Source organism: Pyrus communis, chromosome 12 (assembly GCF_963583255.1).
Source record: "Pyrus communis chromosome 12, drPyrComm1.1, whole genome shotgun sequence".
Classification (NCBI taxonomy): Eukaryota; Viridiplantae; Streptophyta; class Magnoliopsida; order Rosales; family Rosaceae; genus Pyrus; species Pyrus communis.
In genome coordinates this window covers 6,357,588-6,427,776 of record NC_084814.1, presented here as the reverse complement: position 1 = coordinate 6,427,776, position 70,189 = coordinate 6,357,588, and the positions used below count along the sequence as shown (strand labels likewise).

Sequence of the window (70,189 nt, the reverse complement as noted above, 5' to 3'; positions counted from 1 at the left end):
CACATAATTATGTTCGAGGCCCCAGGCATATATATATTGTTCTAATCATGCATAGTACCAAATTTGCATACCTAAAACATACGAAAAATCCTTGGTCGTGGACGTAGTGGTGTCATTGTCCGACTCCTGTCATTTTCATCTTATTACTGTAAAGCTCCAGACGCCAGCTAGCTTGACCTAGCAGTGACCAGACTCTGCATATATATATACATATATTATTGTTTATGCTAATAAAGTCTATGCTTCTTTGACTTGTTATATACGAATTAATCTGTGTATGAACGACCCTTCTTTCTAAATTAAAAAAAAAAATGATTTAAAGCATAAATAATTAGGTGCTATTTGTTAAACTGATCTTCATTCTTCAGTGTCTGCTCAATGAGTGTTAATGATTAGAGTATGTTTAGATATAAGAACGACCATAAACACAATCAATCATTAGATTACACCAAAGTACAGGAGGGGCACCTCGAATACTTTGTTTTTGATTCGGATGAAACGCCCATTGGTTAGAGTGCCATCCGCCTTGACCACCGCAGCCACCACCGCGAAGACCACCACGACCACACACTCAGCCGCCACAGAAGCGCTGGTTGTGGAAGCCCCCACGGCCTGGATTGGGCCTTGGACGATGTAGAGCCTTCTGGAAATCCGGGCCTGGGACATTAAAGGCAGCAGCGGGCTGTTGAGGAAGATGGGCTGCATGCGGCTGCAGCAAGGCATTTGGCTTCATGGGCTGCACAGCTGGGCCCACGGAAGGATTGAGCTGGGCAGGGAGACCATTGTCAGGTTTGATTTGAGCCTCAAAAGTCACGAGGCGAGAGCGCAAGTCGGGGAAATTCGGGAGGGGACAAACATTGAATAATCAGGACCATAACCTTTAAAGACAGAACTCACCAAATCGTTATTAGAGACAGGTTGATTAATAGCAACAAGAGAGTCAGCGATAAACTTAGCTTGTTGAAGGCAGTCCGAGATGGAACGAGAGCCCTTAGTAAGCGCCAAAAGTTGAAAACGGAGATTATTAGCATTGGCTAGGGAGGCCTGAGAGAAGTAAGTATGAAGACGGTGAGTGACCAAATAGGCTCAAAGAGAGTGGAAGTCAAATAGCTGATGGCCAGTTGATTAGTTTGAAACCACGTAGCGAAGGCTGGATTCGGTTTGGCAGGCTCCTTGTCCACAGCAAGAAGAGTGGCAACAGGAGCCAAGATAGAACCATTGATATGAATTTTACCATTTGCAAAAGTAGGAATAAAAACACTTAAAAATATTTGCAAGAGTACAAGGTTATCGTTGTATAGCAACTCAAGCAAGATCGTTTTCCACAGGGATTGAGTAAATAATTTGTATTTAAAATCAAATCTTAATTAATTATTTGAAACAAAATTTGAAAAAAGTTGATTTGCATTTTAAAATAATAAAAACGAATTTAGATGAGAATAATAAAGAAATCGGCAAAGTTAAAATAAACTAAAACAAAATGGTTTTGAAAATCAATTTGTAAAAGCATTAGGGTTCCATGATCACCTTAACAATACTACGTAGCTCTCAATGGCATAGCCATGTTAAGAGCTACCCTGGGCTATAGCCCAGGTAGTTTTCCGTAAGAAAGTAAAATTTTACATGTAATTTTTATTGATTTTCGAATATAGTTCATCATATATTTAGTCACTAATCAAAATTCTCTTGGTTTAACCATATAAAATTATATAATAAAATTTACAAACCATCTCTTTTTATACATCATTTTTCTCATCACTTCTTGCACATGTACAAGTTTGAATTTGTTTGAATTTTAACACTATTTGTTTAATAGCTCACCTTGTGAAAATTAAGTTAAGCTAGAGGGTACTGTGAAAACTACAATATCAAGTTTCTTTGTATATAAAGATTTAAATCTTTAAGCTAGCCCACCGGTGAAAATTTCCTAGCTCCGCCATTGGTAGTTCTCTCAATTACTTATGAATTACCCATGCATATTTTGAAGGTAAGGTTTTCATAAAGTATGTCTTACTTAGAACCTCCAACATAAAACCTATATCTAACATGCAACCTATCCGGACATTTGGCTCAGATATGAACATAAAAGACTCATTAAGTTTTGTGAAAACCCTTTGAAAAATCATGCAACCCTTGAGACATGGTGTTCATCCCAAGTGAAATTACAATTATTAACCATAAGCCAGCACCAATTTCAGGGAACCTTCCAACTAAAATTGCATCAAATTACTTTTTTAAATATCTTAATGGTTGCGAATCACTAAGACAATTAGATGTATGAACACGGTGATTAATAATTCAAAACATGCATGCATAATATCTTAAGTAAATTGAAAGAAACTACATATTCTTGCTAATGCTCATGGTCTCACCGTAGTAAAAGAAATTAGTTACGAACAATCATAAAACAAAATATTATTAAGAACATGGATAGAAAACACCTTAAAAATAAACCCGAATTGTCAAAAGCTCTCTAAGCCGGATTCTCCAAAGTAGTGTGTCCCCTCTATTAACTAAATAGCCTTATTTATACTAATAAAAAATAAAATCCTTCCTAGAAAAGGTCATAGAATAAAACTAGGAAACAAATAAATTAAGATAAACTAGGAAACAAAATCCCAAATTAACTAGGAGAATCTGCCCATGAATGTCACATCCGGCTCGGGCCCCCACACATCCCAGGCTCGACTCCACCATAACACGATATTGTCGGCTTTGGGCCCCGACCATGCCCTCACGGTTTTGTTTCTGGGAACTCACACGAGAACTTCTCAGTGGGTCACCCATTATGGGATTGCTCTCGTGCGAACTCACTTAACTTCGGAGTTCCTACAGAACTCGAAGCTAGTGAGCTCCCAAAATGCATCGTGCTAGGTAGAGATGGAAATATACATATAAGGCTTACAGGATCCACTCTCCTGGGCAATGAAGGATGTTACAATGAATCTGTCTAGCCACGTTTTAGACCTAAATCTCTTCGGAATCCGGCCCATGATAGCTTGTTTTAAAAGATTAGGACAATCTAAACACATCTCCGGAAGGGCCCGAACCTAAAATAGGCTTCAAAATTCACATTAAGCCCCAAATGTCACTTTTTCAACACCACGCACTACTCCTTTATTCTATTGCTAGAAAATAACCGCTTAATGGAAAAATCTGATATTTTGATACGACCAAGCTAAGCGACCCTCGAACGTCTTTCAAGTAGAATTACTCCAAAATTCATCCATTTGATCACATTTTCCCCCAAAAGAAGTCGGATTTAAAATACAATTCAAAGTATCAAAATTCTTCCAAAATAATTACCAAAATAAACTAAGATTAAGGTAAAATATGTAATATAATATTGACTTATCAGCCATCAAGCCAAATAAATTATGTCCACGGAAAAACGACTTGATCTGACTAAGCCAAAAGAGATAGTTGGAGTCGGTGAGTTTGAAAAAGTGAGCAACATTAGGACCAAAGAGAGAGGATGCGTGGGCACCCATTGGAAAGGGGTGAGCACCACAAGAAATTTTTGGGAGAGGTAGACAAGAATCTTGGGTATGAGACATAGGCTAGGGTTTTACCAGGAAAGGAAAATCTAAAGGATTGATACCATGTAGAATTATAGTTGTGTTAATTGTATTGATCTCACAAAGATACAAATATATGCGAGTCAATTGATTTAAAAGTACAAGTAACCCTAAACCCACAGAAATTTACAAAATCTAGCCTATGAAAATCCTAATTAGATTCACCTACCACTAAAACAGCATGTGTCCGTGTGGTATGTATGTGTATATACATAGACGTAAAAACATAAAATAAGTATAGTTTGATACCAATAGAACTGGCTTGAACCAGCAGTAGTAGTTGATAAAACAAAATATAAAATGCACCCATTGTACATACGTTTAAGCTTTAAATATATATAATCACCAACATGGTCCTTTATTTATATTAGTAAAAGCAATACATAATAGCTACATAAGATGAAAACTAGCTATGTGCTTTTAAAGTAGTTTGGAAAACAACCCGACTGAATTGCATCTTTCAAGGTGTGTTTCTGAACCCGTAATTAGAATGAAAATATAGCTTTGTTTGGCAACCCGTATAAGGGATCGGATATAATTAATAGTATGGACCCAGTCGTTTGGTACACTTTCGTATTATTAGTACTCGGACTAATTTGTCCGGCCTCACTTGTTTAGTGCAACTCATACCCGCTTCCTTATCCCATCCAAAACCTTGGTATAATTAGTCGAGTGAAATGCTATCAAAACACGGTCATCGTTGGTTTCATTTGGGTTGCACCTTGACCATTTTCTCTGACCACGCACACCGTCCTTTTTTCCTGGTTTCTTATGGGTTGTTGAAGTCAATTCGAAGAATCAAGTTGGAAAATTTCTCAGAAACTAGTTGACTTCCCTTTTTTCCTAGTTTTCATCTGGGTTGCTGAGCATTAGGGGAACCAGAAATTGCCGTTGCATTTTTGTTAATTAGAACATGTTGAGATGCCATTTGTTTACACAATCCTTGATGCTCGTTAATTTTGGACAAGGATCCTCTCCGGATCCTCTTTGTGGGGGTCCGGGGATCAATCAATCGTGTTCGTTCATCGTATATCGTGTGGTCAGTTTTTGTTAAGTATTATTTATATTTAATTTAAATTTAAAATAATTTCTAATCGCATGATGTACGATGAACAAAAATGATTAATTGATCCCCTGGATCCCCACAAAGAGGATCCTATTTCGTTAATTTTACCAGATTATGTAGGAAAGTTTCTGCAAAAATCAAATTAAATTAAATTTCTAAATTGTTTGCGGATTTAACAAAAGTTTTTAACTTTAAACCATAAATCCTAAGGTAATCCAATATTTATATAGTTTGAAGTTAATATATATTTTTTTTCATTAATCATTAATTTTCTCTTAAAAATAATAATAGTTTGAAGTTCTCTTAACCGGTACAGTGCCAAATGCATTATAAACAATACGGTCATTAGTCTGATGTCACGCCAAACGCCTGACTATTTAGCCAGTATTGTCCGACAGTTATTTATCCTATCCGACTGAAATAATCGATACAGTCTGAGCTGCCAAACGAAACCTAAAGTATCCGATTCCGACTACGGATCATTCTTGCGTTTACTAAGATTTGGAAAAATCAGCAACGTGTAGGACCCCGCATGAAAAATGAAATTCAATTCCTGAAATTGGAGGAATTGGCCTCCCTCCATGAATGATGTATTTGAATTCCGAGAATTTGAGGGAATCAAGAATGCATTTGTTCTTCTTGTTATGCCCTTTTATTAAAATGCCATTCAACCCAATAGATTACTCCCACAAACTCGAGTGTGCCTCGTCTCTAAAATCCGAAAAGTTTAGGAAGCGTGTCACTCTACGAGTTGCGTACAAGATCTCATCCATGAACATCAATCACCGTCATTTAGGAGGTGGTGAACCATCATCAACGCCTTAAGCGCCACGATCCAGTCGCCCATCTTTTACAGACGCTTCGAAGTCAAGTGCCAAATTGCTCGCGACTCGTCTTGTTCTCCTTTATTTTCTTATGTGGGTAGGAAGATGAAAATGAATATGTCTAGATTATTATGCGGATTGGAAGATAAGTATAGGATGAAATAAAAACCCCAAAAAAAAAAAAAACAAGGGCATTTTAGTAATCTTATTTATTTCTATCTTGATTTAGCCTAATTAGTAAACAACTTATATGAACTAAGTTTTATTCCTATTCTGATTTTTGAACATTTAAGTAAACAGCTTTAACAGAAATTCGATTTTGATTCCTCCTCAATCCAATTTCCGCTCTTATTTTGATTACAATTATGTAAACGAGTCATCAAACTATTTTACAAAGGGTATATCAGAAACAAAATCCTTAGAGCAAAACACGAGTTTTATACGATATTAATATATACAAGATAATTTGATACCACATAAAATACAAAAATGCTACTCTTAGCACATATTTATACCGCATGTTGGTTAGCCCTACCTCTATTAGAGATGGTACAAATGATGATACAAATGTATGGTATGTGTAGCATTACTCTTTACAATATTTGTTTCAGCTTTTATAAAAAAAAAAAATTAGGGTTTTAAGTATTTGCATAATATAAAAAACTAATTTTGTATCAAATAGGTATCTACATAGAAAAGCTTGGACAAACAACATTTGCATGTAAAACTAGTTTTCTATAACATCGTCCATAGAAATACCATGAATGGAATTAAGAAGATCAAAGAATAATTACCAAAACTTTGTAGGGCATAAGATAACAAAAGACAATGTTTGTTTCATGATTCAAACTCCATGCTTGTTGCTTACTGCCTTCTTTCATTTCTTATCCTACATTCATCTCTCTGTGAATGAAATATCATTTTGCTTTTAGATGTGCTCAACTATTTCATCATCTAAGTTTTGTTCTCATACTACCACAACCCTATAAATTGTTATGCGGAAGCATCAAATATAAAACTAATAAACTAATACGGCAAAATATGACAAACAATCCAAAATGACACAAGGATTTACACTAATTTGGCTTAAGCCTACGTCCAGTTCAAAGATGATGAGGAAATTCCATTAATAGTCAAAATGGAGATTACAAATAGAGTTCAACTCTCAAACCTGAAATCTCACATACACCCAATAGTCTCACTCAAACAAAAAACAAAGAGAGAATAAGGTACATACCAAATCTCCTTTCCCAAAAGCTACAAAAGTAGCACCAATAATGAGTGATTGCAAAATCCACAAGAGCAAGCAGCTCTCAAATGAAGATGTTGGCTAGCTTTTGTTTTCTCTCTAATTTGCTGCCTTAAAACCTAAACTAACTCATGTGGCATTCAAATGGGAAACAGAAAAGGCCAAACAAATGGGCTGTTGGGCTTATAATATTGAAAGGCCTAATAGGAATGGGCCACATATTCAACAATCTCCACCTTGGCAAAATTCCCATAGAAACATGAAGCGTCGAATCAACAATCATCATAAGCAACTCCAATACGAATTAGACAACAACTGAATCCAAATCAAATTCCTCAAGCTCGGTGCTCATAAACTCTCCACCTCGACTCAAATATACCAAAGTCAACAAACATAGAACATTTCTTCACCGTCGCCTCCCATTTTGCAAACCATAAATGCCTTGATCAAAACAAGTGATTCAAACAAAGAAACTGAATTTCTTCAATAACACCAACAAAAACCAAGCACACCATAACATAGTTGAACACCTAACGAACTTCACCTGCTCCCAAACACCATGGTGTGAAACTGCAATAACAAACTCCTTCACATATAATGGCACATTCTTCAAGTTAAAGCTGATTACAAATTTGGTGACATAGTTCCAACATACCGCATACTAAACCTTTTTCACCCCAAATTCGAATCCTAGGAATACTAAATTTTATGTCTTTCACTCAAACTTACCATCCACGCATGAGCACCAACAAAACAACCAAAAATTTCAAATTCAAATAATTAGAAGAGGATCCAAAACCATACCTGAACTGGAGTCTTCAAGAAAGCCAGTTGCATATTATGGAGACCAACAACCAAACAACAGTGGCAAACAAATCCAACCAAACGTCCATAGACCAAACAGAGTTAGAAAGCATATAACTTGCCTTCTACAAGAGGGTTCCACACAAATGTTCCGCATTGCATGTGGTGTATCCAAAATAATGTGGTGTCACATTATCCCAACTTTGTAGAACTCAACAAATTGGCCCTCACTAAATACAACTCTACCAAAAGGCAAAACCATACCAATATTCAAAACAAAAAAAAAGATGAAGGGACAACTGACATAACACGAACATACATAGAGTCTACCAAGCAACTTTTGCAAATCATGACAAAAGAATCCTTAAAAGCTCTTAAATCTCCATATGTAGTGAAGAGATTCAAATGTACCCAAAACACCAAATTCCTTTTTCAAATCTGGTGCAGCCTACTGTCATCATAGAACATAGTCGAAGTCGTCATCAACGACGGTTGCACTAGCCCCAACATTAGAGGAACCATCAAATTTATCTTTAAGTAATTAACTTTCCAATGCTATTCTTGTGACAATGGTTGCATGTATTGTTGCTGGTTTTAGACTTTGACCTCGAAGTCTCTCTATTACTACCTGAACCATATTCCCTAACTCTGCCTCTTCTACCAAAGCCTCAGAATGAGCATAATTCAAATTGCCAAATACTTTGTTCTATAACTCTCTTGAATTCAAAGCGGCTTTTTCATCCTCCATACAAATAGAATCTCTCTCATATAACAAAGTTTCAACGAAATTCGCATACGAAGTAGGTAAAGAACACAACGTAATCAAAGATTAATCCTCATCATCAATTTTATTATTTTTACTTTTCAAATCCATAACAACCGTATTAAACTTAGCTAATCAAGATAGGCGTACCTTTAGTCATATGGAGCATATACAAATGTTGCTTCAAATACAACTGATTAGTGAGGGATTTGATCATATATATACTCTCAAACTTAAGCCACAAACCAGCTGCAGTAGTCTCATCATCCACCTCATGAAGAACTTCTTCAAATAGTGACAACATAATTGCACTATGTGCTCCATCCAAAGTGTCTTCTTTTCTTTCAGCAGACCAATCTTGTGGCAAGGCTGCCACACCCTTTATTGCCTTAAGTAACCCTTGTTTGAACTAGCACAACTCGCACCTTCACACGCCAAAGGCTAAAATCATTCATCCCGTTGTATTTTTCAATATCATGTTTCATTGACATATTCGAAGGTTTCATAGACATATTGGTACAAAGCCCCAAGTCGAAACCCAGAGCTATGATGCCACTTCTGCAGAAGCGTCAAATATGAAACTAAACTAATATGGCAAAATATGACATGACAAATAATCCAAAATGGCACAAGGATTTATACTGGTTCAGCGTAAGCACACGTCCAATTCGGAGATGGCGAAAAAATTCCACTAATACTCAAAATGGAGATTACAAATAAAGTTCAACTCTCAAACCCGAAATCCCACATACACCAAATAGCCCTCACTCAAATAGAAAACAAATAGAGAATAAAGTACATACCAAATCTCCTCTCGCAAAAGCTACAAAAGTAGCACCAATAATGAGTGATTGCTCAAAATCCACAAAAGTAGCAGCTTTCAAATGAAGATGTCAAATAGCTTCTATTTTCTCTCCAACCTGCTAGCTGCCTTAAACCCTAAAGCCACTCACATGGCATTCAAATGGGAAACAGAAAAGGCCAAACAAATAGGTTGTTGGACTTATAATATGGAAATACCCAATAGGAATGAGCCACATATTCAACATAATTCTCTCTCTTCTCGACTGTATAAGAAAGACGGTTGCTTTATCATCTAGCTAGCTATAACCAGTGGCGAAGCCAGAATTCTTTGTGAAAGAGAGCCTTTCATATATGTATTGAGAAAAAATAAAAATTTGAACTCATAATATGAGCAATTGAAGTAATCTTCACAAAACTGAATGACCTGTTAAATTTAATAAAAAGAATCTTAAAAAGTGTATAATACAATTAAGTGGGAGGTAGAGAGGAAGGTAACCACTAAAAGAATTTGAAATTATAGAAAGAAAATACAAAGAAATCTAGTTTGAATTGTTTGATAGAAAAAGTAGGGCAAAGATTAGGGCTACAAATAATAGTTGATTAGGTTGCTTTAGAAATAACATTAATCTCATCCCTGAGTTTCACTAAACCACAAAGACAAAACAAACAAAACTGTTAGAAAAATATAAGATACAACGCCGTTCGACTCAACTTCTTTACGAGGACAATTCATCTTCTTCCTCATGTCTTACTGTTCTATAATTGCAAGCTTATGACTGCTAAAAATTTATTACACAATAGTTAGAATGGGCCTAGAACCACTTTGGTCCCTTAATGGCTCCACTTGTGGCTATGACAATCTAGAATGTTATGCATTCTAATCGTAAGTAAACTTACACTAAATGCAAGTGTTAGTAACTATTAATAAAATAATATAAGATATCAAGATGTTTATAAAATATATATACACAAAGAAGGCAGAAGGTAATATTTATAAAAGAAATTCCAACATATGAAAATTATATTAATATGACTAAATAATTAGTAATACAAAGTTTAATAAAACTAATCACCATATTATATAAGTATTTTATTTTTAAAATACATGCCTTCACAATGGTGTTTACAGAAGGACACAACATGTGTTTTGTAAGAGAGACAAAAAAAAAAAAGAACATGGGCTTTGTTTGCAATTGGTTTTTAAGTAAGCAATGTAATAAGCACTTATAAAGTGGGAGCAGTTGAAGTTTACCTTTTTAGAATAAGTGGCAGCAAATTGTAAATACCATTTTGACACCAGCAGCTACTTAAGCAGATGCTTCTGCCAGAGCGCACATATATTTATCCTTCTTAAGTGTAGTTTGTATCACTATTCTAAAAATCCCACCTAGTGCCACCAAGGCCCCGCCTAGGTGCTAGGTTGCTGGCCATCGCCGCGATTAATTCCTAGGCAGTTGAAAATTAAGAAAGGGCGTCTAGACCTGCTTAGGGGTTCGCCTAACCCACCTAGGCACCTGCCCAACTCGCCTAGACCAGCCTAGGTACGTCTTAAGTTGCAACCCTCACTTAGACAGAAAAATATAACTTTCATTTTACATTTTATTTTTAAATAAATTTTAAGAGACTTGTTGAATACTTGGATAAACACTCATTATATGAATGTCCCTCGTGTATCCAATTTGCTCTAATACTCTATAATCTATATGTCATTCTATTTTTCAATTTATGTATTCCAATACAATCATGTATTTTCTTAGGCATAAGTAGACATTTATTTATATGTTAACTAATAGATCTTTTAAAATTAAAAAAGAAAAAAGAAAAAACCTCTTATGCCCCCACCTAAATGCCTAGACGTTAGGCCCCTGTTTGCCGCCCAACTCCTTAGTTTGTACAATTCATGTTTTTGCTTTTAATTTTTTAGTTTGTGTTTTGTTAATGGGCTAGGACACATAATCACATGTATGTAAATAATATTGCCCATCACATTTATATATTTGGAACTTTTAACATGTATTATATGGTTTTAAAACTTGCAGCATCGCGGTCACCATCCATTAACCTCCTAATTGTGGCAATGTGTGCTTATGATCCAACTCAAAATCTAGGCAATGCCATTTAATACTATGGTTTGGTGATATTCCTATTTACTTGTAAATGAGAATTCTTAAGTTTGAATATCAAGGATAGTAAGTTCGTAACCAATTTATTCATCTTAGTGTAAAAAGACGCTATTCAATTAAATCATCTCCAATGGGCCTTCTAAATGAGCTCTAGCTAAATTTTAAAGAGGATTTGGAATAATCCATCTCCAATTACGCTCCATATCCAGCTTCTAAGATAGGAATTCTCCTAGGAACTCCTACATTTAGAGAGAGCGCCGAAAATTGATTATTAATATTTTAATATTATTTTAAATAAAAACTCTATTGTTTTTGGTCCACTATGATTATGACTTCTTAATCTAGAGAGTTTGGAGTAGAATTTTTTTTAAAGAGCTCCTAAAGTAACTTTCTAGTCTTTTGAAAGGGAAAGGGATCCTCTCTAGATCTCTTCCTCCTAATCCACCAAATTAGGGAATCCGTGCCGTTGAAAATTGATTCAATAGCTACAAACATGAGCCCACTTTAAAAGTTAAACCCTCAAGCCCACTCCAGGGCATTAGGCTCCAGGCGAGCTTGATTTCTCAATCAGGCGATAATCCACAGGCCTAGCGCCTAACCTATGTGACTCAAGGGTAACGTCAGCATGACGTTAGCCACGATTTAAACTATTAAAAATTATAAATACATTAAAAATAAAATTATCCAAAATTAAAAATAAAAATAAAATTATCTTTTATTATTTTATTATTTTATTTTTAGTATCAATAGCCTGAGCTATTTAGTTTTTAGGGGTAAGATAGACTTGAGCATTTATTATTCATTGAAGGTAGTTACTTTTCACTTGGGGGGATTGAGTTGCCTACAACCCAGGGGGCTTGCTCTTAGCCAAAATATAACTAAAAATAGAGAGCACGATTAGGGATGCTCTTAGTAATTTAATATGGCACTAATTACATTTGGGTCCACTTCATAATAGTTCTCAAACTATTTTAGTTTTAGTTTTTCATTCAATTTTTTTTTTTTTTTTGATTTTTTTTTTGTCAAGGGAGACTATTATTAGATATGAACAAAAATGTTTACATCAATAGCCAGAGTATTAAATAAACACTCCTGCTCCAAGCAATCCCACCAATGAGAACCCCCCATATGCGTGACAAAGCCACCAAATGCACAACTTCATTACAGGCCCGAGGAGTATAAAGAAATTCCACATAACCTAATTGGTTTTTACTATACTCAATGTTCCATAATATTCCTTCAATGCTAGCCTCTGGTAGTAGAAGGTCATTTAACATCTCCACAAGCATCTTCTTGTCAGTTTCAATCTGAACCCTTCCATAACCTCTCTCCATACAAGCCAAGAAACCCCACCTCACCGCCTCCGCTTCTGCCATCAAACTAGATCCACACAAGACACGCCCCACACCATCAGCCCCCTGGAAATTCCCTGCAAAGTCTCTAGCCACCCACCCAAATCCATCTATCCCCGTGCGAGAACACCAAGCAGCATCACAGTTAAGCTTAATAGTTTGCAATGGAGGCTTCACCCATCTCGCCTGGACCGCCCCCCTTACCCTGCGCTACTGCCTTGTAGCAAGTCTTTGCTTCCCCCCTTCTCTCTCAAGCTCACACCATTGACGAAACAAAGACTCCAAGGCTGTACGAGGCTCCACTATAGTCTTCTCAAAAACCATGGTATTCCTACATTTCCAAATACGCCACAAACCACATATCATCTAAATTAGAAAACATTTTAATATCTGTGACAAATAAAAACTAAACATACATAATAAATGTTCATAACCATAATCAAACTGCTACATAATTTAGATAAAAATGTATAACAATGATCTGAAATTGAACACTTGAATCATAAGAAAATATTGTAAAGTGAGTTCAAACGCGTTATTGTACGTTGTTTTTAAACAAAAAAAATATATTAAGCTAATTGATTATCGTAAATAAATAATAATAGAAAAATTATCTAAACTACATATTAATGAAATTTTTTTTGTCAACAAAAAGGGTAAAAAAACATTCTTGTCTACTATTAGAATAAGAAAGTTAAAGATAATAACGAAATTTTACAAAATAAAATTTTGCTGTATTTTATTTAAGCAACATTATTAGAAAAAGGAAAGGCGGCAAAAAGGTCATAAACGAAATAAAAATATTAAAAATGCTAAAATTATAAAAACGAACTTCTTGGACTTGGTGGGCGGCAGGAGGTGCGCAATCGGGGGCTTTCCTTACTGTCAGACTCTCTCTCTCTCTTCTCTGTCTCTCTCTCTCTCTAACACAAACATTTATTTCCCTCTTCTCTCCGTTGGATTTTCCTTCTGAAATTCCATCGACCTGTAAGTTTTTTTATTTTTTATTTTTTTAAAATTTATTTATTTCCATTTATAGTTCTCTCTCGTTCTAACGCAATGCGTAGAATTCAAGCAAAATAAAATTTCTGCGATCTTATTTTTGCTTGATTAGTCACTGTAGAATTTGCAGGGAGCTCAGAAACCCTAGATCTCGTTCATTTCGTTGTTCAATTGTGTGCGTGTTGGGGTTGGATCCTTGGGATTTGTGATTTTTGAGGTTGGTTTTCGCGCGTTTTGGCTGTGGATCTCAGGCTTTTTGTTGATTCGGAGCTCCAATTTCGAGGGTTTTTTTCCTCTTCTGGATTTGGACGGATTTGAGGGGTGAATTTGCGTGTGGGATTTGGTCGATGGCTTCAAATCCTCCTCCATTTCAGGTGGAGGATCAGGCGGACGAGGATTTCTTTGATAAATTGGTTGAAGGTGATCTGGGGCCCTCTGAATCAGGCTCCGAATTCGCCCGGGGAAATGATTCCGATGATGGTATGGCGTTCGCCAGTCTGAGTATTGGTGGTTCTGTAGCTGTATCTGAGGATTCGGTCCACGAAACCAAAACTATAGCCGAAAATAAGCCGTTTGCAAATCCGAATGTTGGTGATTCTGCAGCTGTATCTGAGGATTCGGTTGCCAAACCCCAAACGAAAGACGAAAATGGTGCAGACGAGTCAAACAATGTGGTTAATAATGACGCAGGGATTGAGTCCAATAATGCTGGGGAAGGATCCCAATTGAGGCCGGATTCGGCAGTGAGCAAGAGCAACGATTCAGGAGCTTCAGGGATTAAGGAGATAGGGTGGGGTTCGTTTTATGCCGATTCTGCGGAGAATGGGATCCATGGATTTGGATCGTACTCGGATTTTTTCAATGAATTGGGGGATGGTTCTGGGGATTTCCCCACAAAAGTAGACGAAAGTTTGAGTACTGAATCGAAAACTGTACGCAGCAATGAAGTTCAAACAGCCCGTCAAGAGGGTTTGAACCATTTGGTTAATAACGAGCAATATCAAGAGGGTCAAGCTTATGGGGCATCTGTGGAGGAAAGCAGAAATGAGCAGGATCTAAACGGTACAGAGTATTGGGAAAGTCTCTATCCAGGGTGGAAATATGATTCCAACACGGGGCAGTGGTATCAAGTGGACAGTTTCAATGTGCCTGGGAATGCTCAAGGGAGTTTGGGCACTGATGATTGGACCACTGCTTCAGATGATAATAAAACTGTGGTTTCTTATTTGCAGCAAACAGCTCAGTCTGTTGCAGGAACTGTGACTGAAACAAGCACAACCGGCAGTTTGCCTAACTGGGATCAGGTCTCACAAGGGACTAATGGGTACCCAGAACATATGGTTTTCAACCCTGAATACCCGGGTTGGTATTATGACACGATTGCCCAAGAATGGCGTTCATTGGAAGCATATAATTCCTCTGTGCAATCAACTGCTCAGTCTCAGAATGGAAATAGTATATATAGTCAAGAGTACAGGCAAGATGGCAATTATGGGTCACAAGCGGTCGTTGGGAACCAAGGTCAAGACAGCAGCTGGGCTGGGTCTTACAGTAATTACAATCAGCAGGCTTCAAATATGTGGCAGCCTCAAACTGCATCTAAAAGTGAGGGGTTTTCAGGTTTTAGTGGAAACCAGCAAATGAGTAATTCGTTTGGTTCTACGGTTAACACGGATCAGTACAAGTCTTTAAATTCTTTCGGAGCAGTTCCTTTGTACAACAATGCAAGTCAAGGTCATGGTGAAGCTAATGGGACTGTTGGGTTCCAAGGTTTTGTGCCGGCTGGAAACTTTAGCCAGCAGTTCAATCAAGGAAATGCAAAGATGAGCGAACAAACACAATTCTCAGATGATTACTTTGGCGGTCAGAAACCTGTAAGTTATTCACAACAACCTGTAAATTATTCACAACAACCTTTCCAGAGTGGCAATCAGTTTTCATATGCTCCCAGCGTAGGAAGATCATCTGCTGGCCGTCCTCCACATGCCCTAGTAACTTTTGGATTCGGTGGAAAACTCATTGTAATGAAGGACAATAGTAGCCTCAGGAATCCGTCATATGGAACCCAGGTGAGGCCTTGGAGCTTTCTCTCTTCAAGTGTAATTAAGGCTCCATTTGGTTGACAAAAGGCTGATGGAAGGAAATAAAAAGCCATATCATTTTTAGATAGGTCTTTAATCTATCACTGATTTCCTGAAATAGAAATGCAAACTAGAAATAATTGTACTCGTCATTGATAATCCGTAATAGATACTGACTCTATTATGTTTGGTCCCAAAACCGCTTGCATTTTGTCAGACTTGTTTACATTGTTCAGTGAAAGACCTAATTATACATGTTTTATTGTTATGTGAAGGATCCTGTAGGAGGCTCAGTTTCTGTCCTGAACTTGATTGAAGTTTTCACGGGAAAGACTGATGCTTCGAGTTTTGGAATGAGTACTTGTGATTATTTTCGTGCTTTGTGCCAACAGTCCTTCCCAGGTCCCTTGGTTGGAGGGAGTGTTGGAAGCAAAGAGTTGAACAAATGGATTGATGAGAGGATTGCTAACTGTGAATCACCAGACATGGACTATAGGAAAGGCAAAGTATTGAGGTTGCTTCTTTCTTTGCTTAAGATAGCTTGTCAACATTATGGAAAACTTCGATCTCCTTTTGGTACTGACACTGTATCAAGGGTAAATCACAATCCTGTCTTTTGATTTTGTTTATCATGTGAGCAACTTTAATATTCTGTATTGTTTATTTAGGATTATACTGCAAGTTTCTGCATAAGTGATTTTACTGCTAACTGTATACTTTCCACGTGCGGTGTAGCTAGGGAAGGTTGTCATGTCATGATCCACTGCATTATTGTGATAGTATACTCTTTATAAGCCTAAAGGAAATGTTGTATGTGATAAACTGTCTGCAGTACCCTGTTACCATACTGCCTTTCTATGAAAGGTTACATTCTTATCTGTGATGCTTTAAGTTATTAGGAAAGATTTGATGGGAAATAATTTTGTATTTTGTCGGTACTAAAAGCACGAAGAGCACTACTTAAATAAATTGAAAGGCTTTTAAGATTGCATGTTATATACAGGGATGTGTAGATAATGTTCATCTTTTATGTTCTTCTTCTCGAAGTATTGGAGAAATAATGGTTGTCTTTTTTTTTTTTTTTGGTTACTCATAGCTTTTGAAACTTCTCTTAAGCATTTTTGGTTAGAAATCTTCTGTCAAGTTTAACTCTCATTATTTTCTCTTTTATAAGTGCCACTTAGAGATATAACTAATATGTATACTTTTGGCCTTTTTCTTTCGATAGGAAAATGATACTCCAGAATCAGCCGTTGCTAAACTTTTTGCATCTGCAAAGAGCAATAATGTACAATTTAGTGATTATGGCACTGTTAGCCACTGTGTGCAGAAAATGCCTTCAGAAGGACAAATGCGGGTATGGAATAAGCTAGTCTGATAACTTGCTCTCCCCTTCTCTCTACATGATCAAAGTTTTCAATTTTAATAAGTTTGGTTGTGTTTCCTAGGCAACTGCTTCTGAGGTACAAAATTTTCTGGTTTCTGGTAGAAAGAAAGAGGCTTTACAGTGTGCACAAGGTGGTCAGTTGTGGGGACCTGCACTTGTTATTGCTTCACAGCTTGGAGAACAGGTTTGTAGGCCATTGATGTTATAGTTTTACTCTTTTGAGGTACGTTGACGGTTTATACTGAAGGATGCACTCTTCTCACTTTTTTTTTTTTTTTTTTTTTTTTTCTCTCTCTATTCATCTGGTGGGGGGGGGGGCGGCTTGGGGCAACTTCAGTTCTATGTGGACACTGTGAAGCAAATGGCACTCCGCCAGCTGGTTGCAGGATCACCTTTGCGGACTTTATGCCTGCTAATTGCAGGGCAACCTGCTGAAGTGTTCTCTGCTGACACTACAGCTGAGATCAATCTTTCAGGCGCTGTTAGTACATCTCAACAGCCTGCACAGGTGAGATATTCATTTTAAAACTACCTTTTGGGATAGGTGTGGTTCCTTTTTGAAAAGGAAATGGAAGAGAAAAAAGTATGTATTTAGTCTCGATAGCAATGAAAAAAAAAAAAAAAAGAGGAAACTTATAAGAGCAAGAGAAGAGGTTCCTATAAAGGACAGAAGCTAGAATATCTGAGAGAATTGTTTCTTGGATCGGTTGGTGTTGCTTCTTATAACTATACATATAGTGAAGTTCATTTAGGGACACTGATAAGTTAATGCCGAAGTTGGTGGTACAGTTAAAATAAGATCTTCTCTAATTGTATCTTCTTGTACCCATTTTTTAGCAGTTTCCTGTGCATTAAAATTCCCTTGTTTAATTTTGTACAACTATAGTTTGGTGCAAATAAAATGCTTGATGACTGGGAGGAGAATTTGGCTGTGATAACTGCAAACAGAACAAAAGATGATGAACTGGTAATTATACATCTTGGAGATTGCTTATGGAAGGATAGGAGTGAGGTATGATATTGGTACATTTAACTATTTTCCTTTAAATATGTTAATCTTTTTTCTCCCTCGCTCTGACATCAGTTGTGTTTCAGATTACTGCAGCACACATCTGCTATTTAGTGGCAGAAGCAAATTTTGAGTCATACTCAGATAGTGCAAGGCTATGTCTAATTGGAGCAGATCACTGGAAGTCGCCTCGTACTTATGCAAGTCCAGAAGCCATTCAGGTGCTTTCTGAGTGCTGTTATCTTTTATGCGTTGTCTCTCTGATTTTTTTTTTTCAGAAACTTCTAGTGCTAGTTATTATTTGGTGCCTGAGTCGTGTATTGCAGAATGCATGTTTCTAGAGCAGCAGTGCGAATCTGGAGCCGCGTAACTTTGTATGGTAGCTTTATCATAGGTTGCAGGGTTGAAAGTTGATGCTTTCTGTAACTTCCTAGTATTATGTATAGCAAAAGCCAGGTTGTGGACACTGTAGATCACATAATCTAGTTTCATTTCTCTCTTTTTAAATTTTTAACATCGCCTAATTCCTAATGGAATTTCTTGACTATTGTGTACTGTGAGATGCATTATTAACGTTGCACCATAACCTGTTCCTTTGTCTTCCTTCTCTGTTTATTCATATGGAATGAGGCATAATAGTTGCTTAATTGAGTCTTTTATAAATTACTTTTAAAAGTAATAGAAAATTAATAAGTCCCTCGCAACCTTTTTTATTTAATTCAAAATCTCGTAGACAATTTTCTTATCATTAAGGTCACCCTTTTTTATGGGTAGTGCTATGCACACACCCATTTTTACTTTTCACACACCCTTGTTAATTTTTGTCCATTGATCTTCTTCAATTCATTCATCCAACGACGGCCGGAAATTGAGAGGGTTGTGTGAGAGGTAAATATAAGTGTGTGGATAGCATCACCCTTTTTTTATTAAGGACACTTTCTTTATTATTAAGTTTCTTTTTTAATTCAAAACCCTCAAGAAGTGTGACTCCTTTTTTATTTTTTGTCTTTATAATACAAAAATGTCTTTAAAAATAAGAAAAATTGTCCAAGTGTTTTTCAAAAAAAAGTTTTGTGAGGGACTTCTTATGAGTTCTCTGTTTAAGTAATGCTCTCTGGAGCTTATACTCAGTTTTCCTTTTGTTTTTTTTTTTTTTTTGACAGAGAACTGAACTCTATGAATATTCAAGGGTGCTTGGGAACTCTCAGTTCATCCTTCTACCATTTCAGCCATATAAGCTCATATATGCGCACATGCTTGCTGAAGTTGGAAGAGTTTCTGACTCGTTGAAGTAAGCACATGCAATTATCTTCTGTTTGATATTTTACTTAAGACTTGTTTTCTTAACCAAGTTCATTTGATTCAGGTACTGTCAAACAATACTAAAGTCTTTGAAAACCGGTAGAGCACCTGAAGTGGAAACGTGGAAGCAACTAGTATTATCTCTTGAGGAGAGGATTAAAACCCATCAGCAGGTACCTTTTGTCCTGGTGTTTCTATGTTCATTGTCCTATTGTTTGTATATTCATCGTTTTTAAGCTAATATGACTAATCCTTCTGAATGCACATTCCATTTGCAGGGGGGATACTCTGTAAATTTAGTTTCTACAAAGTTTGTTGGTAAATTGCTCAACCTGTTTGATAGTACTGCACATCGTGTTGTTGGCCTACCACCACCTGCACCATCCACATCCCAAGGAAGTGCTCACGGTAATGACCATTATCAACAGCCCACGGGCCCTAGAGTTTCTAGTAGTCAATCAACAATGGCCATGTCGTCGTTAATTCCTTCTGCTTCAATGGAACCCATAAGCGACTGGACATCTGATGGCAATAGAAAGCCAATGCACAATAGAAGTGTTTCAGAGCCAGATTTTGGTAGAACTCCAAGACAGGTGTGTCAAATTTTCCAAACGTGTAAATTTCAAATTCACTCATGTATGCTCTTACTTGGTCAACACATTTCAACACCGTATATGTGCACTTAATCACCTCTTTGATTCTGTGTGCTTGAATATGCAATTTTTGTGGCATCTTAACTCATTATGGGACCAGGTTGATTCATCAAAGCAAACTGCCTCACCTGATGGCCAAGGAAAAGCCTCAGGGGGGACTTCTCGCTTTTCTCGTTTTGGTTTCGGGTCACAGCTGTTGCAAAAGACTGTTGGTTTAGTATTAAGGCCCCGCCCGGGAAAACAGGTAGTTTATGCTTTCATATATATTAGGTTTTCCTTCAACCCCCTCCCCCTTTTTCTTTCTGTGAAATAACTACATCTATTCTTTCCTATGGTAAACCTCCTCTAATGAATTTTCTACTTGCTACTGAAGGCTAAGTTGGGTGAAACAAACAAGTTCTACTACGACGAAAAACTTAAAAGATGGGTTGAGGAAGGTGTTGAACCTCCAGCTGAAGAAGCTGCGTTGCCTCCTCCCCCAACAAGTACACCCTTTCAGAATGGTGTCTCTGATTACAACTTGAGATCTGTTTTGAAGAAAGAAGGGTCTCCTACTAAGGGCAGCCCAGATTTACAAACTTCAACCCCTCTAGGACCAACTTCAGGGACCCCACCTATTCCACCTAGCTCAAATCAATTTTCATCCCGTGCACGGTTGGGTATTCGATCCAGGTACAATATATTCCCTATCGCTCTCTCCCTACCCATCCTCTCTTTTCTGTCAATTTTAAATCATTCCATTCAAATAGGTTCGTAATAGTCTTTTTCAGTATTCACAAAACATTACAAAGTCATTGCTTTGTTATAAGCCTTAATTTACATTAATTAATTAGAAATAATATTCCTTGAGAATCATGCCCTTTTACCAAAATTTCCCCTAATCAATGAGGGAATAAATGTGCCGGCCATAGTTTGATATTGAACTCACCATCTGGTGAGTCGAACCCAAGGACAATGAGGGAATGAATTTGACCTGAGTATATTTTTCATGGAATCTTGGCAGATACGTTGACACATTCAACCAAGGTGGTGGAAGCCCAGCAAACTTGTTCCAGTCACCTTCTGTTCCATCCGTTAAGCCTCCAGTTGCTGCCAACGCAAAGTTTTTTATTCCCACCTTAGCATCATCAAATGAACAGGCAATGGAGGCTATTGCTGAAAGTGTACAAGAAGATGGTGCAACTAATGAAAGTCTTTCAACATCTGGTATGAATGATTCATTCCATGCTCCTCTGCCTTCATCGTCGTCATCAAATACCATGCAAAGGTTCCCAAGCATGGGTAATATTCAAAGCATGGGAGTTGCCACAAATGCCAATGGCTCCGCTCTACCCCACTCACGAAGGACGGCCTCATGGGGTGGAAGCTCCAATGATGTATTAAGCCCTCATATGAAAACGGGCGAGATAAAACCTCTAGGGGAGGCATTAGGTACGTCCCCGGTGGCTATGTTTAGGCCGAGTGAGCCTTCCCTGACACGTGCGCCAATGCATGGAGGCAGTTCTGGTGACGACCTTCATGAAGTGGAACTTTGAGCCAACGTAAAGATGTAAATATCAAGTTTTGCTCCTAGTGATCAATACAAATACTGGTGAGGTTCCTTCTGATCCTGCATCTCTCAGAAGGTAAAAATGGTGGTAGTGCCGGAAGTAAGTTCATCGAACAGGTTCTTTCTCAAAGTTGTTACTCCCCCGCGCGGTTTCTTTACTCTCGAGCCAATGTTGCATTTAAATGCCCGGGGAGTTACCACCGTCTACAGCTTTAGGGGGAGCTGGTCTTGTTTTCATTTTTCGGGTTTCTTTTAACAAAAGCCTACACGGGCGACATTGTACAGATCATTTGTTCATTTGTTTAAATACAGAAATGGTTCCTTGAAGTAGATAAAAGGGTCTACAGATCTTCTCGAGGGAAAGTGTAGTGCATTGAATTGAGAGAAAATAATTAGTCACTGTTTTGCTCTTTGCCTACGGATTTCTGTGTTTATTACTCTTTACCACATTGAATTCATAAATAAATGCCGAGGCGTATAATCTACGCAAAGGAGGAGAGAGAAGGTATGTACTCGAGTTGCAGTGGCTTGAAGAGAGAAAAAATAGGATTAAATTTTAGCTCAGGGATGGATTCTAAATTTTAAACAAACATCAATGGCGTTTCTAGGGTTTCAGAAAGAACATTAAAAATAAATAAATAAATAAAAAACCAAAGACGGGAGATCCTAGAATGATTTCACTGGGAATGTGCTACCGCCCCATAAAATGGGTTGGTCAAGAAAAAAGCCACAAAATGGCGACAAACGAGCAGAAACAAATACGGACTTATCCTCCAGGTCTATATACACGAGTTAACAAATTAGTAATACAAATTGAGGGAAATTTATTCCGCAACTGAAAGCAAACGCTTTAGAACTCTGCCGAACCAGGTGCCCGGGGAAACGGAATAGTATCTCGAATGTTGTCTATCCCAGTTGCAAACTGTACAAGCCTTTCAAAACCCAAACCGAAGCCTGCATGAGGAACTGGAGAAACAAGGAAAATGGAGATCAAGTATCAAATCATTTATCTACTCGGAATACAGAAGCTTCAGAAGTATAACTATTATACATTATCCAAGGTTTTATCCTTCTCCTACAACTAGACGAATATGAATATCTTCACCGAAACTGTTCCAGTACTCTTTATGCAGCAAGTGAACCAAGGACAATTATTTTAGGTATGGAATATTGTTATCGTACGCACAATATTGCAGCACGCGCTCGATGCTTCTATAAGAACAAAAGCGTGGAGGGCTACGAGATAATTCACAACGGCTAGATCTAATAAATTGAGTCCAGAAATAAATGTAATTTAACATATTGGATGGTGCCGGACTCTACATCATAGCAGCCAACAATATTTTATCACTGCAACAGTCATTAAACAGTGCCTACTTTCAAATTTGCCCTCTCCATGTCTAACTGTGCCACTTGAGTCAGGTATAAGTTTTGGTGAGAGAACATGAAAAGAAAAGGATTGTAGAAGAACAAGATCGGTGGGTGGGATGTGTATAGTTGGGTGTTCGAGTCAGTATATTTAGACACATTGTGGGGGATAATGAGGGTGGAAGAATGTCTCTGTATGTTTTTTAAATTCAAGCTCAGATTTTCTAATTGAGTAGAAGCACATGATTCTAAACAGTCAGCAAATGGAGTACCTGAACCGTAACGACGCAAATCAAGATACCACCAGTAGCTTTCCTTCTCCAGCTTTAATTCATCCAACCGATCTTCTAAATATTCAAGCCTCTCTTCTCTCTGGCTTCCACCAATAAGCTCGCCAACCTGACAGAAGTACATCAATATACGGGGCAAAACAAAATTAACTATTGCCGTGGACAACACCAGCTAACTAAGGGAAACAATCTAGGAATGACAAGATATGTTACTAATACTGAATGACATGAAATTAGCCAAATGTTGACGGACGTGTCTGTGAAGACTTTCTTGTCACAATGCTGTGTCAGCACACGAGATATTAAACTAAAGGCTGTTGACAAAATTAATACAAAAATTCACACGAGGACACAGTTTAGCAGTATAACTAAATACATGACAAATGCAACCCTCCCAAAATAAAGTAAGCATCTTACTCTTGTTGCTTCTTGCCACCCATTTAGTAAATAAGACTATGTTTGCCAGGTCTTGTCATGTTTCTGTCTTCGTCTTATCTTACGTTATGTCGTCTTAGTCAACAGCCAACCCAAAAAACATAAGTTGCCACTATAGACCTGACTCTGACTAATTGCCTCAACACGACTGACTGCTGAGCCAAAAACCTTGGGGTTTTACAACATTTTCCTTTTATTATCATTGGTAATTCACTGATCAACTCAAATAATGCATTTTCAGGCTTTTTACAACTAAGAATAACATCATACATATATATATATATATATTTGTAATGAGGAGTTGAAAAGTACGTATGACATGTCAGCATACCCGCTAAAATAAATTTCAAACCAAATTTTATTAACAGATATTTAGAGGGCAGCTATAATAGAAATGAAATGGTAGACGCTAAGATTACCCGAGGAACCAACATATCCATTGCTGCGACAGTCTTTCCATCATCATTTTGCCGCATGTAAAATGCTTTGATCTCCTGAAATGGTAATGTGTCTTGAATGCTTCAGAACAGTAATTCGATAAATGGAATAAAATGTCATAATTAGTTTTTCCTTTCTACCATAGATGAGAAAAAAGTAGAACAGAGAGGTTCATGCCTTTGGATAATCTCTGACAATTACAGGGCATCCCCTAAATGCCTCTTCAGTTAAATAACGTTCATGCTCACTCTGCAAATCACAACCCCACTTGACCTGATAATAAATGTTGAATAGGAGTTCAGAATATAAGGTCGAAAACATTCTGAAAGTTAAACAGTGATAAAGAATAGTAGTATTGCTACAAATGTACCAGTATACAACGATGGAACTAAACACTATCTTTTGTAACCAGAGAACACTACATGAAAACTGACTCTCAAATGTTTTAAGAACTGAAAATTTCTCAAATAAAAAAATAAAACAAATTATGAGTGTCTTCTGACTCACTGAATTTAATCAACAAAGTTTTTCTTTTTCTAAAGTATTCTTAAAGAGGCATCATCCAATATCATGAAACATCGGCCTAAGTCACCATTCACATGCATAAAGCTGTCTTATCAAAATGTCAGAAAGTAGCAATCCAGTGGGAGGCTATCCAAACTATACATGTCAATAACATTACTGCCACTGGTACCTGGTCCAGGACTTGTTTGGAAGTGCTTTTAAAATGGCTGAAAGGGCTTTTGGTGGAAGTATTTTTGAGTACCGAAAAAACTTTTAAGTGCTTCCAGCAAGAAGCACCAATTATGTGCTTCTTAGAGAAAGAACTTTTAAGTGCTTTTTCAGGATTCACTTGCATTTTTACTAAGAATTAGTTCCAAAAGCAACCTCATCAAAAGCACTTTCGGTAATTTTAAAAGCACTTCCAAAAGAGCCTCCAAAAAGTAGCAAGCAATTTTATGGTTACTGGAAGATTTAAATATTAACTAAATCTTCTCAAAAAGCTCTGAGGAGAAATGGTTACGATGAAGTCAAATTATAGTGTTGTACACAAATAGGTCCACAGAAGACTATTGAAGGCTATCTGTACAGGTTACACTACATACACACTAAAACATTGTTGACTTAGATAACCATCATAGAGAAATTAGTTCACAACAGAGAGCGGTAACATTATTTGTTAAAAGCTTTAAGTAGTTGGCCATACTGGGAATTCAAATTTCTTATTTGCTTTAAGAAGAAGTTCGACTGCATCAGTATAAGTCAACTGCACGAAGTCCTTCTCAGCCACATCCTGTTGATGGATGCACAAAGAGAGAGAGAGAGAGAGAGAGAGAGAGAGAGAGAAAGAGAGAGAGGAAAGAGAATGAGGGACAATGATTAATGGAACCTTGGAAAACAAGCCATTTAGCTTAGTCATCACATGAATACCCATTTCAGGAAAAAAAAAAAAAAACAAAAACAAAATATATGGAGCGAATTTATGTATAACATAAAATGAGGACAAGTTACAGCAAGAGGTCATACACTCAATCGACCAATGATTCCTTTCTCAATCCAAGAGTTGAAAAATTCCATGTCTTCCTTGCAATTTTCGAGGATGTGTCTCACCTTCAAGCATGGAAGTAGATGTTACTCTAAAATCCAAAATAACAATATCTTGACAACTTTACCACGCTGGTGAGTTTGCAAGAACATGGTCAGACAGTAGTGTTGAGGAAATAGCTTTGAAAGGTAACATACTACATACTGGAGATAGGCACTTGCACAGGCCATGTCATCATTCAGATCAGCAAATGCAAGTTCCGGTTCAATCATCTTAACCAAGGCAGAATAGGGAAAAAATTATCAGAAAAATACAACCAAAACAGCTAAAGTAAAGAAACGGATGTGTATGAAGAAAAGAGAGCTAAATTTACCCAAAATTCAGCCAGGTGCCTAGAAGTGTTGGAATTTTCAGCCCGAAATGTGGGCCCAAATGTATATACCTGGAAAAACGATGCATGGATTTATCTTGGAAAAAATTACACTGATTGTGATTCCGATCGGTAAAGTGAGGATAAGAACCAATGCAGTTAAGAAAATACATACATCAGACAGAGCAGTAGCATAGGTTTCAGCATTGAGTTGGCCAGAGACAGTCAAAAATGCTGGCTTCCCAAAAAAATCCTGACATCAAAATAGTGAAATGAAAACTCACAAATGGAAGTCACAACAACGGAAATTAACAAGATGACCCAGTTTCTTTGGTCATTTTCAAATATTATCAAGCCCAGTCTTACTGGAAGTAACAGATTCAAATGAATTTCGAACACCACTCCTGTTATTAAACACAGAACAAGAAGGGATGACATAGTATAATTAACAACAATTTCATCATTAATACAAAACTGCACTTTTGAGTTTACAACCTCTTTTGTAGTTGCGCAATGTAAAAACCTCCCAACACCAAATAGCAAAATTAAACTGTTATTTACTATGGATAGTTTACCGTTGTCTACAGATTTGAGTCTCAATTTCTCAACAGTCGACATCCTGGATAACATCATTGAGGGTTCCTTGAGATATTAAATTTGTATACTAGGAAATCAATCTTGAAGTTTATCTAACTTACTAGTATAACAGTGCCATTTAATTTGGTAATACCACATGAAGCCAAATGACCTCATATTAATTCACCATGAATTTAATTTGATAAGATTCAAACATCATATGAAGTCCAAATAAGATATGGGGAAATTCAAAACGCAAAGCACCATGCCATAATTTTTATAAATTAAAGTATTAAATATTTATAAATATCTAAGGTACTTTTCTTGATTCCCTTTACCTATGCATAAGAATATACTTTGCTTAGTTATAACTTAGAATATGGAAATTCATCCAACTCACTTGTGACCAATCAACTAGGCCATCCTTCGATTTTGGAATGCCATCCACAGGAGAATGAGAGGCTTCTCTAGAACTTGGAATCTGTTCATTAAACAAATACAAGAGTTAACAGAAGTATTTAGCAACATACAGCAGATTTAAAATCAATGGCAGTAGAAGAAGACTAAATGCAGTACTAATATTCTAAGTGGCCTCTTAGCTATATATCTCCAAGGAGGCACTAGGATACAAGGAAACAATTAAGGAAACAAATAAATTCAGTTCAAGGTAGAATATTTTCCTTGGAAAAACATACACGTATAACATAGAGAGGGAAATATTCTTGTGGCACACAGTATGGAAAACATAAAATTGTTCATTTCGTTAGACTAAAACTGGACAACACATTCAGGGAAGAACCAACCGAATTAATAATCTAAATTCAGTGTGGCGGCATAATCTTCTTATGTTACCAGACTATCTTTTGAAATTTTAATGTATAAATATTACGTAAGGGTTTGTCTGAATAGCATATAAAACAAGAAAGGAGTGAATAAACATGCTGCATAGGGTCGTGCTATTTCAGCACTTCAGAGGAACAGCAATCTTTGAACCAAAACATAATAAATTAACTTTTAATCCACAGTGCTCACCAAAGAGACTACTTTTGAAATTTTAATGTATAAATATTACGTAAGGGTTTGTCAGAATAGCATATAAAACAAGAAAGGAGTGAATAAACATGCTCCATAGGGTCGTGTTATTTCAGCAGTTCAGAGGAACAGCAATCTTTGAACCAAAACATAATAAATTAACTTTTAATCCACAGTGCTCACCAAAGTAGTCACACAAAATTGTTCACCTGCTCCTTCGCAATCTGAAGCAGTAATGATGGGACTGGAAACCCATACAAATCCATTTTCCTGGAAAAACTTGTGAGTAGCATATGCCAAAGCATTTCTCACTCTTGCAACCTAAAATCATCACGAAAAAAAAGTAAAGATAATTGAAGAAGACACCGTAACTCCAAAAGCAAATATTCAAAGACGCACATAAATTGTTTGCCATGCCGGAGTTGTCATTCTCAGTCAGTTAAGGATATATCTCAAAGTAATTATTACTGAATTCAAGCCTAAACATACCATTACAGATTGATGCACTAAATACATTGGAGCAGCAATTGAAAATACAAGGTTAAGTAAGTGAGTTACTATTGGAAAAGTAAACATAAAAAAAAAATTGGAGTTTTGAAAAAAGCATTGCATGATATTACAAAACTGCACGACCTGTCACTTCAGCTTGAGCAAATACATGCTAAAACAAAATTTACTGAGGCAACCATCAAAGGTCAGTTTCACACAGCTCACTTTGAACTGAAAATTAGCAATCACCAATATCATAATGCATTGTTTAATGTCTCGCCAATACATTTAAAATAAAATTCTAGTTTGATAAGTAACCAAACTGTGAGATGAAACAACCAAAACAATTAAGACATAAATGGAAGGCTGATTTGAACACCAATCAACTACAAAGAGACCTGTCTAAAATGGAGCGATGACAACATATGGCAAGTTAGATAAAATAAAAGAAAATAGAAGCATAAAACTTAAAAAGATTAATGGAACTAATGGCATTTGTAACTGTAGTGAAACAGTAAGAAACAAAGGAAATGACAGCACATACCGCACCAAAAGTATTTGTTCTCGGCCGAAGATGAGCTTTTGTTCTCAAAAATTCTCTACTGACCCTTTTCTTTTGGATGGGATACGAGGGATCACTCTTTCCAACCTACAAGATGGAGAACGTTAACAATTATTCTATTTGTTTTGTTAGCATAGTAGAAGCTTGTGTGATTTCACATGAAATGCAGATCAGTATTTACATATATAAAGAAGCAATTCTATATTTTCTGTTTCCACTTATCAAGGTCATTTTGTCAGAGAGAGACTCCATTGCAGCTTATAATCATAATTTAAAGTCGATAATTAGAATCTTCTCTCTTTGTTCAGTAAAGATTAACGATCTACATGAATAACATTCGTTATGGTAGTTAGAACTTAGATGCATGGAAGCAACAACACAACTGACTTGGAATCTACCAGAAATAAGAGAGCCATCAAGCAACACATAAATGACAGGAAATACTAACCAGAACAATTTTGTTGACCTTCAATTCCACTTTCTGTTTTGATCCTTGGCTGGCAGATATTATCCCTTGCACCCATATTGATGCACCAGTTGTGATTGAGCCAGATTCTACCTATCAATAAGCTCCACAGCTTGAAGTAAAGACATGATGGTATGCCACATATTCCATTAAATTATCAGGAAATTAATATCCCCATAAAAATTTGCTTACTTCATCAAAAAAGGGTTACAGAACAAACGCACATTCATATAGATAGAACTCTTCTCTTCAGCCAATGAATGCAGATAGAACTCGTTCAACCCAAATAAAGTGATCACAAACATACATAACCAATAGTTATTACACGAAAATCAAGCTGTGGGCTAACCCAAGTGGCTTACAACTCATTGGTGTGAAGTAAAATTACAAGCAAATACAAAAATTATAAGCACATATCTGTTGTACTTTTATGCGCAAGCGGAAGCGAATTCTAACAAAATACCAAATATCAACGTTGTAGGCGAAAGCTAAAACAAACAATCTCAAAAGAACACAAGAGATTTACGTGATTCAACGCCAAATACAAAAATTATAAGCACATATATACATGGATAGAAACACACATTTTGCTAAACAGTGATTAGTAACAGTACCTGATCATAACCTTCAGCATCTGAGCCCAATACACATTGCATGTTTGAGAGACACGACCCATCATTAACCTAAATGTGCAAAATTTAACACCAAACTCATATTATTAAGCCACAAATAAAACATTTTTTGTTAATTCGATCGATCTTCCAATCTAATCTAAACTACGAGGCGTCAAATTCAGGTGCAAATTGTAACTGAAACATTAGGGGAAAAGAAAGGTTGCATGAATTATGCTGTTGCTATTACCTCAATGAATGTAACGCTGCTTTGAACTCGGAGAGTACGAACCCAACCCATAACCACCAAGCTCTGGCCCAGGCGCTCGAGCCCCTCATCGGACCCTCCCTTGACATCCACAACCTTGAGCTTCTTCCTGAACTCCCCAACTCTGTTGTTGCCGCCTTCGGACCTCCGCTCTTCAGCAATTTCCGGTTTCGTCCTCTCGGCAGCTCCGCCGGAGTGGAGAGCTGCGGAGATGAGGGTACAGAAGGACCTCCGGCGAGGGACGGCGGCGGCGCGGGAGAGGCGGGGAAGAAATGGCGGGAAAATTGGAGTTGGGGTGCGGCAGGGAAGTGGGGTTCTGGGGTAGAAGGAGAGGAGCCGGAGGGTGGAGTAGGGATTGAACCGGAGAGAAGGGGATGGTGCTAAGGCAGCAGCCATTTTTTCTGCTGGAGTGGTGCTTTTGATATCCACTCGCACTTTCGTGTGGTCTCGACAAAATTAGAGGGAGAATCAATCATGTGTTCGCTGCTAAAACGAGTAAGGTGCGGTGTTGATTTGGTTCGATTTGGTTTGGTTCGGTTTAGTTAGGTTTTCTTCGAAGGCGAATCGAGATCATATTACGGGCACGGATTTGGATAGGGACTGGCTCAGCTATATGAAAAAAATTAATATATTAGGTACATAGGTGCCGTGCTTTATTGTCAAAACAAAAAACAATCATGTATATGCACTCTAGTGGGAGTTCGATCTCTCTCTTCTAACTCACTAACGCTAATCAGTGGTGGAGCCAATGTAGGGGCATTGGCTACTGCTTTTCCAATAACATATAAATGCCTATTTCGTTTGACCCTGTACCAGCTAGATAAACGAAATAAAGAGACCTTTAATCAAATATTCTTTAAATTGACACAAACTGAAATTGCATTGGTTGTGTTCTTTTTCACTTAAAAAAAATTTAGCATACTAATTCTCAAACAAGTGAAAGACTTTAATCCACGCAGACTTCATATCTCCTAATTTGAAGCTTCTCTAGTGTTCAAGTTTGGTCAGGCACCCTTCATTGCACTTGATTGTATCACGGAATCCCACATGATGTATATTTCTCATCTTGGGCTTGTTGGGACTTTCAGGGTGCGTTTGCTGCACCAGACTGTCTCGGATTGGACTAGCTTCAGGGACTAAGCTGGACTGGCTTAAACTAGACTAAGCTGGACTGATTTAGTAAAGCGTTTGGTGCATCGTCAGACTAAGAAGTAGGACTACAATATTATATTATTTTATATTAATTTAATATATACTAATTAATATTTTATTATTACTTTATCTTTTTCCTTCTTTTTTTTTTCCTAGAATCATCCTTCTCCAATATCTGTAACCTTCATTTTTCACTCCACCTCTTCATCTCCCTTTCCCTTTTTCCCCATTTTTGTCTCTCTGCCTCTCCCTCCTATTTCCCTTTTCTCCCCATTTTTGCCCCATCTTTTTTTTGGGGTCATGTTTTGCAGAAAGACACAATCTTTGAGAGACCCACAGGAGGGAAAGAGAGAGATATCAAAATCAAAGGTTGCTTTCTTGCATGTTTTGGTTCTTCCAAAAACAAAAAACGCAAGAGTACTACGATGTCCTCTGTGAGTCTGTTCTTGCATCTTTGAGAGACTCATAGGCAATGTCTCACTCCCCTTTTCTTCTTTTTTTTTCTCTCACTTCACCTCTGTGCTCTCCCATCGCTCTCTTTGTATTTCTTTTTTCTTTAGATTTGGTACCTGTATTTTCTGGGAAAATCATAGTTTGGTCAAGAAAAATCACTCTAAGTCACTGCACTCATGCTAAAGTTTTCAATCTTGTTGTTGGTGGAAGAATCTGGGTCACCATGAGACCCATTTTTGCTGTCGTTCGGATCAACCCAGATGGCAAAAAACCCCAAATCACCGACCCAAATGCCAAAAGGGTGCTAGGTTTACCGGACGATGGAGATCGGCGATAGTCGTTTCTAGTTTGGTCAGTGGAGAAGGGAAGGATGATGCTGCTCATGCGGGTTTGAGCGATGCTACTTGCAGAAGAGGGAGACGGGACTAGCAATCCCGTAGTTTTTGGGGATCCTCGTTAAGAACTAGTAGCGAGGTGAATAATCCAAGTGAGTCCGACCTAAGCTCATTAAATCTAATCCTGGTGCAGATCAAACAAAGGACTACAGTCTAGTCCAGTCCAGTCCCCCCTAATCCGGTCAAACAAACGGGCCCTCAAGGTTTTTGTATTGATTTGGAATATCTTTTACAGAAAAAATATTATAAATTGGCAACTATAAGTTAATTATGATCAATTTTTGGAAGCTTTAACTAATAAAAAGAGCTTGAAAACTTTGAGTTTTAATGATAAGGACAGAATAAGGGGTAAAGTGAATAATACCAGAATTGACTTTTTAGTGTAAAAATGTGGTTTTTCGTTAAAGTGAACCGTATCGGGAGCTTTTCGTTAAAGTTCCCTTTATTTTATGGCTCCGTCATTATAAATTTCTAATTCCGCCACTAGCGCTAATTTTTCTTAATAATCCAAACTACTCAATAGTCAAGAAATGAACAGTCATGGTTGAATTGAGGAAATACTATTTTTACTTCTTAATGTAATGGATATAAAACCAAACTACCGAGTAGCGCGGACTATTGAAGACTTATCCCACAAACGCTATGGCTCTACTAAAGAATAAGGCCCCGTTTGGCACACCGTATAAGACACCGGATAGTACTAATAATACGGAGTACGATGTTTAGTGTCGTTTGTATTAAATAGCCACCAGATTAAACAATCCGGTCCCACCTACTTTATACGGTAAACACCCGCTTGTTTATCCTCTCCAAAACCATGGTGCAATTTAGTCGGGTCCTTCCTCTCCAGACGCAGTTGCTGTCTCTGCTCTAGGATAGTCATCCTTCTCAACGGTGATGATGTTGCCTCCCACCCAATCCCAAGCCTCCGTGACTATGACATTCGGGACGGCATCACCATGCTTGGTAGCCAGTACCTGAGCGATGCAGAGCCCACTAATTCCACCGCCCACCACCACGCAGTCAACAGAGATGAACATCTTCTTCTTCGTTTCCCCTCCTTCCCACAAATTCCAAAACCCAATTCCTCTGCCGGCGAACTTGCAAAGCAGAAACGTAGTTCCCTTCCATCTTTTTCTTCTTCTTCTTCCTCTTCAGTTCTTCCAGCGAACCCAGTCCTCCTACTTCGGTTCTTCTTCTTTCGCAGCCACTGTTTGATGGGTTCAACATCACCATTTGCTTGATTGGAAATTTAGCAATTTTAAACGTGAATTCTTGCAATGATTCAGAAAGTTAGCAATTTGAAAGAGAAAAAAAAAAAATTCCTCCACTTGCATCTTCTTCTGGCTACCGGATCTCATTCCCTCTTCTCCACCGTTGCATTTCCGACCCCTACAAACAAACAAAGATTTCTCAATTTTTTTTTCTTTCCTTTTCTTATCTGGTTCAGTACCAAACACAGTATAAATAATATGATCATTAGTCCGATACTGCACCAAACACCCGATTAATTTAGTCAGTACTATCCGGTGACTATTTATCCTATCGAACAGAAATAGTCAGTATAATCCGAGCTACCAAACGAGGCCTAAAGTTATATTGTCAGTGTATGAAGCACTGCTCGCCAAATATAGCAGCCGCAGAACTCTAGGTCAAGGAACTCTCAATCTTTTGCATCTCCACTTTGATTGTTAACCAACTGAAAGGAGAATATGCCACCTATAATCTCACTAAGGATAACAATGATTCAGTTTGGGGATAGAAATGCTATATTTATCTCCATAACCACAAAAATTAACCATATTCATAACTGTAAATTAACTATCAGGGAGTATCCATAACCATACTCACCGGGTAACTAATTCTCTATAGGTTAACGGTTATTTTCATCTTCGTCAATACATATAATATATTCGTTCAGTTGACGCATTATAATTTAGTAAATATTAATTTCGTCATTAAACATTTGATGTATTAAATAATTCAATGAGCGATTAAATTAAAACATCAAATTTAAAACGGTAACTGTTATTGTCACTCCACATATATTATTTTGCACTCCTCACAAGTGTATTTTTCTTTCTAAATATAGAAAGTTTGGAGTACATAATGAGATTTCTAGAGTGCTAATAACAAACGATGTTGGATGATCTTTGATATCTCCCTAGGCACCATTGAATTATTATTGATTTTGATTCAAAACTTTTGAACTTTCCCATAAAATGCAACTCAAACAACGCAACTTTTGAATTCTTAAGGTAACAAGTTCGATGAATAATGAATATACATATACATATACATATATATATATATATATATAGTACTATTATATTATATATTAAATATTAATTATACTATATATTGCCATCCAGTACTTTGGTCTGGTGGTGTTCATCTTCACTTGGAAGTGAGAGGTCTTAGATTCGAATCTCGTGGATTGTGAATTAGATACCAACTTAGTAGGTTACCCATTATGTGGCTTACCAAACTCCCCTTCCCCTTTGTGTAAAAAATATTGATGTACTAAAAAAAAAAACATACTATATATTATTTGGATCAGATTCGGGTATGGATACAGATCGGGGACCCTTATAATCATATCCAAAACCATAACCGAATAATATCCACGTTTTTTTTCCTACATCCAAAATTAGGGGGTGGTTCGGTATGAGATCTCGAATCCCAACTGAAAATTTTTCGGGATGGGAATTTGAAGATCAATCCCGAAACTGAAAGTTTGGTATTCCTAATTTTCGAGATTTCTGAAATGTTTTCGGTATTCTAGGATGGATCGAGATTGGATTTTGGGTTTTGGGTTTTTGTGTTGAAATTTGAGATTTTCTGGAAGTGGACTAAAATTTGGGCTTTTCGCCAAAAATGTTATTCTCCAAATTCATATCAATTGAAACGTAGATTTTTTTTACCTCATATTAATTTGAAATTTCATACCAATTAAAATACCAGTTCATTCATACCAAGTCAAATTGATGTTCCAAAGTTCCAAACTACTTAATTTCATACTTCTATTTCTAATATAGTCTACTATCAAACTATTTAAATTCAACATTAAACATGTATGCAACCAAAATAAATATATACATTTTTTCAGTTAGGTTCGGGATTCCTGAACCATTTACATATCTCGAACCATTAAATATGTAATCTTGATTCATACTCCAAAAGGTTCGGGATCGATTTGGTATGGATGTCAAAAGTTTCGGTATTATTGGTTTGGAAATTTTTCGGTATAGGGTTGAGATTTTTTTGGTTTGGTTTGGGATTTTGGGGAAAAATTTCCAGCCTTATCCAAAATATACCCAAAAATTCATACCGAAATTCATTCCATTTGGATGGTTATCCACGGTTATCGAGTTTAACGGTTAGAATTGTCATCTCTAAATCTCATTATAGGGCTATACTTGGCCAAGATCGAAACACAACCCGAAAAATTTGAGAAGTACGAGATTCGAGAGTTTCCTCGGAGTGAGAAGAGTCATGTTGACGCACTTGCAAACATGGCATCCACTGTGGACTATCTGTTTTTAATTATATTCTTTTTGCTCCCTGTTGAGCAAATTCTTGTTGCTGAAGAAGCGACTAGAGAATTACAACAAAAATAAAATTATCTTGCAGAAGCCTTTCAAAGGAGTCTAGCGTATGTTCTCCTTCCTCGATTCATTTGCTGCAACTGCTCCAACTATTTTCATCAAATATTTCAAAAGTTTAAAATTTGTTCAGGGCCCCTCTGCTCATTCATATGTCCTCTATTCAATTTGCACACATGATGGGGTCGTAAGGGATCAATAATCCTTGAGGTTGAACCATGTAGACGTCTTGTTTTAAACGGATGCAAGAATGCATTACTAACATCTAACTGATCAAAAAACTAGTCATATTTAGTGACTAGAGCAAAAAGTAACCTGATTGTAACTAGCTTCAACAGGAGTACAGGTTTAATATGGGAGCATTGGGTGAGAGAGTAGAGTTTGAGGAAGGTGCAATATGTATGGATGGAGGGATTGGTAAAGGTGCAGACTTGGTATAGTATGAAACAGTGAGATCCAAAGATGGCGCCGGAGGAAGTGTAAGGTGAACTGGTTGATGACTGTGAGTCTGAGACTGTTGGTAGTAGGATCCAAACAATTATATCAAAATTCATTTAGGGGAGGCACGAATTTGAAGGAGTATTCTCATTGGGGAGAAATTTTTCATTGTGACGGGAACACAACAACAAAATATATTCATGTCCTACGAAGAGCAGTATCCAGTCTTAATTTTTTTGGATATATTTTAATGTCATATATATGTTAAACATATTTAGGCATTTATGTAGCAGCAAATTCCTTTTTGTATTATAATTTATTATTATTAAGGGGAGGGGGTTGTTTTGAAATATTACAATAATTTAGGACAGGAGGAGTTTCGAACCCGAACCGTATGAGTGAAAACCCAACACCCTATCCATTAGAATGTTTGACTACATGCATGTAGGAGCAAATTCCTTCAACTTTGAAAATATCGATCAAATTTGATTAAGAAATGAAGTTCAACTCACCTTACCCCATAATGCATGTCATGGTGGTTACAATGGCCCGAAACTCCCTAGTCATCAAAAGTAATTATCTGACAAAAGTTCATGTGAAATGGACTTTCGTTCATTTGGCTCAAACATTTGAGTATATCAATGACATTGAACAATTTTTGGGACCCTACATTGTATTTTTGAACCTGGATTAGCTTCTAACGCTCCAAATTGAATAATTAACGAACCCTATTTAGCTTCTCACACTCCAAATTAAGCAATTAACGGCCGGTTCAACTGGCCAAGGGAGACGAAAAACTGAGGAAATACAATAATAAAAGAGACATGAATACATGACAATGCCAAAACATTTTCAAAACGTAGACATTAATACATTGCAATTCACACTGAATCTTTCAAGAGGGGAATGCTGGATCGAGGTTGATTTACAAGAACACTATACCACAGGAAGTCGGTCTAAAAGGCAGTTAGTTTCCAACCTCGGTACTACAATTTTCGGTACCGAATCTATTTCCACAAAAATCATTAAAAGATCAATTACAATACATGTCATTTTGGATTCCTAAGGACAATAATGACAGAATCTCCGCGGAGGAACATCTTACTGATGAATCTATCTTTGTTGACAGGTTGGGCCTTCTTCTTGCCTTTTCCAGTCTTCGGTACCTGCATAGACAAATAAAAGTTGACAAAAATATCATTGGCGATGATAGGCTATGATAGGCGATGAAATCAAACACCACAGTTGTTGCCTAATGAGTCACAAGATGCGAAACAAACAAAATAAAGCACCAATGACAAAAGTACCTCGGTCCACATCTCTCTAACGTTTTCAAGCACCATGTTGCAATGTCTATCAAACGCTCTCACACGGCCAAGGAGCTTCCTGTTATTACGACAGTTGATGAGGACCTGCTTGCACAATCAGAACTAATTTGAATTAGAATTTTTTTTTTCTTGAAATGTAAAGCTCTAATGATCACAGAACTGTAAAATTACACGAAAGGATTACCTGAGTATTATTCTTTACACTCATCAGAAGAACAGAAAGTGGTCCGTTGTTAAATTCCTCTTCCTCATTCTTGATACCCTACATCAGTCAAGGTTTGACAAATATCAATTTATGTACTTTAGAGTATTGATAAGAGTTTAGGCGGTCTTTTATTTTGCGGAACAGTAAACAGAAAAATTATTTGGCAGTCTACAACATACGTGAGAAAGACAATTGTAAATGATTAGAGATGGCATCTCATTCAAGAATTGCAGGTTTTCTGATATATTAAACAAACAAAAAACCTAACTGGAGTAAAAATGTACCAGGAGACAGGTAACACGGTGCAAGCAAAAAGTATGCACGGTGCTGTTTAATACTGGCTATTTTTTCTATGCTTCGGAAACTTGAACATCCCCAACCAAAGTATACAGGGAGTTCACCATAAGAAGCAACCTTCTAAAGAAGTACTATGGGCTACCCTAAATACATAATCATACATAATTTAAGGGCTTCAAATCTTCAAATCACAAATAGAACACACCACTAAGTTTGTTTTTATATCAGACATTGCCAACTGCCACTAGACTGAAGTTAAAGCTTCCACTTTGAAATTCAGTACACAAAATTTTTTTCTTCAAATCTTCAAATCACAAAAAGTGGCATAAGAAACAGGAATTGAATTAGCCGAAGAGTAGAACAACTTACATCTACCTCCATTTGATCGGCTGGAAAGGCGGGGCACTAAACACAAAACAGAAAGAGAAGACTAGTCAGTACTTCAGTGAAAAGAGAAGGATTATAAGCATTCAACATATCAAGCTAATCAAATACTCATAAGGAAGTAAAATAAAAACACATCTTTGTACGAAAGAACATAAAAATAAAATTTAAAAAATAATTTATAGTTTGAAACACAGAACCAGAAATGACATGAAATAGACATATAACTGAATAGGCATAGTTTGAAAACATATAACATAGCCTCATATAAAATAGCCTCTTCAGTTCAGGTCTCCATATTTTTCCGCATGGAATATCTCGGAAGAACGAAAGTTAACTTTGAATCATCATGAGAGACAGCATAACTCCACCAACATATAGAACATACACACACACACACACACACACACACACATCTATCCCAAGATATGAAACTAGTTAAAAAGATTCACATCCCATGACCATTAATTCTTCTTTGACAGTGTCAAGTAACAAAAGTAAAAATTTGTTTATGGTGATGCAAGCAAATTATACACAAAATTTTAATCGAAGGGATTGTGTGAAAACACAAAACCTCAGGGCATGTCAGTACTATACTAATAATTAACCCACCAAAAGGAAAATAAAATAAGATACATAAGTGTATTAACACATAAACAAAGCCTCTTCAGTTCAGGTCTCCAAATTTTTCCGCATGGAATATCTCGGAAGAACGAAAGTTAATTTTGAATCATCATGAGAGGCAACATAACTCCATCAACATATAGAACACACACACACACACTTCTATCCCAATATATGAAACTAGTTAAAAAGATTCACATCCCATGACCATTAATTCTTTTTTGATAGTGTCGAGCAAAAAAAGTAAGAATTTGTTTATGGTGGTGCAAGCAAATTATGGACAAAATTTTAACTCCAAGGGATTGTGTGAAAGCACAAAACCACAGGGCATGTCAGTACTAAACTACTAATTAACCCACCAAAAAGAAAACAAAACATTGTCAAAGATACATAAGTGTAAACACATATAACAAAACCTCTTCAGTTCAGGTCTCCAAAATTTTCCGCATGGAATATCTCGGAAGAACGAAAGTTAATTTTGAATCATCATAAGAGGCAACATAACTCCTACACACAAACTAGTTAGGAACATTCACATTCCCTGACTATTTCTTATTTGACAGTGACTAAGCAAAAAAACCAAAATGTACATGATGCAAGCAATTCACGGAAAGAATTTCAATCGAAAGAGATGTGTGAAAACACAAAATACATCCGGGGATGTCAGTCCTAATTAACCCTCCAAAAAGAACATAAAGCATTGTCAATGTAAACAGACATAAAAATGCCTCTTCAGTTCAGGTCTCCAAATTTTTCCGCATGGAACATCTCAGATGTTAAAAGGTCTAGTTTAATCATCATAAGAGGCAACATAACTCCCACACACACAAACTAATTAGAAACATTCACATCCCCTGACTATTTCTTATTTGACAATGACTAAGCAAAAAAGCCAAAACTTACATGACGCAATTTACGGAAAGAATTGTAATCAAAGGAGACGCGTAAAAACACAAAATACATCCGGGGATGTCAGTCCTAATTAACCAACCAAAAAGAAGATAAAGCATTGTCAATCTAAACATACATAAAAAAGCCTCTTCAGTTCAGGTCTCCAAAATTTCCGCATAGAGCATCTCGGAAGATAAAAGGTCTAGTTTGATCATCATCAGAGGCAAAATAAATTCACTCAATGCACAACACAGACAGAGAACACCATATAAAAGCAGATACGAAAAGCACTTTTGCTCAGTCAAACAAAAAACCCCAAAAGGAATTCCTAAAGATATACGCACTTGCATTCAACCAGCACTAATTTCATCAAGAAAACTATAATTACACTAAGATATACATTATTTGGGGCATTAACATACAGCGAAAAACATAAATTGCAGGGATTTGAGGATACAGTAATGCCAATTAGAACGAAAACGAGTGAAACTTGTAAGGATTTGAGAACCTTAGTACCTACCGACAGAGGTGAAGAGGTCCAACACTGAGAGTCGTTGGATCAGCGGAGTCTAGGGTTTAAAGGAGGGTGGCTGGAGCGGGAGTGAGGGAGAACAGAGAGTCGATATAGGGGTATATATACATGGGCAATCCGGTATTTAACGTGGGCCTTGGAGTACAGGAACAGTGTTGGCTCTGTTGTTGTTGGACTAAACCCTGTGTTTGGATGCATAATGGAACTGTTACACTAAAAATTTCATTTTGAACCTTTCATAAGTGTATTTTTCTTCATAAATATATTTGAAATGCATAATGAGAATTTTAGAATGTTAATAATAATTCCTAAAGAAAAATGATAAACACACATCATTTTTTTTAGTACATCGATATTTGTACACTAAGGGGAGGGGGAGTTCTGCAAAGCCACACAATGGGCTCTAAAAATTTCATTTTGAACACGTCAAAAGTGTATTTTTCTTCCTAAATATATTTGAAGTGCATAATGAGAATTTTGGACTGCTAATAATAATTCCCAAAGAAAAATGACAAACACGCATCATGTTTTTTTTTAGTACATATAGGAAATTTGGGACTTACCTTTTGAACAAGGATTTGATGAGGAGTGATGAGAGGGATTAGAATAAATTTTGATCACCTTTGACTCTTCCTTGATTGAGCCGTTATTGTCCGTTACATGCGTGTGGGAATCTCGGTGTGTCTTGAGGATAATTTTGTCATTTTCACTCAAAAGTCCATGTGTCACCTCTATAATTTTCTTGATTATTTTTTGCTTCACAAATACCCTCACACCTGTTGGGCTGCTCACAGGAAAGGGCAGCAGGTGTAGCGATCTTCCCTTGCCTTAAGAAACATAAGATTGTTTCCTATTTTGATGTAGATTCTCACTTTAATTGGAAATTATATCCTTTTAGGAAAGGGAAATAAATCATTTTCAAAGTCTATATAAGTCTATCTTAAGTAGATTAAATCAATTTTAGAGAGTAATTTATTCTACCCTACAAGAGAGGAAATCCTAGAGGATATTTGTTCCCCCTCCCCTAGCAATCTTCTTCACTTGCCCATGCAAATTACTGTCTTTTGTTGCTTTGTTCGTCTTCACGCCGCACCAAGGTAAGAAAAAAAAAAAAAATTTCCTTGTCTTTTAATTTTTTGGGAGCCTCAGGGCTTGAAATTTGGCTTGACGGGGGTCTAGGATGTGTAAAAAAATGGTTGGGGAGCTATGACATGGCTGCTGTTGTGGGGCTGCTTCATCAGCTCAATGTGGCGGCAGCTAGGCTTGGGCTGAGGGTTAACGGCGCAAGCCTAGGGCTCGGCCTGTGGCTGGCATGGGCCAGGGCGCTGGGGTGCTTGGGTCTGGGCTGCTGTGCTTGGGCCCGTGTTAGAGAGAGGAAGAGAGGCTCGAGCCTCATTCCTTGGCTTAGTTTATGGGCCGCTGGACTTGGCCCGTGTGAGAGATGAGAGAGAAAGGAAGGCTCCAATTGGACTGGGTCGAGAGGCCTATTGGACCAAGAGAAAGATAGAAGCTAGCGCGGGCTGGTCTCCCTTGGCTACTGTCCTTGGCCCATGGGGCCTGATGCATTTTTCTTTATGCAACTGTCTAACTATTCTTCCTTGCATCATTGTAGAATTTCTTTTGAGCATGTCTTATTCAAGCCACAAAAGTGATTATGGTGTGCCGCCATTGTATCATCAAGGCAGGTCTTTGAGTAAAGTGGGCTACTTCAAGGCTGATCACTTCAAAATTAATTTTGATGACTCGTTCAAAGATTTCCTTAAAGCATATAGGCACACCATTTTGTCTGAGATGCGTGTGAAACGTGTCAATGAGGGTAGCAGCCATGAGCCATATAGTAGGGCTCGAAGAGCTATCAAGTTTCACCCTTACTACTTCGTGTTAGGATTTACTTTTCCCATGCCATGTTTCTTCCAAGAAGTGTTTTGCTCCATGAAGTGTGCCCCTGCTCAATATTCTCTAAATGCGATCCGTGTGATGGTGGGATTCCTCAATCTAAGCTAATTCTTGGTTTCGATCTGACCATCAACGAATTCTGGTACTTCTTTAACATAGGTCATATTGATGGTGTTGGGCAGCTGCGATTCAGCCATAGGCTCTTTGATCATTTGAGCAAGGGAGATCATGACTGAGCTAAGGAAACTTTGGAGATAAGTGGAAAGTGAGAGTCTGATTCTTCCCCTGAGCTGTGTGTTCTGACGATTTTCATCATCGGTAAGTAGATTGCTTTGTCTCTAGGCTGCTTTGTGCTTTTGCTGAGCTATTTTCTGATTTATTGACTATCATCCTCTATCTATGTAGATTCGAAATTTGGTTGAACTTCCAAGACTTTTCTAAATATAAATAAGGTGCACATTGCTTTAGGTATCCCTACTCAGTACCGTGAATGGCGTTGGATGCTTAGTCCTATTCGCTGGGAGAAAGGTAAGTTGCCTCCGAGAGAGGAGATAAAGTAGATCAAGGTGGATGCATTGGTTTGTCCGATCGCTATCGTGGAGCCTGTTGTGAATGAAGGTAGAAAGAAGAAATCTTCATCGCCTACTCAAGAGATATCGGTTTAGAAAAAGTTGAAGACTTTCTCCACTGCTCGTGAGGGTTCTTCTGCTGTCGAGAGACTTATGATTGACTTGACTTTTTCTAAGGGGAAGAAAGATTAGGCTGCTAAATCTGAGCCTGTGACGCCTGCTATGCCAAAGATAGCTAATACGATTATTGATATGATTACTCAGCGTAGAGGTTCCGTTGTGCCTCAGTGCCGAAGTTTGTACCAAGACATCCATTGGGAACTAAGTCTGGTTCACCTTTGGAGAGGCTTTCTATTATGAAGAGCGATAAGGTGGACTATGTTGCTAAAGTATCGCCAAGGCCTACTCATCTTACTGATGGAATTGATTCGCCTGTTGAGAAAGAAGAGACTGCTTGATGGGCAGTTGTGAGAAATCCACCAAGCATGTTTCTAGAGAGTCTGATGAGATTTGTGCACTTCTGAAGCCATATCTGCTTGAAGACATGGACGCGTGTGCTAAGCTTGTTGATGGCGTTAGAAGGGTTGTTTTCTTAAGTTCATTGAAGCATACGACCCAGTATAGGAGGATTGCTCTGTTTGCCATGATGTAGAAAACGGCGATTCTGGCTGCTGAGTCTATGCTCCTTGACCAAGGGGATACCAAGGTTGCCAAGGAGATGGCAACGACTATAACAGCTGAGGCTTATTCTTCTGCCGAGAGGATCAAAAAGTTGGAGTCTGAGCTCGTCGCTTTGAAAGGGTCTAATATCTCTGCCTCCACTTCTTTGCAGCTTGAGACTAATTTCCAGGAGATCATTGACTTGAAGACTAGGCTTAATGCGATCCAAGTTAAGTATGAAAATGTAAAGAATGAGATTGGTTGTTAGATACCTCAAATTCAAGATCTTGAATGTGCCGCTTCTCAGCTTCGTTCTACTGCTTACACAAAGGATGAAGAGTTGATTGCTGCTTATAATCAAGTGATCCACTTCTAGAAAATAATCAATAGGCTTGAACCCTAAGTGTTGGAACTCCAAGGTGTGTTGAAGATCAACGAAAGTCTGAAGAAGGAAATGGATGAGCTGCAGTGCGTTCGTGTTGGCCTGCTCGAGGAGAACGAGCAGCTGAAATGTGAAATGGTTGGACTTGAGGCTTCGCCAGGCCAATTTCTACAAGCTGGGTTATGTATATCATATTTTTGAGTTTGCTGGGAAAGACTTTGAGACCTTCTCTATTTCTCCAAAAGACTTGTTTGCCTTTACTTTTTAGGCATCCATTGGTGAAGTAGTCAGAGAAGTTAATGCCTAGGTTGTGGCAACTAAGGGTGAAGCGTTGGATGATATCGCTGTTGAGAGTGTGTAGCTGGTGAAGGTGTAGCGAATGAGTAGTCGTGGGATGTCCAAGCTGTTGAAAAGTAGTCTTCTAGGTAGCTTTTAGGATTTTCTTTATTTTCCTTGTTGCTTTTTGGTTTGCTTGAACTCCATTGGCCTTATTTGTTATTTGTCTATCAATTTTGCTAGAAAATTTAATAAACTTGATTCCTTCGTTTTTCATCATCTTCATTTCTTTTGTTTACACCCAACCTTTGACCTTTAGACTAGCGGTAGTCATGCTACTTTTCTATAAGCAGACAAGCCCACGTAGCCTATATAGTCGTGGGTTTTGATGTAAAACATTTGCAGAGTTATTAGCCATAAAATCGGCAGCTGAACTCCTTACTTACAGAATCGGAGTAACCACTTGGCTGTTTTGGCTTTCTTCAATCATTTGAGCCATGTGGCATGCATCACAACATACTAAAGGTTTATGGGACATGAAATTCACTAACCTTTCATATCAAAAGTACGCGGTTGTATGGAATTTCGTAGGCAAAGGTTTAAGAGAACTTTTTGCTCTTTATGTAACCAATTTCATGGGTTGCGTAACAAGTATCACAACAATTTAGGAATTAATGTAAATCTGAATGATCATTTCGCGTTTGGCGGAGATGAAGCTTATCAACTGCGTATCATGTCGGCAGTGAATAGAGCTTCGTATATGCACGCTAACTATTTAACCTTTCACAAAAATGTGTGGTTGTATAAGTTTAGCACGGCTTACTGCTCAAATGACAAGTCATATGTAGTATTCTAGAAACCGTAGGCTACTTTAGTGCACTCAGTAACAGTTTTAAAGTTCCAGAGTAATCGTCCATAGGGCGTATTATGTAATATGCCACTTCCGTCTCTAAGGCCCAGTTCCCTTTGGATTAGGCCAAAGAAAAAAAAATCCTTCAATTAGCTCAACCTTGAAAAATACCATTGTGGCTACTTTTAGGAATCCCAGCGCAAGCCATCGTGCACCCACATAGGTCTACTTTCACGTCTGGATATTCAAAGTGTATAGTTTATCCTGTCGCATCGAATAGTAGACCTATATGGATGTCGAGGGATTAGTTTACTTTCTCGTAATGGAGAGCAAGGTTGGTCCCCAAGGGGTGCAATTCCTGCGATAGTTTCCAGAAATGGCGCAATCTTCAATGAGAAGCAGGAGTGATCAGTTGTTGTAGGTATATAGTCGAGCCGAGCTTATGAATAACTTCTTCAATCTTTAAAGAAATGTATCAACTTTACTGGAAGGTAGAAAGTGCATAACAACTGGATAGTCCTTGGCTTGCGAAGTAGTGCCCGTCGAGCTGCTTGAGTCTTCAGGCTTTGATGTAGCGAGAGGTCACACATGGTACTTCCTCAAATTGTAGGCATTCCATTGCTTTTCAATTTCTTTGTCGTTCATGGTGTTGAGGGTGTAGCTACCTTTGTCGCTTACTCTATTGATTTTGTACGGACCTTCCCAAAAGAGATCTATATTTTTAGAGATTTATCTACAGGTAGTGATGAAGGTTTTTCTTAGGACTAGATCTTTGGGCTGGAACTACTAGATCTTAGCCCAGTTGTTGTAGCTAGAGACGAGCTGCTGCTGGTAGGCTATAATGCGGGTGATGACCTTATCACATTCCTCCTCTGCCAGATCTAAGTTTGCGGCTATCTTCTTTCTGTTATGCTCAATGCTTGGCAGTAGAGTGCTGATACTTGGCACAATGACATTGGGAGGAATAATGGCTTCTGAACCAAATGCGAATGAGAAAAAAGTATCACCGGTTGCTTGTCGTTTGGTTGTGCAATATGCCCATAGACATCCGGGAAGTTCGTTTGGCCATTTTCCCTTCTTGTTGGAGAGGGATTTCTTGAGGTCATAGAGAATCGTCTTATTAGATGCTTCGGTCTGCCCATTGCCTTAAGGATACCTCGGCGTCGACATGTGCTGCTTGACGTCATATTTTTGGAAGAACATCGCCAAATCTTTGCCTACGAATTACAGGCCGTTGTCTATGACGAAGGATTGAGGATGCCAAATTGGTAAATGATGTTCCTCCATATAAAGTGCTATATGTCCGACCGAGTTGTGGTTGTCATAGGTTCTACTTCCACCCATTTAGTGAAGCAGTCAGTTACCACGATCATCATGCATCTGTCCCCAGTAGCGGGTGACATTGGCCCTACCAGGTCGATTACCCACTGCATGACTAGCCAATGACTTATCTGCGGGTGTAGTTTACTGGCAAGCATTGCTGGTACCGGCTTGTAGTGTTGGCAGCGGTCACACTTTTCTATTAACTTATTAGCGTCTTGATGCATAGTTGGCCAGTAATAGCCTGCGTTAAAAGCTTTTCGTGCTAAGGATCAGCCTCCAGAGTGATTTCCACAAACGTCTTTGTGGATTGAACTTAGAACCTTTATGTTGTCGAGATGTGCTAGGCAGAAGAGATGTGGTATAGTATAGAATCTTCAGACGAGAATGTTGTTCCATATGTAGTAATGTGCTACTTTGTTTGAAGCTTTATAAACTCCAATCTTTCCATTGGGAATGTGCATTGACCAGGTCATTTTTAATAGAATCTTGCCAATTTAGAGTTATACTAACCTGTGACACCTTGGCTGCTGGCTCCGTCTCTATGCTTGGCTTGTCCAGATACTTCATCAGAATAGAGCGTTTGAGTTGATGCTTGAGGGCGGAGCCTAGGCCGGCTAACGCGTCCGCGTGAGCGTGTTCTGCATACGAAACTTGAGTGAGGGTGCAAGTCTAAAACACCTCAAGCTACTTTTATACCTTCTATATGTATTGCGCCATTTTCATATGCTTTGTCGTGTACTCCCCGGTAATCTGGCTAGTGATTAGCTAAGAATAGAAATGAATTGCAAGCTTTTACATCGCCAAGTCTTTTGCCATTTAGAGGCCTACTAGTAGGGTTTCGTACTCTACTTCGTTGTTAGATGCAAGCCTAGAACGATCGCCTATTCGACCATCAAACCTTTTAGGGTGACAAGGACCACGCCTACTCTAAAGCCCTTGTAGTTAGATGCCCCGTTGACGTGCAAATGCCAGAAGTCTTCATCGGGTGAGGCAAGTGTGGCTTAAGTGTGCTCGGTTGCCTCCGAGGTATTGTTAGGCAACGCTATTTCGTCGTTTAGGCTAGGTGTGAATTTTGATATGAAGTCTGCCAAGGTTTGGGCCTTTATCGCCATGTGGGGTCAGTAAACTAAGCCGTATTAGCCAAGTTCCAATGCCCATTTCATTACTCGTTGAGAAGCGTCTGGACAATGTAGGATTGAACGTAGAGGATATTGAGTTATGATGATGACTGTATGAGCTTGAAAATATAGTTTAAGCTTCCGAGCCATAACAACTAGCACCAAAATTAATTTCTTGATCTTCGAATATCTGGTTTTTGCATCGAGAAGAGTTTTAGAAGTGTAAAATACCAGCAGTTAGGCCCCCAGCTCTTCTCGTATGAGGGTAGAACTCACTGCTACTTTTGAAACTGTCAAGTAGATGTATAAGTCCTCTGCTGCTTTTGGCTTGGATAGTAAATGAGGTGATGTGAGATACTTCTTCAGGTCTTGGAAAGCTCATTCGTACTCATCATCTCATTTGTTTGGTTAGACCTTGAATCTTTTTCAGAGTAGTGGGGGACTTCATATTCAAGATCACTCGAATTTACCTTAAATGTACATTTGACGGGGTTGGGCTTCATTGTCTTCACCAAGTTGTTGATGTGGTCTGACCACTGCTTTGGGTCAAGAAATATATGTTCGGCGTCTCTTGAATCGTCTTCGGTTAAGGTTGAGTTGTCTTTTTACACTTCAGTAGCCTCTATAGGGGTAAATGACTTCTTCTTTGACTTATTCAGTACTTGCACATTGTATCGTTGAGGTGTGGCATAGTTTGACTTGATCATTTCTACTTCTTCTCTTGGGATACGGAATTAGATTTTTTTTTATACTCGATAGAGGTTACCGCACTCAGTTTCACTAGCTAGTGCCAACCTAGAATCTCATCATAGTGTTATTTTGCTGATGGCAGTCGAAGTGTAACCATTGAATCTGGTGCGTACCTCATCTCAGCGCATGATCGTGTTTTCCAGGCCCATTTGCTGAATGACTGAAAGTTGAAGTAGGTTGACTGCACTGTCATTGTCCACGATCATTCTGTCGACTATGACATAAGCCAGTTGGACAAATATGACCAGTTCATCGTCGTGTGGGAAGTCTACACCTTCAGCATCCTACTCGATGAAGCCGATGATGGGTCTAAGGTTGATGTCGGCTACCTAGACCTGTGAAACCAATATAGCATGATGGATGTTCCTCTTCTTGTATTTGTTGGTGACCCCCAAGTGCTCGAATTCTGCGAAGATTCCGCTTATTCGAAAGATGGTTTTTCGTTTACGTTTGCGTTCCCTCTAGGCTGCATAGCTGGTTTGTCTAAATATCTGCCGCATTTACCATCCCTTACCTGCTTCTCTAAGTAATCCTTCCAGGTATAGAAGTTGTCGGTCGTGTGACCGAGACCTCGGTAGAACGAGCAGTATTTAGTGTGATCCAACTTGATGGTGTCTCCCTTTAATTGTTTTGGCAGCTTGAACCACGGTTCGCTCTTGGTGTCGCAGAGGATTTAGTGGATTAGGATCAAGAACTTAGAATAGTTCTTCGATGTCGGGCCTCTTTTAGTTAGGGATCAGTCCTTGCGCTTGGCCTCCTGCCTGCTTTTGTCGTTGTACTGCTTCCCGTCCTCTTTCTTTTAAGCTACTGTCAATTTTTTTTAGGGCTACTGTCTCTTCATCGAGCCTCATCCCAAAGTGCATGTTTCTCTGCCAGAGCAATTAAGTCTGCTAAAGTTAAATCTTATTTCATGATAAATTCTTCGAATAGTAGGTGGTCTATTGTGAGTCTTTTTTGGAAGACTACACTAGCTATCGAGTCGTTACTCATCTTTGCCTTCTCTATTTGAACCTCTTCACATAGTTGTAAAACGACTCATTTGGGGTTTTATTGATGTTAAATAAGTGGTCGGACTTCTTCTTGATTGGGCGATAAGGTGTGGAATCAATCTTATGGTTCACATTGTAGAGTGGTGACAAATATCTTGCGCATGAAAGTGTCGTTGTTTCGATAGAAGATCCTTGCGCTTTGGTAGTGCTTTAGGTGCCTATCAGGGTCTCCATCTCCTTTGAAAAATGTGAAATATGACATGCTGAACTTGCGTAGAGGCTCTGCCTGCTCAATCTCGTTCGTGAAAGGTGACTTGCTAATGTTGGTCATGTCTCGTCGGAGCACATCGTTAGTGACTTCGTTGCGTTGGAAATCACGTAATCGCTGGGTCAGAAGCCTTTTTACTTCTTCCTGGATTTACCTTTACAGGGGTAGCGGAGCTCTTGGCTGCCCCCAGTCGTGATCTACTGGTCTAGGCTGCTCTTTCACGTGCTCAGCTCATTTATGTCACAGTTGCGGTGCATATGGTACATTTCTAGCAAGCAAGCAAATTACAAGTAGGTTGTTGGTTGAACTTGAGCTGAATTGAAAGACTTTTTCTCTCTACCCATCGTTCTGCCTACTCCAATATAAGGTGGAAAATGTTCCTTGCAGGCTTAGCCGCAAATCAACACTTCACCTGAAAGGTTGTTCATGTTGATTATCGGAGTGTGGCCCTAACCGTGAATGTATGCTCGTCCATTGACCTAACCAAGAGCGCTAAGAAAAACGTATATGCTATCTCGAGGGCCTAGTCGGGAGTGTACACTGCCAAAACGCTCGGTTCGTAGTTGGTTAAGTGGTTGCTTACCTAGACGCTGCTGAAGAGGCTCGTCGTCTGCCCTTATCCTACTTTGGGACACCTCATCTGGGGCACGCTGCATCTCGATACACTACAATAGCTGATTCACCAAAGTCATTTGTTGCGCGAGGGCGCTTGTCAACTTTATGACTAGTAGGGACAAGTGTTGTTCACCATTTGGGTTGGAAGTGTAATGGACTCCGGGCGTGAGATTTGAGTTAAGATATGTTAAATATGCAGAGAAATGGGGTTAAAATACCCTTAGTTCAATCGCCAGTCTAAAAGTTTGAAGCTGGGACGGTTGGACTAATCTTGGACCGGTCTGGATCACCAAATAGGCCATGGAAATAAGTTGGATTGTGGGTTGGACTGTAAAAACGGGTCAGATTGTCTGCATAGGTCGGACTGTAGGTGCGAGTTGGGCCTCTAGAGTGGGTGGGCATTGGGCTCCCCTTAGTGTGCCTTGGGGCTGCAGGTCTTAGGCTCGGCTTTGGAACGCCCTGGGCTTGCACTGGCCTTAGGCTCGCAAGTGCTGGGCTGATCCACTTGTTGCAACTGCTTGGGCTTCAGTTGTCATTGCAGCGTCGTGGACCTATTAGGTGTGGCCTGCTTCGCGCTGGGCTAGCTGTCTTATGGCACAGGCCTAAGTTTATTGCTGCAAGATGACCTGCTCACTGTGGGTGGTGGGCTCGCTACGGGCTGTTATGGTGGTGCCCCGTGGGGGTAGTGTTGGTCCTTTTACGTTAAGCATCGTGGATCGTTGTGGTGGGGCTACGCCTTAATCTCCATCACTTGGTCCAAATCCTAGAATGTAGGAAGTTCTATTCGTTATGGTTTCCGAATTCCTAGTCATTGTATTTTTCTTTTAGGTTTTCAAAGAAGTTTATAAAAAGTTCTAGGAATAAGAATGTACGAAAAATCTACGAATAAACGAGAAATGAGAAACTTTGAATGCGAGAGTCTTCTTCGAGCGTATAAATCCAAATCTCAATGAAAGCACCAATTTGTGAATGCAAATTTTTGCCGTCTTCTCCTTTGACGAAAATGCACCTGCAAAATAATAACACCTAAGATTAAGGCCAAAAGCCTCACACATCCATGATGAATGGGGGAAGGGGGCTTTGGCCTAATAATCTCCGATGTCAAAGTTAGAATACTGACAAGAATGTGTTTAGGAGTTTGCAAGTAGCAAATGGCTTAGCTTTTTAAAGGGATAATAAGGCTATTTATAGGGGAGTGGCCGTCCCTATTTGGAGAATAGTGGCCAACCATATATGGTGTAATTGGGTGAATAATTGCAAGATATTATGTGAAATAATATCTTGCAATTAACATGGCAATTAATCCTAAATTAAATAGGAACTTTGGGAGTTACCTTTTGGATAAGGATTTGATAAGGAGTGATGAGAGAGATTTGAATAAATACCATTTTGATCACCTTTGACTCTTCCTTGATTGAGCCGTTATTGTCTGCTGCATGTGCGTGGGAATCCCGGTGTGCCTCGAGGGTAATTTTGTCATTTTCACCCAAAAATCCACGTGTTACCTTCATAATTTTCTTGATTATTTTTGGCTCCACAATAGGTCTATCTAAACATCAAATCCATGCCACGCGTTAGCCAGCAACAAAGAAGAAAGTGTATGAAAGGATATGAATGCTATCAAATTAAGCACTCATCGTAAGCTGCTTTCTAACCACCTTCGCATGACTCAGCGCTTGTTGGGTGTCGACCGAAGAAACCAAGCAAGTAGCCCTACGTAGATTTCACTTCTTTTCCACTTGTTAGTCGGACAGTGGATAAGTAGCCTATAAACCACACCTAGGAGTACAACCCATTTACTAGTAAGTAGTGAGAAACTTAAAGGCCCAAAAATTTTAGAGCTCATTTTGGGCCTATAAAAAGAAGGCAAGTACAACTTACAAACGGTCGGATCCGAGGGGAAATGATTAGATTACCTTTGCCAAGAGCTATTGTAATCCACAACTCATACACACACACACACACACACACACACAAACTACTTCAGTAGACGTAGCCCATCTTTTACAGAAGAACCACCTAAATATCTTTGTCTCCAAGTCTTTAAGTCGCTCATCGAGCAACTATTGTATGTCTTCAAACTGGATGAGATGTCATATTACCTGTGGCACCGCGATTATGCGATGGTCTGCTATCAGCTTACTAGAACTGCTAGACTGGAGAATCGGTAGAGCCTGCTTCTAACGAACCGTTGTGCTACTCTTCTTTCTAGATGGTGTGCTAACCTAATTCCTAGGGCACCCTCATGAAATCTAGGCAAGAATGAATGCTTATGCATGGGCTTTGTCCATTACAAACACTTCCATGATGACCCGAGGTGAGTGTAAACTTTGCCCCAGACCTAAGGCGATAAGGCATGTCAGAGTGAGAGCCTAGCTCGGAATGAACACTCATAGATGCTTTATTCCTTGACATATGATCTTCTTCCTTGTATGATAGATGATCTCTAAGCTCCTGCCTCTGATGTTGACAGATAAGAATTACGTTGTTTATGACTTCTTTTCTTGGTCTTTTGCGAAATGGTGATTCTTGCTCAAACTCCATATTTGGCAAGACAAGATTAAGATCTCTAACAAGATTAGGATGAGTAAGGAATTAAATGAACATCCTCGTTTGTTAACTAAACACCATGATAAGGTCTACAACCTGCAAGGAAAGAGTTTATGGATGGTATATCCCAAAATGGTCTGCTTTAGCGCGGATTTGCTAGAAGACATGTGTCGCACTATGGGCAGAGTCGTTAAAGGCTGCACTGATGGGTCGAAGCCTATAGGAGCTAGGGCTACCATATAATTGATTTAATTAGGACCGTTATGAAAGGTAATATCGCTCAGTAAAAGTTAGCCAAAACAGTGGTAGAACATCGGTAGGTAGCTTTTGAACTGGTTGCGGCTGTTCGGCAGGAGCCGGCCAAACCAGTTGTTGTCGTTGATTTTGTTGATGTTATTGTGCCGCCATAACCGTAATGGAAGTGCATGATGGTGGTATAATGGTGGTTGTTGTAGTAACCGTGGCAACAATTTAGGGCATCGATGAAGTAACGACTATCCCTTCTAATGGTGAAAGTGAATCCAATCTTTGAATAAAAGGTGCAGCGGAGGCTGTGATCGACGAAAACTCCAAATTCACATTTTGGGGCCTTAGATACTCCATGAAAATCCCAGATTGCAAGGATTGACCGTTATTCTTGCTCGCAGTTCTTTGCATATCCGACACGGTTGTTCGATGTGAACAAGAATGAATGAAGAACATCGAGAAAAGATTTTAGAATTTACTTTTGTAATACCTCGTATTTAAAAAAAAAAAAAAGGTGTATGTATGCGTATTATTTCTATATTAAAAAAGTTTTGTATCCCTCTATAATTGTATTTTCTTTATTTTGGTTTATTGGACAAATATACCTAATAACTAATAGAATGAGAGGTGGGAATTTTGTTAGTAGAGTTAGTTTGATATTTTCTCACAATGGGCCGAGAGTTTGAGGTGGGACTAATTGAGTAGTTTTGTCTTGTTATTTTATCCAAAGGATGAGGTGGAAGTTGGTAATTAATAGAAGCTAATAATTAGGATGAAGAGGTGGAGTCTATAGCATGTGTTGTTAATCTATTAGCATGCATGAGGCAATGTTTGTGGTATTTAGAAGTGCTTACTCATCAATCTAAAGGAATCTTAATCATTCGGGCAATATTCTCACTCCAATGCAACTCTATCAAGCTTACCTCGAGATAAACCTTTACGTGGGCTTTGATGCTTGCATCCATCTTGCATGATATTCATTTGTTCATAATTAACTTGACACTTGTTGCTTTGCCACTTGAACATGATAACTCATATATTTCATGCATTTATACCATCCATTTCTAGTCTCTTTGTGATGTTTTTAAGTTAAACTGGTTTCATTTTACCTTATTTTGTATACTTTAGGATCGATTTGAAGGCAAAAGAAGTGAAAACATGCCATTTTTGGAGCTGACCCTTATTCAAATGTGGAAAGAAGTTTAGTGGCCTGTTTTGAAGCCCAAATAAAGAATCTAAGACGAATCTGGCTTGTTAAAAGACCAGGAATAGAATAAGAAAAGAATTGGGATATCTAGCTTGATTTGGAGGTGCCAAATAAGGCAAAAACGTGTAAAATAAAGGCTAAGTTGTTGGGATTACTTTGGAATATCTTGCAGCCCCATTTAGCATATAAATACTAGGGTTTCAGATCACTTTTACATAAGCCCCCCTTGGGGTCACCTAGAGCTCTCTCTCTCCTCTCTTTCTTTAGCCTTTCTTCCAAAAACAAAACCCTATTTCCCTTCACCATCTGTTGCCACCGAAGAAACCACGCTATTCTTGGAGAAGTTCAACATCAGAATTGCATCAAGGGGTTTCTTCTATGAACTTAAATTTCACTCATGTTTTTCTTGATATTTATATATTTTGTAATCATGTTGTGTAATTAAGTTCATAGCTGAGGAATTCGATGTAGCCTTGCAAACCTTCTCTATGTTATTAAGTTAAATTATTCAAATTACCAATCTGTATTCTTGTTTCATTCATTGATTTTATAGTATAGTTTGTTTGTTAATCTTAATGTTTGATCACCATTAGAACTGCTTATGAATTATTTGATCAAGGTTATAGTACACATCATGCTTAATCTTGGTGGACATGTGAATGATTGAAGAAACTACTATGCATACATCCTGCAATGTGATTTCTTTGGTTCTTTGAAGTTTTCTTGTTCTTAACGGATTCTTACTTGCTAATCTAAGTTGAACATCACAACTAGGTTGCAGATTAGAAGTACTTGATCACAACAACACATCAAATGGATGATCATAAATAAGTAAAACGAACCCTAGTTGCAGATTGGAGAGTTGAATGTGTTTTGACTTAATTTTCATGGAATTAACTTGTAACGGTGAAATCGGCATCCCTAGTTCCGTTCCCATTGTTTCTAAATTAATCTATCGTTCATCTATATCTTGTCTTGCATTTTAAGTTACTTTAGCTTTCAAAAACAAAAATCTAAATTCAGTTTTCATTTTCATTGCTTAGTTAGGGTTCACATAAAGCTAGTAATTTGTAGAGGTCTAATCAATTCCTGTGGTTCGACACCCGTACTTGTGCCACTATACTATCCTTATATTTGCACTTGAAGGGAACATAACAGAACATTTATCATTCTTAATGATTAGGACAACACTTGTTGCCTTATTATTGGAACACATTTTATGGTGATAATTAGCACAATACTTGGTTTCTTTCTATTGGCACACTTGGGAGATTTTTTTGGAGATGAAGATGTCATGCAATCTCTATAAAGGAAGGAGCAAGAACCAACGGAAGGGACATGGAGAGAAGAGAGAGGAAGAAGAAAAAAAGAAAAGAAAAAGAACAGCTCCAACAAAAAGTCATTCTCCCTTTCATCTTACATCTTACCTTTCTTTTACATATTGTTAAGGCTTTAAGCCATCTTTCATTGTATTTGTAAGTCTCTTATATAGTGAAATACAATGAAAGCAAACCCCAGTGGATGTAGTCAATTTGGCGAACCACTTAAATCTTGTGTTGTTCATGCATTTACATTTTGAGATCATTGCCATGAGAAGCACTCCCACTAAACCGTCAAAATCTCCATTTACTTCCCCTGAGAAGTAAAATAAGAGAGATAGATCCCAAAAAATGCATGAAAGCTTACCCAACAGAATTGCTCTATGGAACTCAAATGGGTTTATGCATCAATATCACCTAGAGAGAGATGGAGTAAAATGGTAAAGTAATATTTCTCAACTAGATTGTTGTGTGTTATCCATACTATATATTATTGATAATATAATACAATTTTGGCTACTAACAATTTGATTAGTGTTGCACATTTAATACAATTTTGGCTACTTACAGTTTAATTGGTGTTGCGGATGTTATAGAGCATGTGATTATTGATATCCTTGTTACTTGGCATATATATAAGCATTCTTGCAAAGCAAGAAAAAGAGTTATGTTGTGTTAAGTGCTCACTTTTGTAAAGTGTTTAAGTTGGGAGGATATTCAAGGGCTGAAGTTTGCCTTGAAGTTTGCCTTGAACTACAAGTCTATAAGCCTATACCTATAAGCGAGTTGAATGGATACCTTTATAAGCTCTACAAGTTGGTCTCTCTTCATTCATTTGATAGCCACTTTTGAAGGAAAGTTCTATTCACACACACTTATTTTTACTTTTTATACATCTTGTTAATTTGTTATCATTTATCTTCTTCTTCTTCAATTCATTCAATCTGATGATTAAAAATTGAAAAGGGGGATGTGATAAGTAAAAATTTGTGTGTGGATAACATTACTCCTTTTGAAATTGCTAAAAGCTAATTCTACCAAGTGACTCAAGACACTTTAACGATACAATCAAACATGTTGTTTTACAAGTCAAGTAAGCTAATGTACACAATTGATAAACTAAGAGGTGTATTCAGTTGGTATTTTGAGGGATTTTAATGGATTTTGATGAAGTTTAATTAATTTGTAGAGATTTCAAGTAAAATTTTGATTTAGTTCTCTCGAAATCTTAGGAGGAGATGTGAGATTTGTGAATGCTTAAAATACATTATGATTCTCTTTAATTCCCTCGAATTCCTTAACTTTTTAAAATTCTTTAAAATCAAATTCCTAATTGAATACATCTAGAATGTTAAAAACTTTTTAAAATCCTAATTCAATACACTCGGATTTCTAAGAATTATAATAAACTATTTTAAAATTCTTATTGATACACTTTGAATTAAGAGAATCACTTAAATTTCTAATTGAATATCCCATTAAAATTCTTTAAACTCTCAAATGATTGCACCCTCTAAAACTCATCATTTTTTTTGTCTAATAAATTTCATCATTTTAAAGTTCATCGTTTTAAAAGTTCATACTACTACTAAATCCAACTCTTATGGCTATTTCGTCAGAAGAAGGAAAAGGCAATCTGTGTATATGTGTGGTTATGGTTTGGCTCTATGTTAAAACTGAGGAACTGGGTTGGATCCACGTCCCAACGTTCAAAAAAGTTTTGAAAAAAATTAAGGTGGGGACCAACCTTGTCCAGAAATATGCATGGATCGATGGATGTGCTCTTACAAATACAATACAATACAATACAATATGGTATTTAACCATGCCTGGACCATCAATATTTGTCACGGCTTACGCACCCCACCACCACCACCACCATTCCCCCACCACCACAGGATATATATCTTGAGAACAAATGACCGTTTGAAGGAAGCAGCAGAAGAAACTCGAAAGAACGGTATACAGTAAGGAATAAAACAAGAAGTATTAAGTCAACAAGTTGTTTCTTTTTTGTCTCAACATTATTAAGTTAATAATTCGCACGCTTTTGATCTGCAAATGCAGCAACAGTTTAAAGTTGTTATTTAAAGGGAGTTACTGTCGGGACAGGATAATAATCATTCTATCATCACTAAAAGTTAGAACATGATCAGGATCAGTGAACTATTAGTCTACAAATGATAAATAAAAAATGTCCGTAACAGAAGTCTCAGAAGAACCAATGAAGGAAACAATTTAATAAAGAAGAAGATAATATACATGGAATTGAAAACAATTGCAACCCATGTCACTGAGTTAAATCAGCTTCAGGTTAACTAATTGTAGGTTGATTATCCTCAACTCCCCACTCCCCACCCACATTGAAAACAAATAATATGTTGTCTTGTCAAAGCTTTTGTTTGAGGCATCAAAATTTGAACCATACTTAAATTTAAAAGTTTTTAACTGAATACCGACGAAATGGCGATCAAGATTTTACTGGTAACATTAGCATTAGTGCCAAACAATGTGGCAAGAAAATATTCTTAAGATAAGATAACATTCATCTTGATCGGCATTACCGTATTTCTTTTTCCCAAGTTAGGGTCTACACTAGAAACATTCTTACGCTAAATCAATCCTTTTCTTACATTAAGGTCGTCTTTCACCTAAATTATAAGGGAGTTTTAACGAAAAGTCCACGGTACTGTTTACTTTAACGAAAAACCACATTTTTACACTAAAAAGTCAAACTTGGTAATATTCACTTTACCCTTTGTTTTGTCCTTATCGTTAAAACTCAAAATTTTCAAGCTTTTTTCATTAGTCTTCCTAAATTATAAACTATAAATTAGTACATTACGTAAAGAAATGGCGATAACACTCGAGCCAAGTGCAATATACTAATATTCACTTCATAAACTAAAATCACAGAGTTCATGAATTACAGACATAGGGTATAGCCTTTGACAACAACAAAAAAAGACAGTGAGTTAGCTAGATTCCTCAAGCTGGATGGAGACTTTAGACACATCGTAGCCACTATTGATTAGGAGTTATCTTTCTCACCGCTGGGTTTGTCCATGAAAATTAAGCCAAAAATATGTTGACCCACATACCTATCCATTCCAAAGGATATTTTTTTAGCATAAGCAACCGATCGAAGCAACTCTAAAATTATGACCGTTGGAGAAAGTGCTAAAATTGTATGTTTGGCATTCTGCATAGATATATGGATATACATACATATATATATATATATATATATATATAGCAGTTTCATTTCTTCCATACCTCCTAGCTCTCTTGCAGTCGCATGATCTAATAACTCAGAGAGCAATCTTCCCACCACATTCTCTCTCTCAATATTTTTTACTACAATAATTTTGGATTCAATTCAATGGCTTCGCATTCTCTTGTGTTATCATTCATTTGTTTCTACTTGGTGTGCAACATACTTACTTTGTTAATGTTGTTTCATGCAGTGCCAGTTGTGACGGCAGCGAGAAGCTCTCACGTACTAGTCCGCAGCAGTCTCATGACCTCGTCACCAACCCCTGCCACCGATAGCAGCAGTTCCAAGCACCACCACAAGTGGGCTGGACCCAGCGGCCACCGCCTGATCACGGTCGACGTGAACGGCTCCGGGGACTTCCAGTCTGTCCAGTCCGCCGTCAATGCGGTCCCGGTGAACAACACGGTCAATGTTGTCATCCTAATCAAGCCCGGATGTTACATGTAATTATAATTGTTAATAACATTGATATTAAAATTCTTCTTAAACTTAGTAAGTTAATTACATATAGAATTAAGCACGCAGACTATCATAAGAATTAAGAACAACAATATTAATTAATGCAGAGAGAAAGTGGTAGTGCCGGCGACGAAGCCTTACATCACGTTTCAAGGAGCCGGGAAAGATGCGACGGTGATCGAATGGCATGACCGTGCCAGTGACCCTGGACCCAACGGCCAGCAGCTCAGAACTTACCGAACGGCTTCTGTTACTGTCTTTGCTAACTATTTCTCTGCCAGAAATATTAGCTTCAAGGTACGTAACAACAAAGGTGTATACGTAGCTAGCTACTTCATAGCACAAACACGCCCATATATAATAATATATGACCTCAGATTTTACGGTGTAACAATAGAGAGGCCACATTTTAAAAACCAGATTCATTTTAAGTGATTGCATGCATGCATCATTAGTAATATTGATCTTGGTTTATTGGTTGCAGAATACTGCACCAGCACCGATGCCGGGGATGCAAGGATGGCAAGCGGTGGCATTTCGGATATCGTGCGACAAGGCGTACTTCTCAGGCTGTGGCTTCTATGGCGCCCAAGACACACTCTGTGACGACGTAGGACGCCATTACTTCAAGGAGTGTTACATTGAGGGTTCCATAGACTTCATTTTTGGGAATGGTCGGTCCATGTACAAAGTAAGAAGCTATACATATAAACCTAGCTAATTAATCCAGTTATTCAATTAGCATAAATTAATTAGTATTTTGAATCATGCATGCCACTTTGTCTAATTGTGCTCCGGCCAATAATTTAGATCAATACGATATACGAAAACCCGTGACTTTTTCCTTTTGGGACGCAGATGCACCTTGTTATTGTCACTCTGTCAAAAGAAAAAGATGTTTGCGTGTCTTCTGCAGCATCTTTTGTGACAGTGATGTCAATGGGTGCACATAAATCCATGAAAAGTGAGCTTGCTTTTTCTTCAGCATTTTTATCTTATCTTTTACTGGCAACAGTTTCATCATTTACCATGCATGTAAAGCCAGGGATTAAGGTATCTATTACTTAAAATGTAAGCTTTACACCAATCAACAATTATTAATCACTCAATGACGAATCAACATTTGATAGTCATGCACATAGATGTATGTAACTACTAACTAGATGTTCAAGAGTAACTATTGGCATTAGTCACTTAGCATTGGTGTGAATGATTAACATTAAAATGTGTTTGTATTTTACTGCTTAAAGAAATTTGAATGAAATTATAAAAGTGATGTGATGCCGAGAGTCTAGATTATTCTTGAGTTATAACATGTATAACCACGCTTCAAGTTGAATATTACACCATACTAAAAGGTATTGAACAAAATGATTAATCTCAAGAACAAATCCAAGTGAATATATATATGCAGTAAATCTCAAATTACCCCTGTTTTGTTTTCAACATATACTATCATTGTTTTGACTTATACAGCTTTACTGTTGGCACACAGGACTGTGAGCTGCACTCGATAGCAACCAAGTTCGGGTCCCTTGCAGCCCACTACAGGAACTCGCCGGATGATAAGTCAGGGTTCGCTTTCCTGAACTGCCGGGTTACCGGTACGGGTCCGTTGTACGTAGGTCGGGCCATGGGCAAGTACTCCCGGATCGTATATTCCTACACCTACTTTGATGACGTGGTTGCACACGGTGCCTGGGATGACTGGAACAACACAATCACAAGAAGTACTGCTACAAAGTAATTAACCATATATTCCCCTTTATTTTCTGTTTAACTGCCATAATTTCTTACATACGTAGGTTTGATTAGTTGGTGCATATATAAGTTAGATTAGTTGATTAGGTCGATATACTCGTCTCATTATATTGGGATGAGATTGTGAGAATCCTCGTCATATCCGTTCAGTATACATCGTGCGATCAGTTTTTATTAGGTAATATTTGTGTTTTAAATAAAAAAATTAAAAATAATTTTTTACTGCACGATGTACGATAAACGGATAAGAGATGAGGATCTCTAAAATCCTCATCCGGATGAGATCAAAATCCATTATATTGGAGTTTCGATCTCTCATTCTAGATCAGAATAATTTAAAATATTGATTAAGAAAACAATATTTTTATTTGTCTTTTTGAAAATAAGAATGTCTGTATGGCCCATTATATTTTGGTTATGTGCTCAATTATGAGTGTTTGGGCTCCTGATCATTGTTGGCATCAAATTTAGTCAACAAGACAAGGCCGTAGAAAGCTCAAAAAAAGTTGAGGTGAAACCATGATTTGGCTACACCCAATGCCAGCTATTCACAAAGATTGTCGGGTGATACTGAAAAAAAAAAAAAAAAAAAAAAAAGTAGGGAATATTACCCGCGAGCATAATTGCGTGAGTGACTGACAACTGTCATGAAACATGCAATAATAGTAGGAGTCACTTATGTAAATGTGAGCGCATCCGTGATTGTCTCAGATAATGCTCACAAAATACCCAAACTATTTTCTTCTTTAACAAGTAAGATAATCATATGTCATGCCATTCGTAACTATCACATCGTGTTTGAGTTTCCGAGTTTGAATTTCCCGCCCAACTGACCTAAAGTAATTGTTGGAATGCAGTGGGAGTGTGTATCTGGGAGTGTACAAGTGCTGGGGGCCAGGAGCAGAAGCCCTGCGAGGGGTGTCATGTGCCCCGGAGCTTGAGTACGACTTGGCTCATCCGTTCCTCGCCAAGAGCTTCGTCAATGGCAGGCACTGGATCGCACCCGGTGATGCCTAAGCTTTTACTTTTGCTTTCTATATCTTCTGCTATTCCTTAATTTATTTATTCATTCATTCATTCAATTCTTGTAATATTGTTTGCACTCCAAGTCTCCAAGGCTTTTGTATTAAGATTTCTTTGATGTATTCGATTCAATTGTATTTATTCATTTCATGTATCTAAGTCTCTCAGCCCTTTCTCATTTGGAAAACATAATGTTTAATTTATGTACTTGTATTTTTTCTCTATTAGTTTCCAAACAAACTATATCGACGCGAATAAAATGCTACTTTTCTATCTAGTTAAAATAAGTTGCGTCACGTACACTTTGTTTTGATAAAAGAGTGGAGCACGAAACAAGTTTTAACTGAATAGTAACCCCGTCCAGAATTATAGCCTTACAAAAAATTCTCTTTAAAAGAAGGATTACATCTGGCTAACCTGATGCCTATTTGGCAAAATAAGCGCCTGATAGATTTCATAGAATTATAGCCTAACCATTGGTTGGAGACGAATTTTTTGACAAATCAGATCATTTTTTTTACTTTTAGACTTACAACCCTCTCCATTAGAGATGGCCTAAAGGAAGTGATTTTTGCACCGCCCCCCATTTTCACGTTTTGCACACCCCTCGGCAACTCGAGTCCATGATTTTCCTTATATTTTATTAATCAAATGGGTCGAGAAAAGAAAAAGGTGTGCAAGATATGAAAAATGGTGGGCAAAAATCATTTCCCTTATCAACCATCATATACAACATGGGAAAAGCTACATCCAAAGACCAACAAACAAATAGAAAAGTTTCCCTCCCATATTAGCCCCAGATTTTATACAAGCTTTTATGTCCCAACACAGCCTGAAATTGGGCAGCTCAAAAAATTCATAGATTTTGACATAATTCAACTGTAATAGGCAATAACCAATTGCACAAATTCTGAAAACCAAATAACTGTGCGCCCTCAGGGATAACTGCTAGGGGTATATGAAAGGTAGTCGGGGAAAGACATTTGCTCACATTATACAACAATTTTTCTGAGACTCCAGCATCTCTGGAGACCTGCAAAGGAAAGCAACGTTCATCAATCGATATAACTGCACCATATTTCGAAACAAATTGTGCAAATTGATGGTAAAAGCATGCTAACTGAGTTAATTTTCCGGACATGCAATTACTAGTAGAATAGTAGCCAAGAAGAAAGCTATCTGATTGTCCTTCGTAACATAACAGTGCATATTAAGTTTTGATATGACAAATAAACGTGCAGAACATCAATTTGCTCCAAACAGAATCTTCTATTCAAAATTTCAATCTCGGTGTCTTTCTCCTGCAGAACAGATTCAAGGTCTCACAGCTTTACAGAAGAGGCAATCTTCTCCTATTGATTTAGCAGTACATAAATATCTGATGATTGGTCTAGAATTCCGAATCTGAATAACTCTGAAAACCAAGTGGTTCGCTAATTCCAATACTTAACACTAAATGTACTCGGACCATTTTCCTGATAAGATTGCACCAACAGTTGTTCTTCCAAATAAATAAAATCTAACAACAGTATTCCATACGAAATACAAAAAATGAAAATGTGGTAATCAGATAATTTAAGATGTACGAGCAATTTAAAATTTGCATAAGAACCGATGATTCAGATCTTCATGATTAACACAGTAGAGAAGACTTACAGTTGTCCAAGGCTAGCTAGATCAAAATCAGGAGCTAGCTCTTGCACAATATCATTAGGTGGTTGGCCACATTCTTGCATTTTCTGCATGAGCTCAAAAATCTTGTTGAAGTTTCCAGAATCTTTTTCGTAGACTTCGTTAAGTTCTTTTATGAGTCCGTACTGGTGAGAATAACGTTCATAATCCTCTTTACTCAAACTTGCTTCATGCTCTTTCAACCACTTTGGATATCTTTCTCCAATTTCCTTCATTGGTTCATGAAGAATATCCTTAGACAACAGCTGCTGCATCATGGTCTCAACAATAGATTCCATGTCCTACACAAATAATAGGGGTTTATTCAACATGTTGGACATATAGATGTTTGGCCAATTCGACAAAGCATCGAGGAGGAAGGTAAAAGGTAAAACATATTTATCAAATACAATGAACATTTAGTAAAGCATTTCTTTATAAACCAGATCCTAACACTTAAAAGGAGATATACAGAGATATAGGAGATTATTATGCTGATAAATATGACACCTTTAGAACCCACGTTAGCTCAAATTTTGCAAAACTCAGAAGCCCAACATTGCATATGTAAGTAAAATAGTCTCAAATACATGGAAAGTACAAAGATAAAATTGGAGGATCATTGAATCTAGGTCTACTATAGTTTGACTACTTCCAGGGCTATTAAAACAAATAAAATGACTTTTTATAGACAGTTTCAAAAGCATAAGGCATATGCACTTGAGAAATATACTCGTCGGTCGGGTATGGTTTAGATTATCTTTCGGTACATAATGAAAACAATACTTGTTTTGACCCCAAAGCTTTAAAGTTAGAAATGGTCGTTGAAACCATAACCAAAACTTTTAATTTCTAAAAATACTTCTTTCAAGCAATGCATGAGCCACTAACTGAGTGCTGGACTAATACGAAGATTACCAAAAAACATATTAAATGAAACACTGAATTGAAAGAATTTGTTTATGCAAAATATAATACACAAGAAAACAATATACATAAATACATACATATAAATATATACATAAATACATACATATAAATATATACATAAATACATACATATATACATACATATATACATACATATAAATATATACATATACATATACATATATACATACATATAAATATATACATATACATATACATATATATGTATATATATTGCCACCAGAGTCTTTGATGCCTACAATGTCGGGTGTCATGAAATCTAGTACCGAAAGGCAACCAAGGTTAAAACCATCTGAGACCAGTTGACCTTGTTTTGTCTAGTCGTTCGGCCACTTGAATAAGTAAAGCCTCTTAGAATATTTGGAAGGGTTAACACCTCAATAAATTTCCTTTAGCTATTTAAACCACTTCACAGGAACAACGCAGACATGAATTATACTAATTTGTTTCATGGATGCAGCAAAGAATTAAATTTAATAACAGATAAAAATAATTAAGAAATTAGACATCATCTTATGCCGACCATAACTCGAGGCAGCACCCATCTTGTGTTGTCTGCATCAATTATCAACCAATCTTCCAAAAGAATAAGGTACCAGATATCAGTAGTGGATTTTGAGATTTTTGTTATTTTGTCCACAGAGTTGGATGGGGCTTAGTAGGTACCCAATGTTGGTCACAATATCTTCAACAATTATATTGGCATGACTACCGTTGTCTATAACCAGAATGTGAAATGGACCATCACATCGAAACAATGCTTGAAAAGTGCTCTCCTTCATCAATTCCTCTTCATTTTCTCCTACATAGTGATTTGATGATGTTGACGTAAAACCAAATAAGAACAGTTTCTATTTTAGTTCTTGAGTGGTAAAGGCAGTAGGAGTGTCTTTATAATCGAACATCACCAATGTATCCAGACATTGTTCTCAAACAATGTCAGAAGCCATTACATGTTCAACAATTCACCTCATATTTAGATTCCAAAGTTCGAACTAGAGCTTACACTACTTACTGCGTTTTAGTTATAGACGTTAGAAGAAGTAAGCAAATGAGTCATAGAAGAAAAACAACCACCAAAGTTTTTCACAAGTATCAAGTCGATAACATGGTGGTTGGTTCCACGTAACAATCCAATTCTTGTACCAACTGATAATCTCGGTAAAATGGTGGAAGCTCATCCTGATACAATAGAGGGTTATCAGTCTGTCCTTAGTTAACTTGCATCTGAACATAAATTCCTCAAACTTTTCGGCATAATCGATGACAGACATATTCCCTTCACGTAGAGACAATCACTAGTCCAAGAAACGTAAAAAGAAGGACAAGGGTCAAAATTTATCTTTCAATATTCTCTCTCCCCGACTCCAATGTACAACTGGTCCTTCATATGATATTTAATTGGCATTTTAAGGCCAGTTCCAAAGACTTTGGCACCAATTTCACTTTTGGAAAATCTGGCTTCGTGAACCATAGACAATTGCCAATCCAAGTATCAGTCCAGGTCAGATGGCCAAAAACTTAGGGCAAGAACCATAAAAATTCAGAAAACGGACTCTATATTCTTTACTGATAGCCTATCATAACCTGAAATCCTACAACTACCACACCAGAAATTGATCAATATTCTCCGTAGAAATATAATTAAAATCAGACATGGATCATAATCACACACAACCATCTGCAAACAAAATTTTGTTAGACCGTACATTACAAAAATTTAAAAGAAACAATTTTCCAAGGAAAAGGAGGTTAACAGATCAAACTGCAAGTATTCACAAAAATCATGCATAACTGTGTCGAAAATACAATTTGCAAACCAATAACAGCTCAAACTGCATTCAAACCTAACCAAACAATAAGCAGAAAACCTTGAGAAAAACCCAAACAAGAAAGAAAAAAAAAAACAAATGTAATTCATACAAGCACAAAGCACATTACCTGAGACCCAGCAAGACTCTCGAACTGCTTGACCCAATCCTCCACCATTGCATCGTCCACAATATCATCTCCACCTGGTTTTGCACTTGTCACGGATTCGAGTCCCTTAACAGCTTCTCTTGTCTGCTCTCTGAGCTTATCAAGTGCCTCAGAAACATGCGATTCTCCTGAAACCTTTTGCTTCCCCTTTTTCTTTGCCCTTATTTCAGGTAATCCCATGCCAAGTCCTTGAACCCCAGCAGGCAAGGAAGGTTCTTTCTTGTCCTCCGTAGATTCTTTACTTCTATGACAAGTAAAAGAAAGCTAAATACTCAGATTGCGGCATAAGTTCACACATTTCCAGTACTACAAGTATCTAATCCATTATGCCCGACTTATTTTACGATTTTCTTCACGAATTTTTTCTACAATTTTCTTCACGGGTTTTGCTTATATCCGTAACTACATAAGTTGAAAATGCTGCTGCACAATTTGGGCAAAGGGAAATTACAAACACCCATCATTTGATTGCTTTCTAGGTTCGAAAACTAAATGTTGAATGAGATAACAATTCTAGACAACATTTATGAAGAGTTATAAACTGCTTCGGAACCAAGAAATCAGAATTTCGATTCGCGATGTTCGTACTTACCACACAGTACCAACTGATAATTCTGGAGAAACACAAACACGGAAATTGTAATATTATAGCATAGTAATTAGTAAAGATTGAAGCTTAGGAGATAGAGAGGAGGAGGGAAAGAGAGACCTTTGAAGGGAGGGTTTCTGGAGGTTGAGATTCTGGAAGTCATCCAAAGCACCTGAAAGAGCAATTGAAGGTGAAATCAAAACATGATGAGAGAGATAGAGAGAGAGCAAAAGCAAAAGCTTCTTGTATTACTATCGAGGAGTTCGTCTAAGTCATCGGAGTGGTCAGCCATGGATGAAGCTTCAACTGCTCCCTGTGTGAGGGCTTGGGTGTGGATTGGAATGGGGTTTTATGGAAGCGTAGAATTCGAAGGGATTGATAGAAAAGCAAAGCACCAGAAATGACGTGGAGAGGCGGTCAAATCTATATGGACTTTTGATAATTTCAGCCTTCAACTCTTTTTGTAAAGATATTTTCTCTCTCTTTTGTGACCAACAATTTTACTAGCTACATGTGAGAGAAGTCGCACACAAAATACAAAGGTATGTACAGTTTATCGATACAGGTTTTATACAAGATTTAACTGATAATATTTTAAACTGCTCAGTGGTACGTACTATGAAAAAAAAATTGCAAATTGAAATTTTCGTTTGAAGGAAGTTTTGAGATCGAATATCAAGTCTATAGTTACAGCTTACAATTTATAGATGAAGATAACTTTAATTAAGTGAAATTAATATAATTTTCTTAATTTGAAGTGAATTACTAAAAGTTTGGTTAATTACAACGTGATTCTTGGATTATACCTCAATTTTCATTTTGGTGTGCGACTTCAATTAGTAAATTGTGTAGTTCATCCGACTGTGTCATGTGTGACATTTTAATTATTTTATGTCGCTTCTGTCAATTTCATTGTTTTTATGTATTTAGGATTGCTCAATTGCTAACTAATTAATAACTTAATATGATGTTAATCATACAAAATCATAAACGAGCATTAACCAAATCACATACACATCAAATGGAACAACAATGTCTACACTTCATCAAAACAATCTGAATTGGCCGTTTGTAGACCAGAAAATTCTTTCAAAAAGGTTGAATTTACAAAAAGGGTTGTTAGATCCAATGGAAGTGTTAATGCCCCTCCTAGCCTTAATGGCTCACATGCCACGTCTTTTCCGGATTGTTGGGAGCATGTTAAAAGTCCTGTTATCAACTTAGTGAAGTTCTTTGCTAATGGCTAAACTCTTGCTTTGATAAATCATACTAACATTGCTTTGATCTCTAAAGTGGATAATTCTAAAACGGTGGATCATTTTAAGACCAATTAGTTTGTGTAATGTCAGTTATAAGATAATTACTAAAATAATTACACAGGGAGCAGTTGTTTTTTTTTTACTCTTGAATAACTACAAGAAATAATAATACGACACATGGAACCTCGGTACACATCACTACTTTGATGTAGAACGGAACCTTGATTTCTTATGGTATCACCTTGGTATCTCTCAAGCTATATGGTATGGCTAATATAGGGTAGAGTGGATAAGAATTTATGTGGGTGATGAAAGAAAAGGCTAAATGTTTGGCTTCAATGGGATTAATGGAGCACACAAAAGGGTAGGAAATAGGCCTTTTAGTAGTGGAAAACATGCATAGCCTAACATCGTTTCTATAGTTCCGTCTAACCCAATGAAAAAAAATACCCAACATATATTAAAGTTCTTTAGTACCCAATGCAAACTAATGTTAAAGAGATCATAAAAATTAAAGAAAGAAATTGAAAAGTGTTTAAGAGTAGAAACAAATAAACCCTCTCAAAAAAAGCATAGGCTCAACAACTCACATGGGTAGTTTCCACTATTTCTCCACATCATCCAAACATGGACAGTTTGTCCACCAAAGTACTTGAGACATGGCAAAATGAATGGTACAAAGAATGTGATGAACAAACCTTCTAGGCAACCCTTTAGCAAAGGAAGAAAAATTTAGCAAGACATATACATCGCCATTAATATTAAAGTAATAACCTTAACAACTTATGTTTCCACTCTTATTGTTTCCAACAAATTCTAACACCCAATCCCAAAATTTTAATTCCTACTCATCCTTTAAATTTTGAAACACAATTCATCACATAAAGATGTATAAATAAAAGCATGGAAGAAAATGAGATAAAGAAGGAGAACACACCTATTTTTGGGCATCATGGAAGAAGGAATGGCTTTAAAAATAATGAATTCCGACCCAAAATTGTTGTCTTCATCATAGGATAAAAATCTACAAAAATAAGCAAAACTGGCTTTTAGTGACAAAAAATTTCCCAGAAACCATTGCTAAAAGTATGAACAAGCCCTTTTCTGACGGAGAAAATCTTTGAAGATTGTCACTAAAGCTTTTTTATGACAAAAAATCTGCAGAAATTATGCATCAAATTTACATGTTTATTTTCACTTTTTGAGCTTCTAAACCTCGAAATTCACAATGTAGGTCGAATTTCTATCCCAAACCTATTCCAAAACATCATATTAAACATTCTTAACATGTTGGCATCGTCAAATTAACTTGAAAAATATCCAAAATTAATTTAGGTCGCTAAGTTGATTATGACCAAAAATATGAACTCAAAATGCAATTTTGCAATTTCTTTGGCATATAACAACAAAAACCACTCCAAACACATTTGAAATGACAAACTAAACATGTTCAAATCATCATGTGGGTGAAGAAATAAATATTATTAAACTTGGAACACAAAAATCTTAAATGTTGACCTTAAAAACAAAAATTCAAATGAATCAACCAAACTAAAAAAAAAAAAAAAAAAAAAAAAAAAAAAAAAAAAAACCTATTCTCCCCACCCCAAACCTAAACTAAACATTGTCCTCAATGTAATATCACAACATAAAGATGCAATGAGTAGCATGGGCAAGAAAGGAAGAAAATGCAAAACTAATAAACAAGGAAAGGAACGACTGAACTTGGTTAGGTTGCCTCCCAACAAGCGCTTAGTTTAAAGTCCTCGGCCCGACTTGGCTTTGCAATCACTTGGGAGAAGCAAAGGTCACAATATTAGTGTTTCGCTCAAAACTGGTAGAAAGATATTGTTTCAATCGCTGTCTATTAACTTTGAATGTAGTATGATCACGAATTTCA

The 70,189-nt window shown here is 37.5% G+C and overlaps 5 protein-coding genes, 6 non-coding genes and 1 pseudogene across 15 annotated transcripts; 2 read left to right on the top strand and 10 right to left on the bottom strand.

Annotated features, from left to right (window-relative positions):
- The first annotated feature begins 13,420 nt into the window (after positions 1–13,420).
- On the top strand, positions 13,421–21,964 carry LOC137711369 (protein transport protein SEC16B homolog). 4 transcript variants are annotated; one of them, XM_068450602.1, is made up of 14 exons: positions 13,421–13,550; positions 13,687–15,634; positions 15,922–16,242; positions 16,875–17,003; positions 17,095–17,217; positions 17,371–17,541; positions 17,920–18,045; positions 18,129–18,263; positions 19,206–19,333; positions 19,409–19,517; positions 19,623–19,937; positions 20,098–20,241; positions 20,371–20,669; positions 21,001–21,964. In XM_068450602.1, exons 2-14 carry the CDS (start codon positions 13,913–13,915, stop codon positions 21,530–21,532), a joined length of 4,254 nt encoding a protein of 1,417 aa, XP_068306703.1. In that variant the 5' UTR covers positions 13,421–13,550; positions 13,687–13,912; the 3' UTR covers positions 21,533–21,964. The 4 variants fall into 4 exon arrangements, with proteins under 4 accessions (XP_068306703.1, XP_068306704.1, XP_068306702.1 ...); XM_068450603.1 differs by having other exon boundaries at positions 13,424–13,550; positions 13,696–15,634; XM_068450601.1 differs by having other exon boundaries at positions 13,424–13,550; positions 13,678–15,634.
- Positions 21,965–22,209: 245 nt separating this feature from the next.
- LOC137711371 (asparagine--tRNA ligase, chloroplastic/mitochondrial) lies at positions 22,210–30,529 on the bottom strand. Its single transcript, XM_068450604.1, has 15 exons — positions 29,980–30,529; positions 29,733–29,801; positions 29,101–29,211; positions 28,635–28,739; positions 27,785–27,922; positions 26,970–27,050; positions 26,169–26,246; positions 25,997–26,065; positions 25,821–25,895; positions 25,605–25,688; positions 25,285–25,371; positions 24,255–24,350; positions 24,059–24,133; positions 23,187–23,313; positions 22,210–22,512 (listed from the first exon to the last, which is right to left on the bottom strand). Exons 1-15 carry the CDS (start codon positions 30,391–30,393, stop codon positions 22,397–22,399), a joined length of 1,725 nt encoding a protein of 574 aa, XP_068306705.1. The 5' UTR covers positions 30,394–30,529; the 3' UTR covers positions 22,210–22,396.
- Positions 30,530–32,769: 2,240 nt separating this feature from the next.
- LOC137709964 (uncharacterized) lies at positions 32,770–35,494 on the bottom strand (annotated as a pseudogene).
- Positions 35,495–36,869: 1,375 nt separating this feature from the next.
- On the bottom strand, positions 36,870–40,390 carry LOC137710925 (uncharacterized). Of its 2 annotated transcripts, none has more exons than XM_068450088.1 (5): positions 40,290–40,390; positions 38,240–38,275; positions 37,553–37,630; positions 37,348–37,452; positions 36,870–37,206 (listed from the first exon to the last, which is right to left on the bottom strand). In XM_068450088.1, exons 2-5 carry the CDS (start codon positions 38,249–38,251, stop codon positions 37,090–37,092), a joined length of 312 nt encoding a protein of 103 aa, XP_068306189.1. In that variant the 5' UTR covers positions 38,252–38,275; positions 40,290–40,390; the 3' UTR covers positions 36,870–37,089. The 2 variants fall into 2 exon arrangements, with proteins under 2 accessions (XP_068306189.1, XP_068306190.1); XM_068450089.1 differs by having other exon boundaries at positions 40,286–40,388.
- Positions 37,850–37,987, bottom strand: LOC137711803 (small nucleolar RNA snoR137). Its single transcript, XR_011065148.1, has one exon. It is a non-coding gene; the product is annotated as a small nucleolar RNA snoR137 (small nucleolar RNA).
- Positions 38,530–38,612, bottom strand: LOC137711784 (small nucleolar RNA Z159/U59). The gene has a single exon (XR_011065130.1). It is a non-coding gene; the product is annotated as a small nucleolar RNA Z159/U59 (small nucleolar RNA).
- Positions 38,916–38,998, bottom strand: LOC137711783 (small nucleolar RNA Z159/U59). Its single transcript, XR_011065129.1, has one exon. It is a non-coding gene; the product is annotated as a small nucleolar RNA Z159/U59 (small nucleolar RNA).
- On the bottom strand, positions 39,293–39,375 carry LOC137711785 (small nucleolar RNA Z159/U59). The gene has a single exon (XR_011065131.1). It is a non-coding gene; the product is annotated as a small nucleolar RNA Z159/U59 (small nucleolar RNA).
- LOC137711786 (small nucleolar RNA Z159/U59) lies at positions 39,605–39,686 on the bottom strand. Its single transcript, XR_011065132.1, has one exon. It is a non-coding gene; the product is annotated as a small nucleolar RNA Z159/U59 (small nucleolar RNA).
- On the bottom strand, positions 39,914–39,994 carry LOC137711787 (small nucleolar RNA Z159/U59). Its single transcript, XR_011065133.1, has one exon. It is a non-coding gene; the product is annotated as a small nucleolar RNA Z159/U59 (small nucleolar RNA).
- Positions 40,391–58,621: 18,231 nt separating the features above from the next.
- Positions 58,622–62,013, top strand: LOC137709677 (probable pectinesterase 68). The gene is made up of 5 exons (XM_068448664.1): positions 58,622–59,039; positions 59,163–59,352; positions 59,540–59,746; positions 60,551–60,798; positions 61,674–62,013. Exons 1-5 carry the CDS (start codon positions 58,702–58,704, stop codon positions 61,831–61,833), a joined length of 1,143 nt encoding a protein of 380 aa, XP_068304765.1. The 5' UTR covers positions 58,622–58,701; the 3' UTR covers positions 61,834–62,013.
- A 592-nt stretch (positions 62,014–62,605) lies between these two features.
- LOC137711383 (peroxisome biogenesis protein 19-1-like) lies at positions 62,606–67,483 on the bottom strand. Its single transcript, XM_068450618.1, has 5 exons — positions 67,283–67,483; positions 67,151–67,202; positions 66,403–66,685; positions 63,496–63,812; positions 62,606–62,872 (listed from the first exon to the last, which is right to left on the bottom strand). The coding sequence occupies exons 1-5, from the start codon at positions 67,320–67,322 to the stop codon at positions 62,827–62,829; spliced, it is 738 nt and encodes a 245-aa protein (XP_068306719.1). The 5' UTR covers positions 67,323–67,483; the 3' UTR covers positions 62,606–62,826.
- Between the last annotated feature and the right edge of the window lie 2,706 nt (positions 67,484–70,189).

Excerpts from the sequence above, each read along its gene's own strand:
- LOC137711369 (XM_068450602.1), top strand. The coding sequence starts at position 13,913 with ATGGCTTCAAATCCTCCTCCATTTCAGGTGGAGGATCAGGCGGACGAG. Across the intron at positions 19,334-19,408 it reads AGAGTTTCTGACTCGTTGAA|GTACTGTCAAACAATACTAA; the intron begins GTAAGCACATGC and ends CATTTGATTCAG. Across the intron at positions 19,518-19,622 it reads GGATTAAAACCCATCAGCAG|GGGGGATACTCTGTAAATTT; the intron begins GTACCTTTTGTC and ends TTCCATTTGCAG.
- LOC137711371 (XM_068450604.1), bottom strand. The coding sequence starts at position 30,393 with ATGGCTGCTGCCTTAGCACCATCCCCTTCTCTCCGGTTCAATCCCTAC. Across the intron at positions 29,212-29,732 it reads ATGCTGAAGGTTATGATCAG|GTAGAATCTGGCTCAATCAC; the intron begins GTACTGTTACTA and ends GCTTATTGATAG. Across the intron at positions 25,896-25,996 it reads GGCACCTGGCTGAATTTTGG|ATGATTGAACCGGAACTTGC; the intron begins GTAAATTTAGCT and ends GCCTTGGTTAAG.
- LOC137710925 (XM_068450088.1), bottom strand. Across the intron at positions 37,453-37,552 it reads GTGTAAAGAATAATACTCAG|GTCCTCATCAACTGTCGTAA; the intron begins GTAATCCTTTCG and ends TTGTGCAAGCAG. Across the intron at positions 37,207-37,347 it reads TTAGAGAGATGTGGACCGAG|GTACCGAAGACTGGAAAAGG; the intron begins GTACTTTTGTCA and ends TTGTCTATGCAG.
- LOC137709677 (XM_068448664.1), top strand. The coding sequence starts at position 58,702 with ATGGCTTCGCATTCTCTTGTGTTATCATTCATTTGTTTCTACTTGGTG. Across the intron at positions 59,040-59,162 it reads ATCAAGCCCGGATGTTACAT|AGAGAAAGTGGTAGTGCCGG; the intron begins GTAATTATAATT and ends TAATTAATGCAG. Across the intron at positions 60,799-61,673 it reads ACAAGAAGTACTGCTACAAA|TGGGAGTGTGTATCTGGGAG; the intron begins GTAATTAACCAT and ends GTTGGAATGCAG.
- LOC137711383 (XM_068450618.1), bottom strand. The coding sequence starts at position 67,322 with ATGGCTGACCACTCCGATGACTTAGACGAACTCCTCGATA. Across the intron at positions 66,686-67,150 it reads CAGAAACCCTCCCTTCAAAG|AAGTAAAGAATCTACGGAGG; the intron begins GTCTCTCTTTCC and ends TACTTGTCATAG. Across the intron at positions 62,873-63,495 it reads CTAGCTAGCCTTGGACAACT|GTCTCCAGAGATGCTGGAGT; the intron begins GTAAGTCTTCTC and ends TTTCCTTTGCAG.